The sequence below is a fragment of the Myodes glareolus genome, chromosome 25 (assembly GCF_982192425.1).
Source record: "Myodes glareolus chromosome 25, mMyoGla1.1, whole genome shotgun sequence".
In the NCBI taxonomy this organism is placed as follows: domain Eukaryota; kingdom Metazoa; phylum Chordata; class Mammalia; order Rodentia; family Cricetidae; genus Myodes; species Myodes glareolus.
Genome location: NC_142050.1, coordinates 40,942,451 through 41,003,398, shown reverse-complemented (window position 1 = coordinate 41,003,398; position 60,948 = coordinate 40,942,451). Strand labels below are relative to the sequence as shown.

Here is a 60,948-nt window from a genome sequence, read left to right as displayed (position 1 = left end):
TGTGCAACTCTGGAGAGGGGTGTTATGTATCTTCTAAATTTCAGAGCCATCTTGAGACTTGTGAGTTGTTTTCTTCCTGAGTTTAGTCGATTTAATTTACATCTCAGGTCAAGAGGGCAGCCATTCCAGGAGGAAATAATTCAATTTCAATTTGAAGGAAGTAGCTTCGCAATTTCTGGATAAGTATTTACTATTTTAAAGAATAAGAATGCTGCATAAGTTTAGAAATGGAGAAAGCTAACAGCGCTGTCAGTATTAATTGAAATAGAAATATTGATGTCCTAACACTATTTGGTTTTAATGGACATTCAAAACGCTTATGCTTAAAGGCCTTCTAGAACTAGCTGAAAGTAATACATACAGAGGCTAACTAAATCAGGAGGGTGTGATCAGTACTCGAGGAAAATCATCATCAGAGAAATTTGCAAAGGAGCCTTTCCCTAGAGTGAGAGGAACAACTAAGATGTGGGAGGGTGAATCTTCAGGGCAGCGTGACAGAAGCGTCCTGGGTGGGGAGTGTTGGTGCAGTCTGAACCGCGTGTCCTGACCAATTTCACTTTCAAATGTCACGCGTTTATTTGGAATGCATAGCTCCTGGGAATAAAAGTAACAACACTTATGATAGGGTTTATTTTTCTCAGTTGCTGATGTTAAAGCGCTCCTCCTACAATGTGCAGCTATGCCTGGCAATAACTATCAACACAAGGCTCCATCACCCAGCCCTTTTACATTTAATGTGGGTCATGTTTTCCCAAAGGAGATATAATCCAAATAACTTTAAGCAACTCCTGAGGCTGTAGTGGATATGTAATTGGATTCCTGAATTATGCCCAATCAATCAGAAACAGAGGTCATAACTGGAACTTTTCATTGCCAGCTGAAGTGGTGGAGTCTTGTGAGAAAGAGACATTAACTCATGAGATCTGACACCATCTAATATGAGATCCTTGGAGTTCAGTTGGAGGACATGCACTTGAGTGTCACCAGAAAAGGGATTGCTTGGCTTGTTGGGAAAGTCCTCATATATCCAGTATCAATGGTGGCATGTTGGGTGTGTAAGCACAAGAAAGGGAGAATAACCATGCTTTTTTCTATTCTTTGGTACAGCCTAAACATCCAAATGAAAATCAAATACATTAAAAATAACTTGTAATATTTTACCCTCATGGTGCCATTGAGAAATACTAGAGACAAGAGTATGATATGGCAAAGTAAAACAATGATTTCAAGGACTAGAGATATGATTCTGTGTGTTAACTCCTTGCTACATAAGTATGAACACTTGAGTTCACATCCTCAGTTCCTCTCTCCCCAAAATCCGACATGGAAGCACAGACCTGTAATACCAGTGCTGCAGAGGTATAGACAAGTGGATCCTTGGGGCTGGCTGGCTAGCCAGTCAGATATCAAGCATCATATTCAGTAAAAGGATCCTTTATCAAAAACTGAGGGGGATATCAGTAGAAGATACCTATAGTCTATCTCTGCCCCCCACATGAATGCACACACACAAACATGTACACATGTGTATACATGACTCATGCATATATAGGTGTATTCAAGAGTATTCACAAGCAGACATGAGACTACAGGTGCATATATACATTAAATGACTTCATAGATTACTCATTGAGAACCCATCTAAAACATTTGGGGACTAAATACTGGTCTCTAGTTTTTAAACAAGTTGCAGAGCCAGATAGGTACCAAATACGTCCTACAAAGCTTCTCACAGAGGATGAGATGATCTTGGAGGGCAGTGACTGGAATCTGGACTAATAGAAATTAAAGAACAGATGGACAGATGCAGGGAAACCATTAATAGAAAAGTCTGCAACAGATATAGATCACATTCATCATTGGACAGTTATAGAGAATATTGTACTACGCAGTTTAAGGTAATTTTCGCTTTACAGTTTTTTTTTCAAACAGATAATACTCACGTTTACCCTTTTGCTAGCTACCATTGATCCAGTTGATTCATCAATCTATAAAGGAAGCTTCATTGACTTCAGTGTCTATGGTCTTTAAAAATATATTCTCCTCTTTTTCCTCTTGTAGTTCTTTTTTTTTAATAAATCTTGCTCTTTCACTCAACAAACAAGTTAAGACCTTAATATGAGTCAATAGTTTTAATATATAAGTTCGAGGTCTCACAAAGCACAGTAATTACATATCTTAGAGTGTTTCTTGAACTAGGCATGTGCAGTTGCAGAATGGGCCAGTGTGTGAGCGGTTTTCTTTGGGTGTAGCTTGTTTTGTTTCTAGATCTTGTGCACTTTGTGAAGATAGCTAATTATCTTCAAGGTTTGATGGCATGTAATCTTTTGGGCCTAGAAAATGAATTAAAATATGATAACATAATAATACCACAATCATAATTATTATGCAATAACATTATATAATTCCACATCAATTCAATTGGAAATTAGTCATGTTTGATAAAACTTTGTGTCAATAAGACATCTCATTTATATATTTTTTTGAACCTGTAGAAGGAGGATGTGTTCTTTTCATCAGGTACAGAAAAAAGACAATGTGGATGTTTCTGTATTTAGGTTAACAACTGGAGGTTAATATTGCAGCGAACTACTGAAGCTTGTGGTTCAAACATCACACTAACTGGGAATGAGTTTCTTTGCCCAGTGTCCTCCTGATAGCTCCCTTGACCTCAGCATTCCTCAGACTGTAGATCAGGGGGTTCAGCATGGGGTTGAAAAAACTGTAAAACAGAAAAAGGATCTTCTGCTGCTCTTCGGGGTGTTGGGACTTGGGGGCCATGTACATGACAATGGCGCTGCCAAAGAAGAGCCCGACCACACAGAGGTGTGAGGAGCAGGTGGAGAAGGCCTTTCTGCGGCTCTCCCCTGACTGCATCTTTAGAACAGACACCAGGATGCATGTGTAGGAGATCAGCACCAAGCACAAGGGTCCCACTAAGATGAACACAGAAGCTGCAAAGATGACGACTTTGTTGAGTGTTGTATCAGCGCAGGCCAGTTTGAGGACAGACAGGATTTCACAGAAGAAGTGATTGATCTCATGAGGTCCACAGAAGGGCAGTCTCAGGATGAGGCCCATATGAACCATCCCAAGGAGGGAGCCGCATGCCCAGGATGTGACAACCAGAGCAGCACAGTCCCTCCAGCCCATGATGGAAGAATATCGGAGTGGGTGACAGATGGCAACATATCGATCATAGGACATCACCACAAGGAGGAGACATTCTGTGTGTGCAAAGGCCAAAAAGAGAAAGGTCTGTGTCATGCATCCAGCAAAGGAAATAGGTTTGAGTGGGTCTAGGAGGTTTACTAGCATCTGGGGCACGGTGTTGCAGGCATAGGCAATGTCAACGATGGCCAGATGGGAGAGGAAGAAGTACATGGGGCTGTGGAGTCTGGAGTCTCGACAGATTATTCCAAGGACGACCCCATTCCCCACCAGGGTAAAAGCATAGAATAGGGAGAAAGATGCAAAAAGAATTCGGTGAATCTGTGGGCCAAGGCAGAATCCAAGCAGGACAAACTCTGTGACCATTGTCTGATTTTCCTCCATTTCACTATGACAGAGAGATGCAGAGAACTGAGACACAACTGATTCAAATAGAGGTGTCAAACTTTTGTCATCTAACACGACTCTGTCATTCGCAGATATTTTGGACACAACTATTGTTTATTTGTCTTAGACATGGAATACTATTAAGGACCTCCACTAGGAACTTAATTAATTAAAATTAATAAGTAAATGCTTACAAAAACTAAATTATCTTTAAGCAAAATAACTAGTCTGACATTCATTTTTTAGAAGAAAAATGTGTCACCAATGATTATTTATTTAGAACCCCTGACCCTGAGGCAGTCAAGAACTCGAAAATCCACACATATAAAATAAGTATGAAACACTGATCATTTCTGGCTTTATATTAACAAATCTGTAGGGGAATTGCTGAATCTCAAAAAGAGCTCTCAGAATGAGAACAGCCTTAGAAAGGAATTCTAATTGCTTTGGCAGAAGTTATGATTGCTACTATAAATATTTATATACTAACTAACTAGAGACTGCTTTTATAGCTCTACCCAAAGGAAATTATGAAACAGCAACTTTTTATTAGTAGTATTGTTTTTGATCTACAAGAGTAATTCTGGAATTATTGAGTTCAATTTAAAGTTTAGATACTTGAATACAATCTGGAGTGTTGTGAGCAAGTGAGAAGGAAAGTGTTTGTAGAAACAATATCTAATAATTATTTATGGTACCATATATTGAACTAGATATATAAATAAAATGTATGCAACTATATCTGTACAAAATGTGTATTATTGTCTTGAAAAATTGAAACAAACTAACATTTGCTAATTTGACAACTGGTTCACCAAGCCTTTGTCAGAATCATTAATTTGCCACAGAAATATTTCTATTGGAGCCCATAGACAATAGGGAATTTTGTGTTTTATTAGCTGTGTTTATAAGCCCAACAATACATAAGCTCTCCAGGATTTGAAAGCTGGGCATGGTAGGCATCTACATGCAAACACTCACAGAAAACATTTCCTATGCACTATCTGATCAGATCGTTCCTTCTGTTTCTTTTTCATAAAAGAGCATAAAATGAAAATTGGATAGGACTCTCATTTCATTATTAATTAAATCATTTATATTCACAATATATACCATAGTTGAAATTCATAATAATAATTTTCTATTCAAACTTAAAAACAGTAGCTGACTTCTTCATCAAGAACACTCATATTCTTTAGCTGGCATGGTGGCACGTACTTTTAATTCCAGCACTCGGGAGGCATAGGCAGACAATCTCGAGTTCAAGGTCAGCCTGGTCTACAGAGTTCTAAAAATAAAAGGATGCACATATTCTTTACAAGTAGGCAGTGAAAAATGCTTTATAAGTCTCTTTATCTGACATTTGACAATAAACTCCATTGTCAAATTAGTGATAAAATATTCTATACATTATTTGCATGCTAAATTGAAGAACTTGTTTTTTTTTTAAATCATAATTTCCCCAGTAAGTCTTGTTGACATTCAATATAGTTTGGCGTGCTAACATTTATCAGAGCTGTTATGAGCTCAAAATAACTTAAGGTTTAGTTACCTTTCCATAACCAGCGTGAGGAATAATAACACCAAGTTTGTTTCATCTCCTTGTTTAACTGTCGTCATTACACAGGGTGACATCAGGAATGCTCCCTGAAGAAGTTAGCATGAGAGAAGGATTGCATTCTGAGAGAGAGAGAGAGAGAGAGAGAGAGAGAGAGAGAGAGAGAGAGAGAGATTGCAAAATATACTCACAACTGATGAGAATAACAACCCACCCAGAGGTGGAAACAAGACAGCTTAAGGAAAGGTGAGACTGGAGGACTGGAGTTTAGGGACTTCTCAAAAGCCACTGTTGCTGGATGCAGTCTCCCAGAAGCAGGGCAAAAGGAGTTGGCCAAATCAGTGAGCCGAAATGTGGTCAGTTTCATGACATATGCATTTGGAGAAAGATTTAAAAAATGATGGAGGAGATGGATATGGAGAATAAACATCAGGCCTGAAGGCAGCATTCAGCAGCATGTGTAAAATGACTTCCGGAAGGGGAACTGAGCGACCAGGTAACACAAGGATGCTAGCTACTTGGTGGATGGGTGTCTACAGGATGCAGAGATGGGTTTGGTGATCAATAGCCTTACCCATAACGACCTCTGATTAGGTCTTCTTGCTGTAATTTCATGTTCTTCAACCATCAGGTAATAACTCCTTTTCGTGAATAGATGTCTCTATAGGAAACCAAAATATTATTAGAAAAATTTTGTGCTTTGAATTTTAAATGAGCTGTCTTTAAATACTATAGCATGTTCCTTGACTTTGCACTTTGGCATATCAAGATGTTGGCCCCAAAGGACTCTTCTAAAGCTGGATCTAAAGTGTATTGATCAGATTCTGACCAATAAAATCCCCTTTAAGCACGTTTTGAAATAAAATATGCTTTCCTTTCAAACAACAGAAAATATCTCTGATTTATTTGAAGAAAGAAATGGCCATATTTCACCAATATGACAATAATCTAAATAATATTTTTATTTCTATTAAATGCATGATAGAATGATTTCAAGAGAGGATAGAAAGAATTTTTTGTGGTTGCCTAAGTATCTAATTTTTTAATTTAATAAAGTCTGTTACATTTTATGTATTTATATAGTGTTCATAGGGGTCATGTGTGTGTCACTGCTTGCGTGTGGCTGTCAAAGAACAACCGCAGGTTGTTCTCTTTCTCCATCCTGTGGGTCTCGGGGATGAAACTCAGATGGCCAGGCTGGTGGTGGACTCCTTTGCCAGCTGAGCTATCTCGCTGATCCCTGTTTTTTTTAAACACACAAAATTCTGAACTGCAACTTTGGAAGCTAAAGTAAAAGATGAATTAGAAAGGTCAGCCCAGTAGCTCCTCTGCACCCAATTTGAGAAAGCAGTTGAGTGGCGAACTCTGACATTCCATACACATTTGTTAGATGTGAAGTTAATGAAGAACAGACACGACTGTGTGATGGGATTGGTCCACTGAAAGTGATGCCTACTAGACTTGAGCTCAGCTCAGACCCATCTTCTAGCAGGAAGTGAGTCCTGGAATTTTCTAACTCTTCATTCCTGTGATTCTGTATTAAAGGAAGACCTTTAAAATTAGATAAGGGCAGTAGAAGGATTCACAGAGTGTTCGGCACTTGAATCGGGAACACACTTCTATCTTTTTCTCTTGATAGCTGTGTAAAAATGGATGGAAGCCAAACAGATTCATTTTCTTGCAGTTTGCAGGGATTTGACACTGTGGAACTGTTAGCAGTCAGCATGGGTTGAGGAGCTCAGGGGTCCCTGCTCCTCTCTGCTGGGTTATTTGCTAATGGTAGATTTAGGGAGAGGGGAAGTCATTGCCTTCAGCTGTGCATCCGCTGGTGAGCTCACCAGGTTCCCATGGTCAGTTACAATCCAGTGCTCACAGCGTGATGCTGGATGAGCTGAAATGGCCACAAAACAAACTCAGAGTCGGGAATCTGGGATAAGGACTGATAGAGAGGAGGAAGAACCTCAACAGAGGTGAGCGGGGGATGGCAGAGGGAGGGAGGAGAGAGCAATCAGAATGCATTAGAGATAGTTCTAATTTTGTCAAAAACAAGTTTACTTAATAAAACAATTAAATCTCTAAGTTTGAATAAATAGTCTCTTTCCTACAGTGTTAGCATTGGGTAAAGCAGAATTCATAAATCAGTCCCACATTGTTAGTCAATTGTTCAGCTCAAATGTTGACTTCTTATTTGTAAATAATAAGGAAGAACTGGAAAATATTACATTTCTTGCTTTCATAATTATAAACATAGACTTTGACAAATTATCTTAAGGAGTGAGAATTGATGCAACAAATGCTTTCTCTGGAAGTAGAGACTATCCTGGATGAGCAAGAACTAGAAAGTCACTCTCGTGTGATTATGATCCATTCCATAATTTGTTGAAGGCTGGTAATAACTGATCATCTGTGGAGTACTTCCATGAACCACGTCCTATGGTAGTACAATGTGCAGCTGACTGATAGGTCTGAGACAGGGAAGATTGCATTGTGAAAGTGTGCTTTAGGAGGAAGAGGAGAGGGAGAGAAAAAAAGAATACTTTAGATATTATTATTGGATATAAAATTGTTCTGAAAAGAAGACTTTGGTGTAGTTGGCCAGCTCATCCTTCCCTCCCTGGCTGTGTTACCTCAGACACACAGTATCTTTCATCCTTTTTAAAATATCTATCCCAAAGATTCTTCCTAATTGCTACAGAAAATCTACTTATTTGCAGAGTATGTTCTAAGTGTCTGAGTATCTATAGAGTTGAATATGGAAGGTCAGTATAAAACATAAAACACTTAGCAATCATTTAGCTTTCTATTTCATTGCAATAAATATATCATCATAAACACAGCATGTGTTTTGACAGTGCTGACAAGAATTAGATGCAACATTTAAAAACAACCAAAAATATTAACTTCACTGGAGCAGAGCATCTTTCAATAAACTATTCTACTATAATTTCTATTAAGTAGGAAAATTATTCCATGTATTTCACTTAAACCCATAAAGTAGAAATTCCTAACCGTTCATGCAGAATGTGAACGATGAGTTTGTATGCACACATTGTACACACACACACACACACACACACACACATCATACAATGACTTTGCTTCTCTGCTGGACACAGAAGGAATGACAATGAGTGTGATAGCTGAATAAAATCTAGATACTACAACTTGTCTTGTAGGAATTAAAGACAGAGTAAATCCAGGTAACCTTGACAGCTTCCACATAAGGACCCAAGAGTCTCAGAAGCAAAAGGAGTGGTAGGCTGGCATAGGTCCTGTCTCCTTAGAGCTTATGTGTATGTGCCGAGTCCTCACTGTTGCTCCTTTCTGTAATATGACAGAATCCTCAGGGAAGTTGGCTTTATTCTCTGAGGGCTCAGCCTAGTTGACAGCTCTTGAGGGCTCAGAGGAGGCACAGGATCATGCTCAACCATCTTTGCTGGGAAGCAGATATGAACAATTGTGTTTTGATCACTCTTCTCATTCCTAACAGAACTCACAATTAGAAAATATCCAGCACACCCATGAGGTTCCAACTGTCATTACAGTTCTCAGACACTTGACATTTTCAGTCCTCAAGGATCGCAGAATTGCACTGTCCCCAATCTCTGAATGTTTCTGGTGAACCAGTCGCTGAGTTACCAGAATGCACTGTGACTCTTAGCTTCTCCTCGGTGGAGCCTGGGTCCCCTGGGGTGTAGTAGAAGTTGAGAGACAAGAGCCAAGTTACATTTCAAGGTGAGAAGGTGCTGTGGGAGCTGGTAAGGAAGGCATGAGTAGTCCAAGAAGGAGCCAAGGTATCCCAGTGGGGCCTTTGGGGATTTTGCTAGGGCACAAACCTCCCATAGAGATATCAGTCTGTGAAATGTAAAGAATCTGGGTTCAGGCTCTCAAAGGAGAGAGGAACAGACCCCCTCCATGACACCTTCCCTGGAAAATTAGCTTTTATCTATGGAAAGTTCTTTAAATACTGTCTAAGACACTGTCATAGCCTTCATAATATATTTCATTATTTTTTTTTTACTGAATATAGAGCTGTCAGAGCGTCATTTTAAAAGATTTCATGTCAATCAATCACAGAATTTACAAACTGGCTCCACATAGCGTGTTCTTGCAGGGCGATTTGTCCTAACTGTCTGCCTTTGAGTGCATGTCAGTCCGTGGTCCAGTTCTGCTCCTCCTGCGATGGCAAACACGGGGTGATACATTAGATACATTTGAGCCTCTGGTTACAGGAAACCTTGGTGCTTTCCTGGCTATTCATAAATAATACAACCTCTTTCTGTCATGTTTCAGGGCATCTGCAAACTGTGGCCATCAAGCAATTAACACTGAAAAGAAAAGAGGCATTAACAAAATGATTCATTTGGGGAAACAGTTATTTGACGATGTGGTCCAACGTCCAACGATGTTTGGTCACTGCAAAGTAATGCTGAGGTACAAAAGTAAAACATTTCAAGAGGATAAGAAACTAAATGTACATGTATATTTCAAGAAATTTAAGCTAGGAAAGGGAATCACTTGAAAAGTATGTTTTTTATGTCATAGCAGGTGGACACAGCTTTTAACTGTGGGTTTTGACATTTTTCAGATTTCTGTAAGAAAATCAGTTGTATTTTAAAACTCTGAAGCCAAACTATATTTTTATTTCATTCCAAATATAACTTTTTATGCAAAATATTCATCAGTATGGTTATGGGCCAAGGCCAGTTCAGCTTCATCTGGCGATGGATGGAGATAGAGACAGAGACCCACATTGGAGCACTGGACTGAGCCCCCAAGGTCCAAATGAGGAGCAGAAGGAACATGAAAAAGGAAGTCAGGACCGCGAGGTGTGCGTTCACCCACTGATACAAGGGGACTAATCTAATGAGAGCTCACCAAGGCCAGCTGGTCTGGGACTGAACAAGCATGTGATCAAACCGGACTCTTAGAATGTGGCTGACATGGGGGCTGACTGAGAAGCCATTGATAATGGCACTGGGACTTGTTTCCTCTGCATATACTGGATTTTGGGGATCCAGTCTGTTTGGATGCTCACCTTCTTAGACCTGGAGGGAGGGGGGAGGAACTTGAACTTTCCACAGGGCAGGAAACCCTGACTGCTCTTAGGACTGGACAGGGAGGAGGAGAGGGAGTGGGGGGAGTGGGAGGGTATTGGGAGGAGGGGAGGAAGTGGAAATTTTTATAAATTAATAATAAAAAGACAAAAAAAGAAAAACAAAAAACAAAAACAAACAAATATAACTTTTTGTCTCTTTCTGTCTCTGCTCTTTCTTCTTATCTTATACATTATTTCTCTCTTCTCTCTCTCTCTCTCTCTCTCTCTCTCTCTCTCTCTCTCTCTCTCTCTCTCAGAAGCTAGAGATTGAACCTAGGATTTCAACCATGGTAAGTAAGCACCACTTCACTCCATCACATCTCCAGCCCCTCTCCACACAGTTAGATTCATTATACACACTCACACATGATTTCATGCCAGGTTTGGAAGATCGTGAGATTAAATAAGCTCAATGCCCGTGGTTTATAATGGTGTGCTGGACCAAGAAGCAAGGGATGCTTGGAGTCATTGTCTCCAAGTCATTGTCTCCTTGTCTCCAAAGGATCATTTTGAACAATAGAAGTCAGAGACCCCCCACTTTCCATAACCAAACAGATTCTGATATTCATTGATGTGGGTTACTGTCCTCAAACCGACATACTCGGTAGAGACTTCCTTGCAGGATAAATAAAAAAAAAATGTATTTGTCCTAGAAGAGATTTTCAGAAATGGTCCTCAAGTAGTCAGTCAAGCTCCCCTGTTCCAGGTGACTTAAGTGTCTGAAAATATGGCACAACAATTAACTTTGGTGAAAGCCAAAAAGTGCAATAGAATTCATTTTTCAAACAAAAAAAATTTATAGCTTTCCCTATACTAATAAAGATGTGAACTTTACAGAGAAATATACCATGGAGTCAAGCACAATCTTCTTCCATCACAGAACGCATTGTTAAAGTCCACTGGAAGGCTTATGGTTTGACCAGAGAGTATTTTGGGGAGATAGAACGCTGCATCACGACTAGCTGGCTCTCTGAGAAGTGCTCATTTGGAACCGTGACTTTGAAATCTTGGCTCTGGTGGGGACTAACTCCACTATACAATCTGTTAATGTCAGCATTTGAAATTGCAGATTTCTAGAATTCCTCCCATAGCTAATGAGTCAGTCATCCAACGGAGGGCGCGAGACAGCAAAGATCAATAAAGGGAATGCGTATGTCCTGGATGGCTAGGACCGTCTTGAGAGGGTGATTTCTCCTGTCAACTGTTAAACATGATGCTGCAAACTTGTCACAAAACTCTCTGCATCCTCAGAACTCTCTTCAAAGTATTCTTCACATCAGAGTTCCTGAGACTGTAGATCAGGGGGTTGAGCATGGGGTTAAAAAGGCTGTGAAACAGTAGGAGGTATTTCTTCTGTTCCATTGGGTTTCCCTGTCTGGGTCCAACGTACATGACAATGGCTGTGCCATAAAATAATCCAACCACACAGAGGTGGGAGGAACAAGTGGAAAAGGCTTTTCGTTGACCCTCACCTGACTGGATTTTCAGGATGGCACTAACAATACAGGCATAAGAGACCACAATTGAGGAGAATGGTCCCACAAGCACAGACACTGCCCCAGCCAGGACCATGGTCTCATTGAGGTATGTGTCTGCACAGGCAAGTTTGAGAATAGCTGTGATTTCACAGAAAAAGTGATTCACTTTCTGAGACACACAGAAGGGTAAAGGCAGAAGTAACACCAGATGAACCAAGGACAGAAGAATCCCAACGATCCAAGAAGTCAGAGCCATAGTGCTACAGACCTTCCAACTCATGATGGCAGTGTATCTGAGGGGATGGCAGATGGCCACATACCGATCATAGGACATCACCACTAGGAGGAGGCATTCTGTGATAGCAAACGTCAGAAAGAGAAATGTCTGTGTCATGCAGCCAGCGAAGGAGATGGGCTTGGCTGGATCTAGAAGATTCACCAGCATCTGGGGCACTGTGGTGCAGGCATAGGCAATGTCAACGACGGCCAGGTGGGACAGGAAGAAGTACATGGGAGTACGGAGTCTGGAGTCCAGATAGATAAGCCCCACGATGGTCCCGTTCCCCAGCAGGGTGAAGGTATAGAATAGGGAAAAGAGAGTAAAGAGGAACATCTGCAACCTTGGGTTGGGTGGAAATCCCAGGAGAATGAACTCCGTGATCAAGGTCATGTTGTTTCCCATATCCCTGTGACAGAGGAACCTGAGTTAATGATAGGTTCAAGAGTAGACTTTACTTTAGAACAGCTTTGTACAAGCTTCATGTACACCCTTTGCAAGTTAGCAAAGTAAGGATAGCTGAAATTCATTTTTCTTTTAAGTGGATTTTTAAGATTTCTTATGTTACACGCACAAATCCATTTCTCTTAACATTTAAGGTATCCTTAGCTATTATTATTGTGGATGTGTACACAGTGTGTTTGTGTGACTTTGTAGAGTTGTGTCTCTCCTCATACCCTGCTGTGACTTTAAGAGCACTGAGACATCTTGTTGGCTTGATGATTGCAACATGTTTTGATGGATCTAAAATTTGATAATAAATACACCCATTAAATACAAGTCAAAATTGGATTCTACAGGTTACATTGAAGTTTTCAAATAAACTCTACTTGTCTTGGCTTCCATTAGAGTTATCCCATAATTATTTTTAATTATAAACAATGAACCGTAAATGATGGACCAGCATTTCAAAACTGTATTGCATTCAATATTGAAAGGGCTCAGTAGGGTGTAACAAGGCTAAATATATAAAAAAAAATCCTTACTCATCCTCCCTTCCACAGACATTTTCCACTCTATAGTAAATGCCCCACAATTTTTTTTTCTAAGCGTAAAGACTTAGATTCAGTCAAGAATCTTCTTGCCGTTTAATTCTTAACACTAACATTAGATGACTGGCCAGATTTGAATTGTGCTGTTGGTCAGGCATGACAGCAGGATTAGTAGCTTTGTCTTTGGGCTCAATGTTGACAGATGCTCTAAACACAGTTTTAGGTACCATCTCTGCAGGCAGCTTACGGTGGCTCACTTCCTGCGGGAAATGTTGCAGAGAAGGTTGCTGTTACTATTGCCTGACTGACTCACATCACCTTCCTAAGTCTATAATTCTGTAGCGAAAATGTAAATACAAACATAATTCCCCCTGTTGTATAATTTTATCCTCTTGATTTTATGTGAATTCCACTTATGTGGCTGAACAGAAGTGAGGAATAATCTTTTATTTAAATATCCATGAAATTCTACATCTAAGATTGAATGATCTCATTGTCAAAATATTAAATTTATGTTGGACCTCATTATACTATCAGAGAAATAAGTTTCGTGCTGAGGCAGGTGAAAATAAGCCATATGCAGGTGTTTATTCATTTCCCATAATTTGTACAACTCTATTCTTAGTGTAGCGGTATTTGTAATTAAACTATTACCTCCTCACTGCTCTGACTTTGTATGACATCCAAATAAGGCTGTGCACAATAAATATATATTTGTGTACTTATTTGACAGGTTTCTATAGATGATAATGTAAGCCCATTTTTAAAAAGTATAAATTTAATTTGTTCATAATATTTTTTCAGGAATTTAGTTGCACAAACATGCCTCTATTTCATAAATGACAAGCTACTTTCCAAATTAACCATTAGTACGTTGATTAAAGTTATGCAACGACATATTAATGTATAATAAACCAATAAACATTTGTACATCTTACAAATTGTTGCAACTGTTGATGGGTAGAATTTGAACATTAAGAAAGTATAACTGTAATTTCGTGACAGTAAAAGCAAACAGACAATGGAAAGAGCATTATGTTTCATCAGAACTTACCAAAAAAAAATTAGGAAGACTGGGTGTCTAGAGAAGACTGTTGTACATGGACTCTGGTAAACCTTCATTCAGAAAATGTAAACATTTCTGCAATTATGTGATGATGGTGGAAGCCTTGGGGACTGTCTCAGAACTGACAGGGAAAAACTATGGCTTTTCAAGTTGCCTTTTCAATGAGAAGGCTTTATGGGTTTGTCACATCCATGGGTCATCCTTTCAATTGTCATGAGAGCCTTGTGTAGTACGTGGAAAATAGGTCTCTTTGCACCACCATGGTTCCTACAGGGACAGGAAGAATCCACCCACTGTGATTCTATCCCACAGAGGGTTGAGTCTCTCTCTATTTCTGTGCCTGAGGAAGCCATATATATAATGAGATCTTCAGATGTTAAGGAAGAAGAGTTAGTACTTTCAGTAGTAGTAGTACGTGCTTACACAAAGTCATACATGGAATCAATATACAGATAGTTGTAGCTTTCTGAATTTTCATTTTGTTTCAGTCTTCAAACAATCAAGAGATATAGTGGCAGATGAATATATTGTTCCTGGTTATTAACTGAGAATAAAATCTTGAAATTAATTCCTTTAGCCATACATTCTTTAGTCTGATTCTCCAGCTACTCAAAAGACAGCAGGAAAAGGAACTTGAATGACAGAATCTAAATTATCTGACATTTTCTAGAAATTCAGACCTTTCAACCCTAAGCATGGGTCTGGAGATGGGAGTCATCTTAGGGATGTAGAAGCCCTGGGACCTGTTGATTCATCTGTTATCAGACACCAGGTTCATCTCCTAACTTAGCTAGTACTGGGAACAGTACTGCAATAAACATTGATTATCTGTGATATGTTGACTTTGAGTCTTTGGGTAAATACGTAGGAGGAGTATAGCTGGATCATACTGTAGATGTACTGATTGATTAACAAATTAAAAACATGATTTATTAGTGCATGTGCCTCTCCCCACTTATTTGGAAAACAATGAAATATAATCAGAAAGTCTTTAGGTCAATATTCTATTCCTTCTACCTATTTCTTAAATACTCCTCTTAAAACTAATATTTCCTATTTAATGTTTTACAACTTCAGACATGTATACAATATATCTTGATGATATCCACCCTCTGTTCTCGTCTCTAGGTCCCTTCTGGACCCTTCATCACATCTCCCTCCCACCTTTATGGCTTTATTTATTTATTTTTACCCTCTTAGTGCAGTGTTGTCCTTGTGTGCATGGGCCAGTGACCATTAGGGAGCATGAACAAAAAATGACTCATATCCTCAGCAGTTGTCAAGTGTCAAAATCTTCTCAGGCAAAGATGGCACCTTGGTATCTCCTTACCTCTTCATGCTGAATTTTTAAAATTTATTTATTCATTTAATATATTTTATGGGTATACTTTGTATGGTAAGCATATCCTCCACTGCCCTGTTCCTTCTTCCTCTCTCCCCCATTTTTACTCCTCTTCCTGTTTTCCATTTGTCTTCTTTTTCCCTTCATTTATTTTCCCTTTACTCACTTCTAATATCATTTTATAGACACATTCATGATTCTATACGACTAAAGAAAACCTAAGGATCACAAAGAAGAGAAAACACATGATGCTTGTCTTTCTGTGACTGGCCAAGCTCACTTAATATGATTATCTCCAGTTGCATCTATTTTCTTACCAATGGCACTAACTTGATTCTTCTTTATGTTTGAAAAATATCCCCTGTTTATATATACACTCTTTTCTTATTCGTCTTTCTATTATTCAGGACTTAGGTTAGTTCTATCACTTAGCTACCAGGAACAGGGATACAATAAATATCGATGTGATACTGTCTCTGATATGTTGGCGTCTTCCACACGAACACACTTATGGTAGACCTTTGGAAAAATTCTATCTTAGCTAGGCTAATTTACATCTCCCTAACTCATCAGCAGATTGTGCTGGGTTTTCTTTTCAGACGACCCAGAATCTAACTACTTCTACCAGTCCCCATTATTCCTTCTCTTGTCTCTGCTCTCTTCTTCCACCTCCTGTGTTTTTGCAAGAGCCTCTTCGGTTTCACTCAGTGAGGGATCTGGAGGGATCCTCTTAAATTATAGGAGCTATTGTTACTCCTCTGCTCACATCCCTTTCAAGATTTTCTGACTCTGTCATAGGCTTATAAAATCATGCTGGGGTTTCTAAGTGACTTGATCCTGTAAAAGGCAACAAAGCTTTTGTGTGTTCAGGTATGTGACAACCATGTTGTGTCTGGTGGACAGTGTTTTACAGTATCCACTTCATTCTTCAGCTCTTAAATTCCTTCTGCCTCTCTTCTGAGATATTCCCTGAGCCTTGTGTCTAAGAATGGTTTGGTACAAATGAGTGCTGAGCAATAGATGGGGCATTTATATTGTTAGATTCTGAGAAACTTCCCCACTGACTGCTTGATTTGAGAAACTTTCACAGTACCCAGACTGGTTTATGTTTCTATCAGCGGAGTTCACGGATTCCCTGTGTCTATTTCTTTGCCAGCATTTATCGCCAGTGATATTTTCAATGAATGAGATTCTAAGTGTAGTGGGATGGCATCTTAATATCGTTTGGTTTTCATGTTATAACTTAATTGTCTTTTTTCCATGTGATTAATAAAATAAATAAAAAATGATACTCTTGAATTGTTTTCCTTTTAAGTTGAGGGGAAGCATCTGGTCATTAACAGTTCATTATTATTGTAGCTATGGTGTTGCCATGCATCCCTTTCTGATTAGAAGGGTTATCTTGTGTTTCTAGATTGTTGAATGTGTTTTTCTCATGAAAAAGTGTTGGACTTGTCTGTAAATTGATTTAAATAAATGTAAGGAGAGATTATATTTTTCTCTAGTTAACATGATATAATACCTTGATTAAGTTTTGTATGTTCCTGCTACTATACTGCTGAAATAAATCTCCCTTGGTCATAGTATTTGTGCTGCCTGTTTACAAGTTCTTGTTGTGGTATTGATTGAGACTATGCACTTATATACAGAAGGAGAATGGTCTGTAGTTTGTATTTCCTGTGGACTCATAGAAGGACTAAGGGAAAGTTCTCTTTGTTACTATTTTTAAAATTTTTTATGAAGAAATAATGTTAATTCTTCCTTTTAAACTCTGATGCAGTTTACTAAGATAGCAATGTGGTCCATAACGATCTTTGGTAAGTTTTAAATTTACTAATTTTTTATATACTATGAATTTGCTTAGATCATTTTAGTGAGATGGTAGATTCGGTATTTATAGAAACAAATCCTAATTATAATATAGTTGCTCACAGAATTCTCCCACAGTTCTTTAAATATCTGCTAAATTGGTGATGATGTTCCTTTACCGTGCTAATTTTCATTATTTGAGTATTTTCCCCTTGTGTATGTGTGTGTGTAAGCTTGTATGTGAGTGTGTGTAGTGACTGTAGAGGTGGACATCGGGTGTCCTGCTTTATCATTCTCTGATTAATTCTCTTGATGGGGTCCCTTATTGAAACAAGAGCTTCACTGTCAGCCATCAGACTTTGGAAAACTCCCTGTTGCTGGCCCCTACAGCTCTGGGGTACAAGAGTGTGTGCAACCACACCCAGTTTCTTACATCTGAGGTGAGAGTTTAAACCCTGGTTCTCAGGATTGTGCGGCAAATGCTCTTAGAGGCAGGTCCATCTCCCTAGCTCTCCACCACTCTCCTCTGCTGACCTGCTAGTCAACTGAGCTTAAGTTTGGTAATTTTTCAAAATTTTTAATAGAAAAAATATATTAACAATCATTAATTTTATTTATTGTTCTCTGTTTTTGATATTATACACACACACATATATATCTTTTAATCTATAATTTCTTCTGCTTGCTCTGGTATTGAATTAGCGTTCCTTTAAAATACATGATTGGTGATAAAATTTAAATAATTGATGCAAACGTGAGTGAGAAATAGTGTTCCACTTGGGAAAGGTGCTCAAAATTGGAATTTAATCCAGAACTTAGGTTCGTTGGAATTCAATCCAGAAATTGAGTCCATAGAGTTAAATAATGAATGTATAATTTTCTCTATTATTTTGTCCCAGAGCTGGAATTTGATCAGTTATAGTTTTTTTTTTAAATCAAACTTTTAGCCATGTGTGGTAGCACATACCTTTAATCCTAGCATTTGGGAGGCAAAGGCAGGTGAACCTTTGTAAGTTGGAGTCCAGCTTGGGTAACATAGTGAGTTCCAGGACAGCCAGAGCCACAAGATAATATTCTATCTCACAAATAAATAAATACATAAACAAATAAGCAAATAAATAAATAGAATCAGAGTTCTAGCTGAGAATATTCCCTGAATTTTGCTGCAGCTACCTGCATGTTTAGGAGCACAGCCTTACTCAACTCACATTCTATGTGCATCTCACACAAATCTCTTCTGCAGGGCTCTGTGGAAGGCTTCTTTCACCTGGGCATTCCTCAGGCTGTAGATGAGGGGATTCAGCATTGGGTTAAAGAGACTGTGGAACAGAGACAAAATTTTCTCCTGCTCCTCTCGTTGCTCAGAGTCAGGGACCATATACACCAACATGGCTATCCCAAAGAAGAGCCCTACCACACAAAGGTGGGAGGAACAGGTGGAGAAGGCTTTCCTGCGGCCCTCCCTCGACTGCATCTTTAGGATTGTCCTGAGGATGTGCGTGTAAGAGACAAGCATTGAGCAAAGAGGCCCAACTAAGACAAAAACACACGCAGCAAGGATGACAACTTGGTTGATGGAGGTGTCAGCACAGGCCAGCTTGAGAACAGCCAGGATTTCACAGAAGAGGTGGTTCACCTCCCGGGGCCCACAGAAGGGCAGCCTTAGTAGGAGAATTGTATGAGCCACAGATAGGATAAATCCACATGACCAGGAAGTGGCAGCCAGGGCTACACAGACTTTCCAACTCATGATGATAGTGTAGTGTAGTGGGTGGCAGATGGCTACAAACCGATCATAGGACATTGCTGCCAATATCAAGCACTCCGAGGCCGCAAAGGCCAAATACAAGAACGTCTGTGTGATGCATGGAACAAAGGAGATGTTTTTATTTTGGGTTATGAGGTTGACTAACATCTTGGGGACGTTGTTGGAAGCATAGGAGATGTCAAGGATGGCCAGATGTGTAAGGAAAAAGTACATTGGGGTATGCAGGCTGGGATTCAGGTAGATGAGCGCCAAGATTATGCCATTTGCTAGTAGGCTGAACATGTAGAGCAGGGAGAAGATCCAGAAGAAGAATGTCTCCATCTCTGTGCTGAGCTGGAGTCCCACTAGGATGAAGTCGTTGACCCAGGTCTGGTTGCCTCCCATTCCTTTATGACAGCCAGGGTTGCAGTGACATGCGGTTGTAAGGCCAGAGCTGAATAATCAATGAAAACTGGATTTATTTATCTCAGAAAACATGCAGGACACAGTTCAGTGTTTCCTCTTATTTCACTTCCTGACAGCCATCTGTGTCTCTGAACCTTTAATATGAAGTAAAACTCAAACAGTAAGTATATATCCAGGATTATGCAAAGAGCCCTTTTGTTCCTTCACTCAGACTCTGTATACATCGATGTCTTTCTTATCTTATACTCTTTGTCTCTGTACACTTAATGTTTTGAACCATTTGAAGTTACCGCCCCACTATAATTATAAAAATCAAGATGCTTACATGTTTGTGTCCCCTAATATCTCTACTCACACAGGACCTAATCTCAGCTTTCACATTATATTTAATATAGCCTCTTCATAGAATCTTTGGTCTCTATGTGTTTTTCCAAATACTGACATTCTGAAGAATAAAATCTAAATAGTAGGATGTCCTTCAAGTTGAAAATATACTATGTAGGTTTCCAATGTTTTGATTCAGATTATTTTCTGCAAAAAGTATCCTCACTGCACTATATGTTGATGGAGGGTAGCTTTTTTAAATTGTCCTTTATAGCAAAGTTTGAGGCTCAGTGATCCATATTCCTAGCCATGTAGACCCATGAAATACCTAAGTAGGTAGGCATGGTGATACACATCTACAATCTTAGTGCTTGAGAGGTAGAAGTATGGTGTTGAGTTTGAGTCTAGCCTTGACTACGTGGCAAAACTTGTCTCTCAACAAAAAACTAAAGTGACTAATACTGATATCTCTGCCCAAATTCTACTGGGAATTTGAATATTTATGGAGCAATTTTGGTCTGAGAGACCATGCTCTCCTTTTTCCTCGGATTTGCAACAAAATCTGTTTCCTATCTGCTTTTGTCCTCTAACCTTTACATGCTGCCGGAATAAAGCCACAACAAAAGACTATTGTGGGTTCTTTTTTTGTTTTTGTTTTTGTTTGTTTGGTTTTCTTTATTTTTGAGACAGGCCAGGCTAGCCTTGAACTCACAGTGGAAATTCCAACCCCACGCTGCAATGCCATGCTCTGGTGGTTTCCAAGGACTAAAGGGTACTTCTATTGTGGTATCAGGTGTGCTAAGGTCTGAGGGCATGTTACAGTAGCAACAACAACAATAAAAGACTAGCTATGCAGTTAGTCTATCACCAGTTGACAGACGATTTTACCACCCTTCATTTGCAGTGCCTCATTACATACGATATTGTTAGTACTTGTATTTATTTCAATTTGTGGGAATCTGAACAACGAACCCTCAAAGTCATCCTACGTTGTAATTCCTAAAATTGAAGAATGTTACTCTATTTGGCCATAGAGATTTGCAGATGTATTAGCTGGGCAGCCATGGAGTTATGTTACATACCTGTTAATTTCAGCACTCAAGGGGCTGAGCAGAGAGGATTGTTTCTTAGTCTACATACTGACACTACTTTTAAAAAAACAAAGCCAAAAATTCAACTTTTTCTTCAGAGAGCAGGTTACTCTTCTGCTGATTCAATTCTGGTTTTATTAGAGTTTGCTTCCCTGAAAATTCAGGTCATTATTAGGCTGGAGATGTAGGTCACTTGGTTAAGTGCTTGCCTTGCTTCGTGAAACCAAGAGTTTGAACCTCAACATCACATAAACTATTTAGATCTACAGAGTAATTTCACAAACAAAAGGGATCACTGTTGATGATTCTTACTTCCTACTGTCTATTTATATTTAAATCATGACACATCTTTGCTCAATTATTTCTACCATTTGTAAATATATAGTGAACCATTTCCCATGCTAAAATATATGTCTGTAACACACATAGACCAGAAGCTGCTATTCTTTAAAGATTATTACTGATTTCATATATCATCTCTCCACCAGATTGTGTGCAATTTAGTGCTTCAGTAATTAACAGTTCACACACACACACACACACACACACACACACACACAATAATGGGGCTGTCTCCTTTCACAAAATTCTATTGCATATTCAGAGGATTTTAAGTGCTCAATCAGTTATTGAGTCTTTATCTACACATGAAAGCATCTATTTCAAATCATGATAAGTCAGGACAGCAAAATATCTAGGCACATTAAGATTATCACAATAAGAAGCCAGCCTGGAGGGCGTTTAATCTAGCAGTCATTGTCCTGTAATGATAGATTATTGTCTCATTTTTATAGTGAATCCCAGAGACAGTAGTTCTTTATACTTCAATAAAATCTGCCTAAGATCAACCTCCTTAGGGTCATTCTTACTTGGCCTGATAGAGATGCTAAGATAAAGATTTGAACTCACCGAGATTTGCCTGTCTCTGCCCCCCCAGTGTTGGGATTGAAGGCTGTGCACCACCATTGTTTACAAAGCTTAACTGCAACTTGGTTTGTGATGGGTAGCCATTGATTACCAGAATAAATATTCACTTGTTCTACCTGCAACTCACCTGCTAAGTCAAGGAAAGCGACATGCTGATGTGACTTTTGTGCTTCTTCCTCTCCAGGTTCCATGTGATTACACGTGAAAGAACCATCTCAATATCACTTTTTACATTTCCTTCCTTCTACCTTTATTAGTAAAAACAACACACACACACACACACACACACACACACACACACACACACACACATATATATATATATATATATATATATATGCCATATCTAATCTAGTTCCTAGTTCTTTTCCATTCCAGTTTCTGACTTTAGAAAAAGTCTACTTCAAGGAACAATGATATTTGTTACAATGTGATTCCTCACTCACATTAAATGGAAAAGAGAGTCTGGACCAATATGGGAACAATGAATTAATAATATTTTGAGATAATCATTTCTAAAATAACTTTTAACATTTAAAACTCTGGAATGGATATAATTGCATCTTTATCATACATGGCTTTCGGCAAGGTTATTGTAAAGCGGACAATGCATTTCCTGTTATGAATTAAATCTCTTATACAATGTATTACATATGTCAGTGAAGTGTATTATATTGCGTGTGTCAATTAAGAATCATATTTAAATATACTGATATCTGCCCTGGATAGAATGATGAATTCCAAAGGCTATATTCATGTCTTATTTTAGTAGAGCATCTTTGCACATGTGATTTCTGGTACTTTAAAATATATGAACTTTTTAGAGGTTAAGTAATGTCTTTTATCTGCTTTGAACTGGTGTTGAGAAGATGATTTTACAGGAAGAGTTTTGGAGGAAGGGCTTCACAGTTATGTGATAGGGAGACTTGGATGCACATATGTATTATAGACTTGCAAACTTTTCCAATCTCTGAGCCCAGGAAAGGGATCAGTCACATGAATTACTTTGAGAAACACAACATTAATGAGGTAGAGAGATGAAATAATGGATTCTTTAATTTCTACAACTATATCGAATTTATTGAGGAAGGCTATAGAGAAGTGTGTGAAACTATTTTTGGTACAATCAATTAATATCCCTGTATTATGCTAAGCAGTGAATAGTGACATCTGCATTGAATTTGCTTTTAATTAAAGACTTACTTTTAACTTCTTCGCATAAAGAAAAACAATACTGTTGAAAGTAATTCAACCTATTGCTATCCATAGGAACCTTGGTGTTTTGGTTTTTCAGTTCTTTGATTCTTCAGTCTTTATAGTTTTATGCCTGGATTAATAAGTCTTCATATATTGGTTATCGTTTTCAGCTTGCTATTAAGCAATAAAAAAGAAGATGGTATAAAAATTAAGTTAAATTAAAATATTGAAAGAAAATTCCATGATGGGTATAGAGAAGAAAATACAACAGAATTGGTGCCTAAATTTTTATATTTGCAATAGATTCAATAAAACCACAGCAGTTATCAGAACAAAAGGTTTTCATGGTTGGTTTGAGTTGTTTTCCTCCCAAAACAATGGTTTTTAACCTGCAGTTCTCAACCGCTGAACGACCATTGGAAAACAAAGATATTTACATTAAGATTCATAACAGTAGCAAAGTGATAGTTATGAAGTAGCAATAAAAATAATCTTTTCTTGGGGCTCACCACAACATGAGGAACTGTATTAAACAGTCACAGCATTAAGAAGTTTAAGAAACGCTGCACTAGACAGTTCTGACACCAAGAGCGTTTACCTAGCTTGGAGTTTGATTTCTTTTTCTGTAGAGTTGGCTGATGGTTCATTTTCTCTCTGCGTGGCTCTGTCTTCATCTTCTCTGGCTCTGTCTCTCTTGCACTTTCCTTATCAACCAGAGAACGCTTTTAAAAAGTACTTTATGTCTAATACTTATACCTTAGTGTGACAAAATTAAATATTTAAACATTAAATAATTATCTGACACTTTCACTTATCAAACTGCTTCCGAAAGCAAATCACTCAAACAGGTATTCAATTTCTTTTGAAATAGATATCCTGGATATTAGTATCTTTATTTAAGCAGTTAAAATAAAATTCTCCTTAGTTTGGCCGTTTCAGTGCCTGGGGTCTCAAGCCTCCTTGCTTTTAATTCAGTGACATTTTGGCTGCCACTGTCACAGCACCGTGGATGAAGATGGCAGAGGGATATCGGAGAGTTTTGGGAGTTATGTGTCTACTGCACAGCGTGAAGAGGAGCCATGACAGGAAGACGGCACTGCTGTCTTTTCTAACTGCTTGCCGTGTGTTCTGAGCCTGGGTGGAAGATCACCGAGGATTGACATCCTTTTGACACTGCTATGGTGATTTCTACTGTCGCACTGTTCTGTTTCGACTACCCATACCCAAAGCCACCTTCAGGTTCAAATGAATCTTTAGTATGAAGAGATATTAATTAGTCTTGGATTTTCTCTGAGGAAGATACTTTGAGTTAGAGTAAACCCCACAGAGAAGAAAGTCATACCTCTAAAACATTTGCAGACTCCTACTCCTCCTGACAGCCTTCGTGAGAGGAAATCAGTAATGGGAGGATTAAAGGACTTGCTGAAATGTCTCCAAAGAACCCCAGGAGCGTAGTTCTTATTTTAGAACCAGAGGACAAAACACTCCGGAGTCTCTAGTGAGAGTTCAAATTCCCGAAGGTACCATACAACATCACAACAATGTACCTTCTCCCTGAGAAGTGGATAGGCCAGCATTTTCTGATTAGAAGACAAAAAATACTGTACATGCCAATCTTAAAGGCGAACTTTTAGGCAATGGGCAGGTCAGTTACATTTGCACAGGCTTCACATCTCTAGAGAGTAATGAAACTGAGGCAAAACAAAACACAGTATCCAATCTTTTGCAGTTATGGCTTTATGGCTCCAAGCATCACTACAATCTGTTCTTCCCCAGATAATAGAACTCTCCCAATGCCAAGTGTTTCTCCATTTACTGTGGATGTGAAAGATTAATGCCTGCAGCCATAAGCAGCAGCATTGAATTCCCATTGTACTTCAGACAATGTACCAGGCTCTTTATGAGGTCTCAGTACCTTAGTCTCATTCTTCTCAGTTCATAGTATGAACATGACATTGAGAGCTGTTTTCTCAGTGTGGTTCAAAGATTCTGAGAATGACTGAGATGCTTTCAAAAGAATATCACAATCAGAACCATTTCCACAATGATATTTGGACAAATTTGGTGTTTTCCTTTTTCATTCTCTTATGCATACCCACTGAATTTCTCTGCATGTTATCTATATGTGGCTGTTACAACACACAGGAGGCAAAAGATATGAAGTGAAGCTTTCAACTATTAAGCCAAGTACTAAAATTTACAAAATTGTGAAGTATTGCAATTTTCAGCTTGCAATAAAACACAATTTTTATAAATGACAGTATTCATACTAACTTATTAGGGGAGTCTTTCAAAATCAAAGACCCTTTCTGTGTTCTGTATTCAGCCTGCAACACTTCTCACAGCTTATGGGGTCCAAAACAGATACTCAATAAGTGCTTATGGCATGAGTTAATAAAGATTAATTAAAAGCAATTTTCAATATATTCTGTTTTAATTTCTATTATACCTATACCTACCTAAAAATACCATTAGGTCTTCAGTAGCTTTAAAGAGTATAAAGATTTTCTGAGACCAAAGCATTGCAAAATAATTTCAGTCAATGATAAATCACCATTTTAGTAAAGATTAGAGTTAGAAACATTTGATCTTCGATTATTTTCAGAAACAAGGTTAGGGGGATTTCCCAGTTGGCAGAATGCTTGCCTATCATGCATAGAGCTCTGAGTTGAATTCCTGCACCAAATACAATCTACAGTGGTGGCACAAGCCTGTAATCACAGCACTCAGTAGGTAGAGGCAGGAGAATCAGAGGTTCAAAGTTATCTTCAGCTACTACAGAGACCTTGAGGCCATACAGGAGCGCATGAAATCCCATCTCAAAAACAAAACAAAACAATAACGTGTATTCATGTTTGTTGTTGTTTTAAGAAACTGACAGCATAAAACCTCTGTTTATTTCACAGTTTCATTGGTCACACGCTTTTGTATCAGCCAGATGGATACTATGCTCAGGCCTTCAAGATTAACTCAGGATTTCATTAGGTCTATGTAGTCACTGGAGAGTAGCGGTCCTCCAGTCTCAATGATTGCCGGGGAAACTGTAAGCCTTGTGATTATAGGGTCGATGTCTGTCTGAGACGGATCTGAGCAACTTGGATCCACCCTCTCCATCCATATTACTCCACTTAGGTTAGTTACTTTTGCATTGCTATGACCACATGCCTGACAAGAGCAACTTAAGAGGCAAAAGGTTCATTTTGACCCATGATTTGAGAGAACACAGTCTATTATGACAGGGAAGGCATGACTGAGTTTGTGAGTGTGTGGCAGAGGAAGCAGAAAGAACTAGGCTAGAACCAATAGTGGTGGTCACTTCCACAACCTCCCCCACCCAGAGCTAACTCTGCCAGACAGGCCCACCTCCTGCAGGTTCCACAGCAGTCATAAAAGCACTCTAAGCTGAGGACTGACTGTTCAAAATATGAGCGTGCAGGGTACCTTCAAGGTTCAAGTGTTATGCCTCTCCATGTGCAAAGCAAGCAATGGTTTACTGAGGTTGCCACATACGTCAGGTCTCTCTGACTTCTTCCTCTTCCACCTGATAATGAAAGCATCCAGCAGTTACAAGGCTCAGTTGCTTATTACAGGAGAATCTCTGCTCAGTAAGAGCCACTGATTTGCCAAGCTCCTTACCCCGGTATCCCCTTAGTGCGACTATTGATGTGTTGATGTTATGAAAGCAGTAATAATATTATAATAATGACTTAAAACTTAAACTAGGAAGATAACTATTTAAATTTCTATGTTTTTGTTCGTGTACAAATTAGACATTTCTTGTTGTTGTTGTTGTTGTTATGTTCTCCAAAAATTCCACTAAAATTCACAGTAAATTTAATTCTAACTTTTAATATTCTTACATATCTTATAGACACAGTGTGGCTAAACATTGCGAATAATACCAAGATCACACCATATTATAGTATGGCCAGCACACAATCCTTTCTTATTATTAGTTAGTGTAATTAAAGAAATAGCAGCTTTGGTTTTCCAGTAAATATGACTGGGCTTAAGTAGGTTGCTATTAAGTACAGAAATCATTATGTTTTGGAATAGCATGTTTTTATCTGCATTCTACATAGGTTGGGACTAAAGTTGGTCACTCTGTCTCCATTTAGAGAATGGTAACTGGCTTCCATTGTTTTCAGGGACCACATTTGTCCTGTGGTGGGGGTGTGGTATAATTCAGAATGGGTTCCTAGCTTCATTGTAAGTTATGTCTTATTCTAACACATTCTTAGGATATAGGCATCACAGTTCCTCAATGAAAATAAGCAGGGCCTAGAAAACTTCAATCAACTGCAAAGTCTCCCAAGTGTTTCCATTTTGCTTATGTGAACAGGATTAACAAATTTCCTGCGGTAATGTTGGCTTCTATGTGTATCAAGGTAGCCAAGAAACTGTTGGATCAGAATACAAGACCCTCCTCCTCAAGCCTCATCAATGAATAAATCTATTTCTTGAGTTGCATGGCATATTTCACTAAAGGGTCCTCATATTTTTGGGCTAAGTCCCATTCTCTCCATCCAGGAGACAATTATTATAATTTGCTAATTTTAATTGACAATTTTTCCCTTTGAGTCTCTCTCTTCATTAAAAGTAAATTCAGCTTGTCTCATGATGCCTCAGTAGGTACCTGTTTCCCCAGCATCCTTGTATTTCTCTAGAGGGACAATCAGTTTCTTACTGTCATTACAAACTAATGGCTCAAGTACAGTTGGGATGTAGATAAGTTTCCAGCAAATATTGGGTTCCTTTGTATTAGAGTTTAATAAGTGGCATCCTGCCAAGACACAGTTGAGTCTGAGTGTGCATTGGGATCCCCTGTAACTTGGTCTTAAGGTAAAGCTTTTCCTGGGGAATTCATGGCCACCAGATGATACCTTCTCTTTATCATATTGTTCAACTCAACAAGGACAATATGTATATACAGTACAGCATTTGATGGTGTTCTATAACAGGGATGAAATATTTTTGTCTATTTATAAACAAGGACCTTTCTGAGCATTGATCATCTCATCATCAAGGTGAGACATAGCTGAATTCAGCTGAGAATGGTATGTCAGTTAGTATGGCCCAAATTCCATGGAATTTCTCCCTAAATGACTGTATTTGTAATGCGTGTACTCTGCAAAATAAGAATCCCAGTTAGAGGTTCATTAGTATGCTCCTATTCAATGAGCAATGTCTCATGTGTTTTATTATCATACCACATGATTAAAGTATTTCAGTAAGCAGCAATGTATTGTTTATTAATTTGTTTTATTTACCATATTATTTTACCAATTTAAACTCAGATTCCCACATTTGGGAGGCATGCTAGGTTCAGCCACCATGCTGTCCAAATCCTGGAAGCATTTGGACAACAAGTACTCCAAGGCATTCTCTCCTAAAGAGCTTAACTCAGGTGTGTCTGCGATCTTGGTTGACATCACAGAAAAGAACGTCAATCTGTGCTAGCCTGAAGTGAAGTTGGTAAAGGACAATAGTCAATTTCATATGGAGAAACAAAAATCCAGAAGAGCTAAAACAATTCTGTATAATAAAAGAACTTCTGGAGGTATCGCCAAGTCTGATTACAAGGTCTACTGCAGAGCTAGAGTAATTTTAAAAACACATATTATAACATAAAAATAGACAGGTTGATCAATAGAATCAAACTGAAGACCCAGAGCAAATTCACACACCTATGGGCTCCTGATTTTTGGTAAAGAGGCCAGAAATGCAAAATGGAGAAACAAAAATTTCTTTAACAAGTGGTGCTGGTATAATGGAATGCTAGAATACAGAAGAATGCAAATATATTAATATCTGTCACCCTGCATAAAACTCAAGTCCAGGTGGATCAAAGACATTGACATTAAATCAGATACACTGGAACTAATAGAAAGAAAGTAGGGAATAACCTTGAACTCATTGGCACAGGAGACAACTTCCCAAACAGAACACAGATAGCACAGGCACTAAAAACAACAATTAGTAAATAGGACCCCATGAAGTTGAAAAGCTTCTGTGAGTCAAGGGACACCATCAATCAGAGAATTTGACAGATAATTGGGGGAAGAACACACAATAGGTAATGATCTCCCTGCCACTAATCTAAGACTTTGTGTTATTGATCTTTATTTGGGGACTTTTACATTTGCTTAGTCACAGGATCGTTTCTGTGAACTATAGTCCCCTCTCCTCCTAATTCAGTCATTGCCTCAAAGGACATTGTTCTTCAAAGCACACAGCCTTGACTGCACCTGGTGTCATTCTGGATAAAACGCTGGGACAGGGATCCCTGTAAGCTTACTCTCTTGACCACATCTAATCAGTCAACTCCATTAGCTATGTGCTGATTGGCATTTGGCTTCAAGCAGTGTTCTATGTCATGAACCAGTCAAACTGGGCTCCTTTGAAAAAACAATCCTAAAGTCAGTTAGGGATTCTTTCATCTGAGGGCTTCACATCCAGGCTGTTTATCTCTAGTTTGTTCTTCCAAACTAGGCAACCTAAAGCTCCACCTGCATTCCCAATTAATGTGCCAATCTCTTCTTAACTTTCTTCTTATAATCACCTCTACGATTTTTTTTTGTCACCACTTTACTTGAAGTTCTTCATGATATACAGCAAATGAAGTCAGTCCTTTAGAAAAGGGGTTGATCGACATATGGTCTGCTTCCATCATGAAGCATTTCAGAGTCAGGCTCAGTATGCAGGGCTGTTGAAGAGCTAAACATATACATGAAGACCAATGTGATTAGAATGAGGAATCCATATGAGGCACATTTTTAACTGAGATGTACTTGCAGTCCTTATATTTCTTTTTAAATGCATTTTTGAACAAGACAGATGTAGCTAGAAACATCCTGCTTTTTAAGGAGATAACATAAAGATATTTAAAATTAAATGATATAGTACTATTAATGATGGAAGTCTTTGCTTCACAAAATAGTAAATACTGAGAGGAAATCTGTGTGCTGTTGTACAAAGTCTAGAAATTGGCACATTGATTTGAACATTGGCAGAGGAACCCTAAGAAGGAAAATACCATTTGCATACTATTGTGATATAAATATGAATGTCCTCCACAGGTTTACATGCTTGAATGCTTGATGCCCTCTTGATGGCACTGTTTGAGTAGGTTGAGGAACATCTGTGAGGTGGAGGCTGACTGGAGAAAATTGGTCATGGAGGTGGATCTTGAGGCATTATAGCCTGTCACACTTCCTATTTCAAGTGAGGATGCAACGTAACCAGACTCTTGTCTCTGCCAAAGTCCTTCCTTGCAGACCTTCTCTGCCATAATGAATATATCTACCTAGTGTAGGTCAAAATACTCCCTTAATTGCTTACATTGTTTTCCCTCTGGGCATTAATCATATAAAAAAAAGTAACTCTCTCCTTCCATCCGTCGCCCCATCTGATCGTCTGTCTTTGTCTCTGTAGCTACTCCCCCCTCCTCACGTACACACATGAACCCACAAACACGCATGAATAAAAAAAACAGATAGATTTAAAACATTGAAAGGAAGATAATTGAAGATCTGAGTGTCATAATAACCCTTACATTTAGAACCCCCAGTCTAAACAGTTTCCACAATTTCCTTACCATAAGAATCCACTTTATTCTGGGTGTTCCTCCTACCTATTTTCCCTCATTGTTTTTCTTCATGAAAAATTATTATGACTTACAAAACTGATGAAAGCCAAGAATTATATAGCTTGTAATCAAGGTTAGCATGAGAGCAACTTTCAGAATATGGATTTATTAAGACTATCTTAACCTAAATATAAGAAGTGCAGTTGGGCAGCAGTGATGGTCAGTTTGCCATGAAATAACTGGTATGACTTTGAAGCTTTTATGCCTTTGCTTTCAGGTTAAATTTTATAACTGAGAACATGAAGATCTGCTTGAGTTTCAGAATATATCAGTGAAATCACAGGCATTTATGGTCAAGTGGCTACTCGCTGATAGAAAAGCTGCCCCTTCAGGTTGTAAGTTCTTATTTCCTTCTTTTCAAAGAAAAAGTGACTAGCAATTAGTCTAAGGAACATGTGCCATGTGTTTATTAGCTCAATCTGACGACTATGCTGTATTAAAACTGCAAATTTTGACTATTCACCAATGATTGATATTGTATGTACCCAAATTCCAGTGATTACTTGTAATTTTACTCATTTCAGTAATATCTTATCTTTATCTTTAACGTCTACCTTCTTATTGGCTAATGGTAAGAATTAGAACTTTACATGTTTGTCAAGTACATGTAGTCTTTATTTTACAACTGACTGTTATCGGCTTTGTTAATTTTACACAGACGTGTGATTTTTAACTTTGCTGTTATTTTAAGGAGTTCACTTTAAGTGGCATTCGCTCTTCCATCTGGACTGATAGGTACTTTTGTTATTAATCAACGGGATCTATTCTGATAAGCATTGTGCATAGGGATGGGGAGACTCTTCCAATGTCACATTCTTAACCTCTGAGTGCTTAAGACCTGTAGTATGCATCCAGTGACCTCTGTCTCCTCAGTCTAAGAGGTATAGGCCTATTATCCCAAACTACAGAAGCCAGGGACTTAAGACTATAGGTAGACGTATGGTTTTTTCTCAAAGTATTGTATCTTTGATCTATGTCTGTGAGTCTATAATGTTCTGTTTTAAGGGAGTGTTTATAACCGAAAAGGCAAAGGGATGCCAACTACTGTGTCTGACAGAAAGCAAAATCATCTCTCTAGGTTGTTCTCTATGTCTCTCATGCTGGTCTCTCCTTCCACAGTGCCCGTCTCAGGGCACCCTTGACCTCAGCGTTCCTCAGGCTGTAGATCAGGGGGTTCAGCATGGGGTTGAAGAGGCTGTAAAACAGGGAAAGGATCTTCTGCTGTGTCTCCGGGTTCTGAGACTTGGGGGCCATGTACATGATGATGGCGCTGCCAAAGAAGAGCCCGACCACACAGAGGTGGGAGGAGCAGGTGGAGAAGGCCTTTCTGCGACCCTCCCCTGACTGAATCCTCAGGATGGCCATCAGGATGCGTGCGTAGGAGACCAGCACCAAGCATAAGGGTCCCACTAAGATGAATACACAGGCTGCAAAGATGACAATTTGATTGAGCGTTGTGTCAGCACAGGCCAGCTTGAGGACAGACAGGATTTCACAGAAGAAGTGATTGATTTCATGGGGTCCACAGAAGGGCAGTCTCAGAATGAGGACTAAATGGACCAGAGCCAGGAGGAAGCTTAATATCCAGGAAGCAGCAGCCAGGATGGTACACACTCTCCAGTTCATGATGACAGTGTAGTGTAAGGGGTGGCAGATGGCCACAAACCTGTCATAGGACATCACCACCAAAATCAGACACTCTATGTGAGCGAAAGCCAAATACAAGAATGTCTGCATTATGCACAGAATGAAGGAGATGGTTCTTTTTTTAGACACAAGGTTTGCCAGCATCTTGGGGACATTGTTGGAAGCATAAGACATGTCTACAATGGCCAGATGTGAGAGGAAGAAGTACATAGGTGTGTGCAGTCTGTGGTCCAGGCATATTATTCCAAGGATGACCCCATTCCCAAGAAGAGTAAAGAAATAAAAGAGAAAGAAAAGCCCAAAAAGAAAACACTCTACAGCAAGATCAGCTTGGAATCCAAGGAGAGTAACCTCTGTGATCCATGTCTGGTTGCCTCTCATTCTCCTGTGGCAAAGATCTTGTTCAGACCCAAAGCATCAGAACTGTGGAACAATCAGTGATACAAAATACTTAATGAATATGATAGAGAAAACATTTTGAAATATCATCTAGGATCGAGTATTGAGTTTTATTTTCAGATGCATTACAGAATAAACTTCACTGTAGTTATAAAAATGAGGGAAATGTGCAGCTATCTGCTTAGGATATCAAGAGAAAAGAGCAGTGAGTGACAAGGCTCAGTGGGTAAATCTAAGTTCAGTCTCCTGGACCCACATGGTAGAAAGAAAGAGCCAACTGTACAAGTTGTCCTTTGACTTCCACATACTCTCTGAGGTAACATCCACGTGTATGTAAACACATGTGCACCACAATCAGTCAATCAATGTGTTTAAAGATAAGTGTGTACATGTCCATATCAGTATATAAAATAAAATGTGATACCACAGCACAATGTGTTTTAGTGTGCCCTATGTAAGAGGATTCACATTAAAATATACACACATATATTGTGTTGGGGAATTCACATTTTCTGGTTGCATTTTAGTTACAAGAGTCTTGACCACTCACGTGTTTTGAAGACAGATAGTCTCAACACAATGGTCTAGGTATTTTCCCTTCATTTTCCAGGCTTTCCTTTCTTCCTTGTACAGTTCTGGCATGATTATCCTCCTTCTTTGTTCTTCGTGTCCCTTCCCCATAGATTGCACAGCTGCTCACATGCTTCATACACATGTCTGAATAACCTCAATGCTGTACTTTCTTTAAAACTTAAAACTTTCCTCTTCAGCAGTATTCTGGGCTTTTTTGTACCCTTCTTTAGTGTTTGTTACTTTATTTTGAGGTTTGTGTATTTTTTTTTTTTTTTTTTTTTAGTAAATTTTTATTAGATTATAAAAGTTTCCATTTCCGCCCCCCCTCCCAACACCCTCCCACTCCCCCCACTCCCCCCCTCCTTCCCCTCCGTCCCCCAGGGCAGTCAGGGTTTCCTGCCCTGTGGGAAGCTCCAGCTCCCTCCCCCTCCCTCCAGGTCCAGGAAGGCGAGCGTCCAAACAGACTGGATCCCCAAAATCCAGCATATGCAGAGGAAACAGGTCCCAGTGTCATAGTCAATGGCTTTTCAGAAAGACCCCGGGCCAGCCACAGTCAGAGAATCCGGCCAAATTCCGAGGATCTGGCTAGATCACGTCCTCGTTCAGTCCCAGTCCGGCTGGCCCTGGTAAACTCTCATCAGATCCGTTCCCTTGTATCAGTGGGTGATAGCATCCCTCGCAGTATTGATTTCGTTTTTCATGTTCCTCCTCCTTCCGCTCCCCATCCGGACCTCGGGGGGCTCAATCCGGTGCTCCAATGTGGGCCTTCGACTGCATAGCCGTCCTTCGCCAGAGGAAGGATCTATGGTGATAAGCAAAATATACATCAGTATGGTCATGGGCCACGGCCGATTCAGGCACCCTCTCCTCTGTCCAGAGAGCAATCTGGGGGATTTCTCCTTGGACCTGGGATCCCATATATAATCAAGTCTCCTGTAAACCCTAAAATGGCTCCCTTAGTTGAAATATATTGTTCCCTGATCCCATATTCATCCTACCTCCCTCCTCCCCCCCCTCCCCGGCCACCAAGCTTTCCCCTTTCCTCCCCTACTCCCTTCTCTCTAGTCCTCTCCCCCTCCATCGACCCTCCCACCCCCCCCATGCACCCGAGGTTACCTGGGACTCATGTATATTTCCTACCTCCTGGTGGATAGCTAAATAATCTTCATCAGGTTCATCTTCTTATTTAGCTTCTCTAGGATCACGAATAATAGGCTCAAAGACCTTTAATTATGGTTAGAATCCACTTATGAGTGAATACATACCGTGTTCCTCTTTTTGGGTCTGGCTTACCTCACTCAGTAAAGCGTTTTCTATTTCCATCCATTTGCATGCAAAATTCAAGATGTCATTGTTTTTTACCGCCGAGTAAAACTCTAATGTATATATGTTCCACACCTTTTTTAACCATTCTTCTATTGAGGGGCACCTAGGTCGAATGGCCAGAAGACACTTAAGGTCATGCTCAACCTCCCTAGCGATCAGGGAAATGCAAATCAAAACCACTTTGAGATACCATCTTACACCTGTCAGAATAGCTAAAGTCAAAAACACCAACGATAGCCTATGCTGGAGAGGATGTGGGGTGAGGGGAACACTCATCCATTGTTGGTGGGAATGCAAACTCGTGCAGCCACTGTGGAAATCAGTGTGGCGGTTTCTCAGGAAACTGGGAGTCAACCTCCCTCAGGACCCAGCAATACCACTCTTGGGAATATACCCTAAAGATTCCCTAACATACTACAAAAGCATTTGTTCAACTATGTTCATAGCTGCACTATTTGTAATAGCCAGAGGTTTGTGTATTTTTTCACCAATATCCAATACACATTTTAGTCATGATTTAAAGAATACTTTAGGCATGTACAATGGGCACAAACATATGCCTTAAGTATGTATGGTCATGCACCATACACTGATGTATATATATGTGGTGGTCCCATAAAGTTATCACACCTATGCATTTTAATCTGTCATGTGCACTTAGTGGTGCTCACACAATAACAGAATCATTCAAAGCAGATTTCTTAGGCAGTCCCTCTCATTAAGTAACATATGACTGCACAAGTCAACATTTGCCCTTCTCATTCTCTTTAGACCAAACACTCAAAAAGGGAAAGCAGCTTACATTAACAGTAAAATGATAGTTTCATTTTAATTATATTTTGTTTGGTTCTTTTTCTTAATATAACAAAATGCCTAGCTTATGTTCTGGCCATCACCTTTTGTCCCCAGTGTCTTTGCAGTTTGGTAAGCCAGACGACCGACAAAGCCAAGTTCTTCCTTACCACCCATTAGCTTGCCAGTACCTGATGCGGATCAGATTCATCCTGGGACACTTACAAGGATGCTGAGTTGGAATTAGCGGTTAGTTCACTTAGAAACTTTTTAGAAAGCTTTTTCGTAGAGGGCTTTGGGTCTGTCCAGCCAGAATAAGGAGGCAGGTGATGAAAGGGATGGGAGAAAATACCTTTTACGAAGTCTACTGGGTATGTGCTGTCACATGGCATTTTACCCACATCACTACCCCAGAGAAATAACCTGAGTTTTATTAAATCATGTCAATATTTTAAACTCAAATGGTGTTTTTTAACAATTTAAACTATTTAGAGCCTCAAGCTGCTTATTACAAGTTGGATTATAATAATAGAGTAATTTTTCACTTAATAAAAGAAACAATTTCATTATATAAAATTATATTGCATACTTGTTATTTAAACAAGAATAATTTATTTTCTTACAATTTGGCATTTTTGTTTCCATTTTTCTTCTTTCTACTATTCTTGAGGTGAATATTCTTACATTTTCAAGTTTTGCCTATACTCACGAGTCCTTCCTTAGGATATGTTGAAAAGAAATTCTGTATTATGGAAATGTTAGCACTTATCAAGAAAAATGGACAGGAAATTTTAATTGTATTTATTTTTATAAAAGTTAAGAAAGTTGCTTCTGAGTTATGCTGGTAGATACAATGGTCAAGATTTTCTATCGACTGACAGTAGAAATGGATCTCAAATTGGGTTAGACATGATTTTTTATCTTTTTATTTTTGGTTTTTTTGAGACAGGGTTTCCTTATGTAGCTTTGGTGCCTGTCCTGGAACTAGCTCTGGTAGACCAGGCTGACCTCAAACTCACAGTGATCCACCTGCCTCTGACTCCCGAGCACTGGGATTGAAGATGTGTGCCACCGCCTGCAGAGTTGGACATGATTGCCATACCCAGTGATGATTGATGAAGGCACCAGTGTAAAACAGACCTGAATTGGCATAGGTCAAAAAGCCTGATCTTTGTCAATCGAAGAGGTACAATCCAGTGCATTTTAAGTTGCCTGTCTGGTATGTAGCTTCCAAGAATTTCCAGTTAGAAAACAAAAGATCAGAAACAGGAGCAAAAAGAGTGGATGAAATGCAAAATCTGGAGCAACAGAGATTGTCACTTTCATCACTTTTGGAATCTATGTTCTTTGGAAAAGTCTAGAATCCTGAACTCCAGGTCTTTTTGTGAAGTCCTCTTCTTTGTCTAGACACTGCTGTAGACCTTGGGCAGACGTTGCCTCTGTGATTTCCCCCTGCCTTTGTTTCCGAAGTTGACCAATGTGCCTGATAATGGTCGCATTTGATCTCACTACAGTGGCATTGCTTGTGAAAGGGACTTTAGTTCTGTTTGTGAACTTGAGTGTTTCTGTGCTGATACAACTTTGATCACCTTTTAAAAAGGTGATAGTCATCTTGAGTTCACTCCCAAAGTCTTGTGTAGGTGTTTCACTAGAACTCCAATAAACAGAAGAAGAATTTGTTCAATAAAGCCTGCAGTTGGTCACATATAGTGGGGTTGATTTTATTTCAACAGATTGATGCTCATTTGGCTTCATACAGGTTTATTTGTGGTTGGACTTGTATGAGCAGAATACAGAGAGCACATATTGATATTTAGCTTCTACTTGGCAGATCCATAAGCTGTAAATCTGTCTAACCTGACAGAATGGAGGATGGAAATGTTTTAGACACACAGCAGCAATATTGTGGCACTGTCTTGCTGTGTCCAACTGAAAGAGCCAAATAAGGCCTTCCTGAGCCTCCCAGAGGCACAGCCATTTGATGTCTTCAAAGGTTCATTATCTGGGATGTAACTGAGTCCCTGCTACATCAAGCACAGCCACTTAGCTCATAAGTCAAATGCAAGCTTTCATTCTAATAACATTGCTTGACTCATCAAGTTCACTATTAGATTAACCTGCTTTAGAGTTTTCCATGTATCTTTTTATTGACATATATTCATTGTAGAGAGTCCTAAGCTTCCAAAGAACATTTTAATGCAAGTGTATTATGTAGTTTGAGCAAATTGTCCATCCAAATTCTCTTTTTATCTCCTCTATTTCCTTTCCGATTAGGCTCCTTTTGTCTGGGTGTATATCTGGACACAGTGACACATGACTTTAATCCTGGCTCTTGGGAGACAGATCACTGTGAGTTAAAGGTTATTTTCATCTATGTAGTGAGCGCCAGGGCAGCCAGAGCTACATAGTGAGACCCTGTCTTGGGGGAGAGCTATCTCATTTAGGCCTGTTTATTTTCCCAAACAGTTTAATTCAGCTTTCATGGCTTATGTACACGAATGATTTTGTATACCTACATAAAGGCTAGGATCTTATATGTTGTATTTTTGATAAACAATTTCTGAAAGTCAGACATAAATAAGGGCACAAAAAAATTCATAGTGAAATAATTCTATCAGATCTGAACCAATCTAAACGATATGTAAGGCCTGCATCAATTCTGCTTTTAAGATTTTGTAGCAAAGACAATGAAAAGACAAGTCCACAGTGCTGACCATACCTCCTGAATGCACACAAATGCATGCACGCACACACACATGCACACACTCAATAGCTCAACTGTAAAGCCAACAAAAGTGGAGCAACACTTCGAAAAGTGGAAATATCTTACCTATTCTGTGCTGGTATGAACTTGCATCTTAGGTTTAGAATATCAGGAAGACAAATAATTTTCCTCCAAGAAAGATGTGATTAATAACTGGATCTCTGAAATGATAGATAGTTACTAAATAACATCTTCAGCAACACAGGGAGAAAAAGGCTTCATGCATTCATTTCTGTGATCTTCTCTGATAGAACAACTTTAGTAATGATAGAAAACCTGATCCTGAGTGTGACTGAAGAAGAAGAAATGCAATTACACAGGTGCTCATTGTGAGGTTAATAAAAATTAGTTTTCAGTAATAGGATTAATGAGATCACAAATTTGAAGGAAGAATCAAGATGATTGGAAGTGGAAGTTCGATGCCATTGCCTTGTTTTTTCAAAGGCTTCCACAAGTTGTCTTCAACTTATCTTAAATTTTGATTAAATCACTAACTTTTATTTTTATCTCTATATTTATATTTCAAAATTATAATTACAAAGATCTTTGAAGGATAAACTGAGTGACCAAAACCCAATATTTAAAAAAATATAGTTTTAAAACTACAAGGACAATTCTGGCAGGAAAGTAAACAGTTTGGGGAAATGGGGTGGGAAATATTTAAGATTACTAATATTGGCTTAAATGATGTATTTCTACAGTCAGTGTCTCAGAACATGAGTCCTGGATCCATTAAAGCTAGAGTCTTGGCAGCAGACATTTGTCAAACCTTTACATGCACTGAGAAATTTTAACATTCGCTTAGTACTAATTATGAACAGGGAGCACTTACAGACTCTAGATCTCACCTCCCTGAGTTCAAGTCCTGTCTTTATGAATACTACTTTGTGATTTCTCTGTGCACTTCCTGCCTCAGTTCGCCCATCTAGAAGATGAGATATACAATAAAAATGACTGATCAAATGAGTCTCTTTGGTGAAAGCAAGGAAAGAGATGTTTTGATTGTGGAAGCCATTATGGAACTAGCAAGAAACCTGACACTAGAGAAATTCCCAAGAATAAACAAGGATGACACCAGATAAGCCCCTAAACAATAGAGGGGAGGATGCCTGAACTGGCCTTGTCCTGTAGTCAGACTGATGAATATCTTAAATATCACCATAGAACCTTCATCCAGTAACTGATGGAAACAGAGGCAAAGAACCACAGCAGAGCACTGGGCTGAGCTCCCAAAGTCCAGCTGAAGAGTGGGAGGAGTGAGAATATGAGCAGAGAGATCAAGATCATGATGGGGACATTCACTAAAACAGTTTATCTGAGCTAATGGGAGCTCACCAACTCCAGCCAGAGAGAGAAGGAACCAGCAGAGGGCCAAACTAGACCCTCTGAATGTGGGTGACAGTTGTATGGCAGTGGCACCAGGATTTATCTCTACTGCTTATACTGGCTTTTGGGGGACTCATTCTATTAGGATGGATACCTTGCTCAGCCTATATATAGTAGGGCCTTAGACTTTCCCCCAAAAGCAATGTGACTTACTCTCTCTGAGGAGTGGATGGGGGGGCAGTGAGAGGGAGTGAAGGTGGAGGGGATGGGAAGATAGGAGGGAGTGGGAACTTGGATTGGTTTGTAAAATGAAAAAATATAGTTTGTTTTCTTTTTTTAAAAAAAAGGAAAATTATAACATGAAAATATGAATTTCTCTCTCTCTCAGTTCAAATGAGTTAAATTACCGCAATATTATTTAACTAAATGCTTAAATGTGTTGACTATTATTAGAGATTTGATATTGATTGTTAAACTGTAGTTCTAGAGTCAAAACTCACAAGGAATATATTATGCATGTAATCATTTCTTTGATAAAATGAGGAACATAAGAAAATGGAGCTCCCAACAGGTACTGGGTTCTCTGAGGAAGAAGCCACCTATCTCTCTCATACAGTGGTGTGTGTCTTTTGGAGGAGATAATGCTCCCACAGATAACACAGGGGAAGCAGGGAGCAGATGTAGGAAAATGAGGTTCAGGACCCATAAAACCCCAAACTCCTAGGCTTCTAGTACATCATCTGGCGGGGGAGGATCCTGTGCTACACAATCACTGAGGCTCACCAATCAAATCAAAGCCTTGTTTAATGTCTTTCCTATACATTTTCCTGGCAAGAGCAGTCATGGGGTATAGGTTAAGGAGCTGAGGAGGATAGAGGGACCCTGGACACAAAGGAGCAGTCAGTGAATCCTACAGAACTACTTGAGACCCTGGTCATAGCCCGGCTAGGACTAGATACCTCACTATAACCTCAAGTCAAGTATTTTGCTGACCTCTACCCTACTTCTCTTCTCTCACTCATTCTCAGGCAACAAAACCCCAACAAATGAACAAATAAACAAACAAAGAAAAAAATCCAAAAACCAAAAACTCCAAAACCCAAACAATGAACAACAACAAAAACAAACAAAATACCAAAAATAAAGACACAAAAAAAACAAACAAAACAATAAAAAAATCTGAAACACATTTACTTACAGTGGCATAAGAAGCAGTCTTTTCCTCAATTGTAGTCATGAGCTCAGAAGAAATCCCAAATAGAAAAGCTGGAAAGTGAGATCGGACTTGGGTGAGCTTTTTCCTTTTAAAGGGGCCTTAGCAGGAGAAGCCAAGGCTCAGAGCTCCGACTATTGTGATGAACTTGCTTCTGCAAGTGAAGATTTTGCTTATCACCCTTTGAATCCAAATGCTTCAACAGACAAAAATTAATGATCCTGGGAATGGAGCCTTGTGATGTTGATGCAGCCACAACACTCTAGAGAGAAGTGAAGAATATGCCGACTGGGGACCAATGCCATCATTTCCCATGCCTTTTTGCTTTTTATTCCCACAGGGCAGGTTTATATGCGGTTGCCTGAGATCAGATGGCAATGGGGATTAGTCAGAATCTAGATTCTGGTTCAGTAGAAAAAAGCAAATCTTGCCATGAGTTAATATCTGTTAGTACAAATTTTATCAGTCTTTACATGGCTCCCCCTCTGGTGCCACCTGGGGTGGTGAATGTCTTATTATGGAGCCTGGTAAGATGCCAGTAGAGAAATAGATTTCTCACAGTGGAAGAGATATTACAAAATATCTATCCCACACTTCTCAAATCTCAAGCCCACTTTAACTTGATACTCACAGTACCTCACCTGCTTCTTTTTTATTTTATTATCTGGATGTGTCTGCCATTCAGAACAGCTCTGAATTCATTCCAATCTTGAGATAGAATCTGTGGATTAAAATGAGTCTTGCCCACTATCTTAGTCACTGTTGTATTGCTGTGAAGATACACCATAACCAAGTCATCTCTTAGAGAATAGAGCTTTTAAATGATACTTGCTTACAGTTTCTGAGGTTTAGTTCATTACCAGAATGCCTGGAAGCATGGTGGTCTGCAGTCAGGTGTTGGAGAAGTAGCTGAGAATTTTACATCCTCATCTATAGGCAGATAACAATACCCTGGGCTTGGCAAGGGCTTTTGAATCTCAAAACCCAACCGCAATGACATATTTCCTTTAACAAAGCCATGCCTCTCAAGCTTTCTAATCCTTTCAAATAGTACAACTCTCTGACGATGAAGCATTCAGACATATGAGCCTATGGGATAATTTTTAATCTAACCACCTCATCTACCCATTAAGAAGTAAAGTCAAAAGATTATAAAAAATTTCTAGTTCTTACTCCTGACACATATACCCATAATTTAGATCTTAAACCGTGAATGAGGAGCAACTTGAAATAAACATTGCATCTATCATCTTTTGCAGTGCATGGATAAAGTATTCCATGGGAAGACAATAGGTTATTTCTGACTATGATCAATCAGTGTAACTAATAGTGTGTCTGGTCACTGATCTTGTTGAAATCACTCTCAGCTTCTTCCAGGTTTCTTTCATTAAACTCCCACTCTTGAGAACAGGCCATCTCCTACCCTTACAGGCATTTGGGACTACTCCTCTTACTGGGTCACCTTGACCAGCCTTAATACTTGAGGGAGGTGCTTAGTCTTTTTGCAACTTGGTACACCATGTTTTGTTGATGCTCATGGGAGACCTGTCCTTTCCTAAACAGAAAGAGTGTAGGAGTGGATTGGGTGGAGGGAACAAAAGGGGAATGGGATAAGGGACTGGGAGGAAAGGAGGGTGGGGAAACTGCAGCCAGGATATAAAATAAATAAATAAATAAATAAATAAATAAATAACAAATGTATTTAAACAAAGAATACGTGAGACTCAACTTTACAGTTTTCAATAAAGAAAATATGTCTCCAGTCTTCAAATAAAACAAAACAACAGCAATTAAAAAACTCCCACTCTTAACCTTGATAGTGCCCTGACTTCAAAATTGCAATCCATGGGCTATAGTGATGTCTCCACAGTTAAGAATACTCGTTGCTCTTCCAAAAGACCTAGGTTCAGTTCCAAGGACCTACATGCTGATATACAACTTCCTGTAACTCCAGTTCCAGAGAATCTGAGATCTTCTTCTGCCCTCTGTGGGCACCAGGCATATACAATAGGCACAGACATACATTCAAGCAAAACACAATCATGTACAAAATTAAAGCCTTAATTGTTCATCACATTTATGAAGCCATTTGCAATGGCCTCTGCTCTCACTGGACTCTAACTTGCTAGAATTAAGTTAGTAAGATTCAAGACTGTGCTTAGTGATTTTCAGTAGTGTTTCACTGTGCAGCCCTAGCAAGACTGGCACATTTTTGTTTTTTCATTTTCATATTTTTTCTTGTTACTCTTTCTGCGGTGGTTTGAAAGAAAATGTGCCCTATAGGCTCATGGCGAGTAGTACTCTTAGAAAATGGGGCTTTGTTGAAGTAGGTATGGTTTTGTTGGAGGAAGTACATTGGTGTAGGAGGTCCTTCTGTCTATGTGTTGCTTGTATTGGTTAAAGAATCAAGAAACTGCCTTGGCCTGATAGTGCAGAACTTAGGTAGGTGAACTATTGGCTACTGAGGTTATAGAGGAAGAGTATTCAGTATTGTCATGTGTATCTCCATTGGTATAGATACCTGCTCATGGTCATAGAGATGGCCCTGGTTAAATTTAATGGGTCTCAAAAAGATTAGTAAGAAAAAAATTGCAAAGCTTGAACATTACAAAATAGATAAAGTATAAAATTCTGTCAAATTTATTATTTAAAATTTAATTTGTATTAGCTGTTCCTTTATTTGGTTGGATAATTAATAGCTGAATTCAATGGATCAACAACGGACATTTATAGCCCATAACCCACTGAATCCTTGTCAGTTTTAGAGATTGTCTAGAGGAAAGAATTATGAGTTCAGAGTGACTTCCAAGTGATAGTTGAGCCTTTGTCCACTCTTAATGACCATGATTTCCTTTTGTCCTCCCAAGTGATGGACTAAGAGGGACTAGACTGGATTCTAAAACCAGGGGTTCACCGAAGTTCATCCCCATGACCCACTTGATCAGCTATTTGTTTTGTAAACAAGGTTTTATTAGAATATATGCTTGCCCATTCACACACATACTATCTATGGATGCCTCTGCCAGAGATGGATGATGACAGGTAAAATCATCCTCAAATTCAAGTGTTTTCCTTGTTTATTTATAGAGAACTTAAATTGGTCTAGAGCTGGGCTCCTTAAACTTTTCCCACTTGACCCCAGGTGACTAGGTCTATAAAACAACTTCAGAAATCAAACATGCACTTAGAAGCAACCATAAAGAAATTTATTTGAAAACAATTTTAGGGGAGACCCAAGGGTTTCTCTGTGTAACAAGCTGTCCTGGCATTAGTTTTGTAGACCCGACTAACCTCAAACACACAGAGATCCACCTGCCTTTGCCTCCCGAGTGCTGGGATTAAAGGCATGCACCACCACTGCCTGACATTTTATTAAAGTCAGAACTAAAATTGCCAACTAATAATATAAATTCTTTTTTTACGTAAATAATTGAATCTTGGGGTATTTGATTTCATGGGACACAGAACTCTTCAGCATTTTCAAGAGTTGAACAGTATTTTGATTTTACAGTTGGCATTAGTGGGAATGTAACTTTGCATTAATATGAAGAATACTGGCAGAAATATGTTTAGAGCCATCCCGTTAATTGTTAGAGGTTATTTTCTAATTTCAAGCCAAAATTTATGTAACTGTTTTTTATAAATCACAAGCCAGCAACTCAAATAGCAACTTTTAAGCTCCATTAATCTAACATAATAAAATTAAAAGTTATACTAATTTGATAGTGACGAGAGTAGAAAAGTATTAGAAACCTTTGTTTTCTCTATTTAGACAATGATTTCTGTAAGAACGGAAACCATTGTAAGGTGAAAACGCTGTAGCTCACGATGTACTGTAGTCTTGGATCTGAGAATTCAGGGAGCCTTGACTGGCGCTGTTTGCTGTGATGGCATACACATACGCTGTGTGTTCAGAACCACGGCTTCCATGATGCAAAAACCTCCTATTGCTGCCAATTTCTTTTCAGCCACACATTCAGCTGAATGGAGTTGTGACCCACAGTCTAAGGTAAAAATGTGCTTTTGTGTAGTTAATAGGTTAACTCATTTTCAGTATTTATTATCTAGTAGTAGGGATCGCTTTCTGAAGTTATGTTTCTGATAGTTCTCATGACAAATAAACCATTAACATGTGTAAACACTTTGCTGGGTATGAAATAGTTTATCATGGTGATATAATTCATACTTTTCTTGTTGACTAATTGTGATGAACACCAATCCTTCTGTTATCAATGACCGTGTTTATATTGAGAATTCAATTCAACTTTATTGCTCTGCTTTTGTTAAGTTAATTTTTTATTATTATTCATCTGAAAGCTTTTTATATACTTGGTAGTATGAGATGGGCAGGGTGTTGAAATCTTAGCTCCTCGCTGTAGAGGCAGAGGCAGGATGATGACTGGAAGTGTGAGGTCAGCTTGCTCTACATAGCTCCATTCTGTTTCAAAACCAGACAAAAATTGGCGGAAGTCTAATATTAGAAGAGTAGGCATTATTTGATACTATTGTGTTCTGTGCCTTTCCTGTGGCTGGATTTGTAGTAAGGAATGAAGGCATGCATCTACTTTTCCACTACCTTTAGTTTTACATGTTTTTCAGATTTTAAATGAAAGCACACAATATTCCATTGTAAAGTAGCATGTATTCTAGCAAGGGCAAAGAAAATGACAGGCACCAAACTTGACATCCCCAGGATGCTTCTCACACATGCCTCCCCTTCCACAGAATCCTTTGCAGAGCACCTTTGACCTCAGCGTTCCTCAGGCTGTAGATCAGGGGGTTCAGCATTGGATTGAAAAGGCTATAAAACAGGGAAAGGATCTTCTGCTGTGCCTCTGGGTTCTGAGACTTGGGAGCCATGTACATGACGATGGCGCTGCCAAAGAACAGCCCAACCACACAGAGGTGCGAAGAGCAGGTAGAGAAGGCCTTTCTGCGACCCTCCCCTGACTGGATTTTTAGAATGGCCATCAGGATGCGTGTGTAGGAGACCAGCACCAAGCATAAGGGTCCCACTAAGATGAACACACAAGTTGCAAAGATGACGACTTGATTGAGCATTGTGTCAGCACAGGCCAGCTTGAGGACAGACAGGATTTCACAGAAGAAGTGATTGACTTCATGGGGTCCACAGAAGGGAAGCCTCAGGAGGAGGACTAAGTGAACCATATCCAACAGTAAACTAAAGCCCCAGGAAGCAGCAGCCAGGGCCGTGCACACTCTCCAGCTCATGATGACAGTGTAGTGTAAGGGGTGGCAGATGGCTACATACCGGTCATAAGACATTGCCACCAAAATCAAGCACTCTGTTGCTGCAAAGGCCAAATACAAGAATGTCTGCATGATACATGGAACAAAGGAGATGGTTTTTTTCTGGGTCACAAGGTTAGATAGCATCTTGGGGACATTGTTAGAAGCATAGGACATGTCAAGGATGGCAAGGTGTGAGAGGAAGAAATACATGGGGGTGTGCAGCCTTGGGACTACAGATATTATTACAAGAATGATCCCATTCCCCAACAGGGTGAAAGTGTAAAAGACCGAAAAAATCCCAAAGAGGAAGTAATCCAAAGTAGGATCAAGTTGGAATCCCAGTAGGGTAACCTCTGTGATCCATGTCTCATTGCTTCCCATCCTCTTGTGGAAAAGAAAAGACTTGTTCAAGATAAAAAGGTAAGAACTGTGGAGAAAAGTTACAACATAGTTAATGACTATTACAGGGAGCGAATTAAAAAATGTACCACAGAAGAGGGATTTCCTAAGATTTGTCTTTGGATACTTGGCAAGATGTAATGTAGCTTGAGTACAAATATTGATGTGCTGATGGAATAATAGGAAAACACGCACATATATCTTTTGTGTAACAAAGTGTTAACTCAATAGGTTCTATTTTAATGAATCTTGTATTAGAAGATATATATATGTACACAAGTGCTACTTTGGAGGATTCCTGTGTTCTCACTTCCCTTTCCTGAGTGTCCTGGTCATTTATATAACTTGAAGACTAAGGTGATTTGGGTTCCATTGTTAGGTTGCATTTTTAGGCAGTGTTCCAAGTGATTCATATTCTTGGTTCTTCATGGGCATGCTCACAAAAACAATCCCCCTCTCTCATGTTTTCTACTCATGCAATTCAGATATGAAATTTTTAAGCAAATTATCATTTTTCTAGTTTAATCAAAATCAGGTATGACCTGCCTTTGCAGTAGTTTGGTAGTGCTCCCAGGGAGGACCCTTTGACAACTGTGGATAGTCTACTGGCTCTAGACTTAATGACTTCCTTTACTTCTTCTCTACTTGATGCTGAGCTTTGTGTATAATTCAAAGAATTTTTTGATTATATGTGTGGACCCAGGCTGTAGGGCCCGGTCTACCCTTGCTCCCTGGGGTGAAAATTGAGGATGGTTTCTGGCCAGCTAAGCATTCCAGTTTGTTTCTGTGCCCCCTCTGCCCTGGCCTGGTGATTAGCTGTAGGGCATTGTTTCATCTTTGGTATGGTAATATCCCACCTGTCTGGGAGGAATTCCTATGCAGCAGCCAGATTTCCCCCCCCTCCCCCCCCCCCCCCCGTGCCTGGGAGGTAATCCTTTTGTAGCAGCCAAAGTATATGAGTTTTGCAAAAAGCTGAATAAAGTGACATTTGACTGATCTCCTTTCGAATGACCATGGTCTCTTGTCTGTTTCTTTCAATCTCCAGGCCTTTGCCCAGATTCGTGTAAGGTATAGTTGCATGCGAACTATACCAAGAGGGTAACACAGAATCGGGTGTTACAGCAGGCAACTATCTCAAACGTCATTTAACATGAGATTTTGACTATGTTTACAAATAAGAAACTTAAAAAGGAAATGCATTTCCAGGGCTTGCAATCAATATTATTGATCTTTTATGACCGCATTCTGATTGACCCATTTTATTGTGCTATGTAGTGGTTAAGTCTCAGAGCTGATCTTAATTTCCAATACAACAGAACTGTTTCTTCATAAGATATTGCTGGAGTCAGTGAGATGGCCCAGTGGGTAAATGCACTTGCCACCAAGCCTGAGGTCCTACTTCTATGCCCAGGGTTCACATGGTGGAAATGGAGAATCCAACTCATGTTTTCATTCTGATCCACACTTGCACCATTGCACATTCATACATGCATGTATATACACACTGATACATATGCATAGTAAATATATAACTTTAGAGGAAAATGACATTGTAACAGCTTTGACAGCATAAGAGTATCATGAAATTCCCTGATCATTTTCTTCCTCTTCAGCTGTTGCCATGTCAACAGTTGTTCAGGTTCAAAGCATCTCAAAGCATCCTGAGAAGATCAGAGGGGGATAAAACGGAACTGGTGGTTGATCTTTCTTGAGAGCTCTCATGGAAGTTCTGAGGCTCGTTTAACCATCAGTGTGAAACAAGGGACATGAAAGGGATAGATAGCAAAGATACTTAACAAAATCAGGGACTTCTCTTCTCCTTTATTGGCTATTTTCATTAATATACTAATTTTAATTTTAAAATTAATTTAAAAATCTAATGATTATACTCAAATCATCTAAATGTTTATAGAAAAATATAGATATACACTCTCAGATATGTATAAACCATAGAGTGGAACTATAACAGAAATATATAAACATTTTAGCTATCACTTTCACTTAGCAGAGTAAAAATTTCATTTGTTAAGTATATATATATATATATAATATACACAGAAAGGAATATTAAATTATATCTAACTGTACAAGTGCATGAAAGTGGTACAGCATTTTATTTCACAACTTCCTTGACATTTTCAGAAATTCTTGGTTTATTTTCCTCTCGTGTTTAGTGCACACATAGCTGTTTCTCCAGGTGAGGATTTCCTGAGGGTGTACTCTAACAGGAAATCGCAGATGCGAAAATATAAGCTTCTCAAAATTTGCGATTATCTGTAGCCTGTTGCTCTCCAGAAAACACAAATTTCATAATGTTTTAGAAATATAAATTTTATAGGTTTACTGATTGTGTGAATACCATGGCTCCTTGTTACGGGACTGTCAGTGGGAAGTATTCTTAGTTATGATCTTTGTTATTTGAACTGTAAACAAAGTCATGCCTTTTCTATTTCATCAGAACATTAACTCACACCCTTGAGTGCAGGACCTTCTCCCACTCTGTTCTGGGCTTTGGAGGAAAAACTGTGGCTAACGAAGTGATTATCCCAGTGACAGTGACATTTCACACCTTACATTGCATTCAGGAATAATGCCTCTGTAGCCCAGGAATGTGCCTATCCCAAATTTATATAGTTTGTGAAACAGGCAAAGAAATCAAGACTGGCTGTGGCTGTTACCGTTCTGTTCAGGAATAAACAAGTAAGAACTGAGTGTCAGAGTAACTATTAATCTAAAAAAAAGGGGGGGAAATGGCAGGAAGTTACCTTTGCTGTTCACAAAGCAAGATGAACAGGTAGCATCTCTCAAGAGGAGACACATGTGTCTTTGAAGTGATGAAAATGTTTCAGCCCTAACCAGAGCTTCCAAAGACTGGTTCACAGAACTGGGGTGGTAGAGGATGAAGAAAAATAAAGTCTTTGGGCAGGAATGTGGTAGAGGCACATTTGGGTTATGGAAAGGTCATAATAAATTCAGTATGCCTCCACCATAGTGTACAAGGCATTGTGTATGTTCATTATAACATGCACATATATATGTTATATTGCATATATATTATCACTCTATAAGCCATGAATACAAATTTAAATGATGAGCTAACAATACAGTTATATTATCACTTAGCAAGATCATGTAACTTGTACTGACTCTTGTATTCTAATCTCATTTTTTACTAATACACTGGTATTTATTCTTGTTTCTTGTTGAGTATTTATTCTAGACAACTTCCACATTTTCAAAAATTTCTTCTTAAAAATTGTATGAAAACCTACATGAGACCCAAGTTCACTTATTATGACCTTCTGTTAGTCAAATAGTTCTAGTCATTTGGCTAAGGGAATGTATTCACATCCCTTTGACATATGCTTCACATTAGTTGTTGATGGATTTAATATACTAATATCTTTTGAAATTACAAAAATACATCATGCAGCTATTCATAGGGATCAGTTCAATCTTTATTATACTACATGGATGATTTGTGTATAACACATTGTAACTTATATTTTAAAATATGAACATTTATATGCATGACATTTTTTGTCTGACTATATATATATATATTTTGGAAAGTCTATAAAACTGAATACAGGACTATTTCCACTGCTAATCTTTACAAAAGGGACAGGCTTGTATCCTGAATAAAGTTTCCCATGAACTGCTGTTTATTTTGCTGTTGTAATAAACAGTTTTTAATAAATTTTAGAAGAGATAAAACTATTTCCATCTGGGAGACAGACACATTGTAAGACATAATTAAGTTGGACTTTTTTGCTCATTTACTCAGCAAGTTTTAGTAGAACTACTTGATCTGGGTAGATGTCTTCGGATCTTCCAAAGGAATGATGTCAGTCTCATGAAATAGTAAACGAAACCAGCCACTAAGATTTGAGCAAAATTAAAAAATCAATACCATTTCTCTATATAAAAATATACCTTTTTCCCTCAGATACTTCAATTTAAAAATGACCTAGATTATTCATTGGACAAAAGTAACGTATCTCTTAAGTCAAGGTTTAAACTTAGGGTGACGTCCACCAAACTGTGGACACACACCTGAGCAGTGTTGCTGCTGTGCAGGTCAAAGTAATGAAACATTGCCAAACTGGATGTGTGCTAATGCTTTGAAACTTTCTCATCTTTACAACACCTTCAGTTTATCTCCTTAGGAGACAAAGACACGAGGAGCTATGTAGACAACTTTTGGGATAGAGATAGTAATTTTGATGATGCAAAGGACACATGCAAGAGGGGAGCTGAGCTTTGAGCTTAAAGACTAAGGGCAGAGAGCTGGAGACTAATCAGTGAACCCAACTTGAGTCCTAGCTGCCAGATGTACAAACCCATGTGGCTCTTACCTGTGGGATATTCTCTAAGTGTCTACACTGTACAGTGTGGGAACCCAGGATAGTACCACCTCAGAGTCCTCAGCATCTCAATGGAATGTGAACATATTCCTTTAGCCGAATGGCATGAATTGTTTGACTAATCAAGTTAATAACAAACACATCTGGCATCATGTAATTTTGCATGTGATTTTGAAGTATAAACTTCCAAAAGAAAGAAGTAGACCAGAATAAACAGCATAAATGTCAGGAAATAAGGGAATGAATAGAATTCTTAACATTTCCATCAGATAGGTGTGAACTATATACAACCCACATGTAATTTTGAGAGTCACTTGTACTGTTCCTTCTTTCCTCCCTCCCTCCCTCCCTCCTTCCCTTTCTTCCTTTCATTCCTCCTTTCTTTCCTCTCTTCCTTCCAGCCTTCCTTCACTTCCTTCCTTCCTTCTTTCTTTTCCTTTTTTAAAATTTGTTCTTTTTTTTTTTGAGACAGGGTTTCTCTATGTAGACCAAGTTGGCCTTAAACTCACAGAGATCCACCTGTCTCTGTCTCCTCAGTGCAGGGATTAAAGAGAAACAAACCACATGAACCCTGTTTACAGAGAAATAGGATCATCTAAGTGGAGACAATAATATTAGAGAGCAATCATTTCATACTGCACATTTTAAATATATATAATTATATATATACATACATACATACATACATACAATGCTTTCTTCTTTCCTTTCAGATCTCTTAGCTTTCTTCATTTCTATTTCCACAATCCAAGCAAGGTCCTACCATTAATAATGAGTCTCTGTCTCTCTCTGCATGTGTTACTTATTTAATGATTTTGATAATTTTAAATACTTCTAACTCCTTTCTAAATTCCTGCTCTTAATTTGCATTCTTACTTCTTGAGCTACAGAAGGAACATCAAGAGGAGACTAGTAGGATTTATTTCTCTCTCCAAGTCCTCTGTGAGACTGGCAGCCTCTCTTTCCACTTATCTTGTTTTGTTCCCAGATAGAACTCTGTTTTCCTTCGTGTACCATTTCAGATAGCTCCTAAACTTAAATTCTTGTACATGGTTTCAGATAAGTTTTACTTTGCCTTTACTATTTGACTTCAACATGGTACCAATTTTTCAAAGCACCCATACAGCTTTCCTCAATAATTCCAACTCAAAGAGCTCTACCCTTAGAACAAAGCCTATGCAGTAGTTATGTTTTAGAGTTTTGCTTAGAGATGGGGTTTCTCTGTAGCTTTGGAGCCTGTCCTGGAACTAGCTCTTGTAGGCCAAGCTGGCCTCGAACTCACAGAGATTCGCCTGCCTCTGCCTTTGGAGTGCTGGGAATAAAGGCGTGTGCCACCACCACCTGGCTTGCTTAAGTTATTCTTTATTTTCAGTATTTTTATTGTTTCTTTAACCTACAACTAAAACCACTTGAGAAGAGTACACATACTCACTAACACAAGGACAAAGCCAAGGTTATTTTATTTTTATTATTGCAGATAGTAATGACTAGCGCAGTTGCATTTCTCTTGTTGAGGGCAATATAATTAAGTGACCCTTAGCACAGCCTCCTCTGAATATTAAATCTAATTTTATTTTCAATCTTTGAAACAATTAGAGTTACTGGGAGAAGTTTTAGACTTTTTGGTTCTGAAGGTTTTTTTATTAATATTTCATATTTAATGAGAATAAATATTCCAAAATACAAATAATTCTATTAATTGTGACAAAGTTTTTAAGTGAAGGTCAGTTTTGAAATCAAAATGTTTACTGATTATCATTGGTTACTATACTTATAGCTACATCTACACTTGCTTTTTAGTTCTGGTTGTCTCTGACTCAAAAGTACTTTCGTTGTAGGCCTTGAGTCATTCCCCGTTTCCATTTTGTTTTTGTATGTGCTTATCACAGGTAATTTCAGTGGGGTATTTAAAGACAGTAAAGCAATATAAGCATAGGGACACTGAAATGTGGAGGGCTTTCTTACTTACACTTCTGTTTTGATGTATCTTTTTAACTTGATGAGGTTTTTGTAAGATGTCCTCAATTACAATGTGGCAGTAAGTAAAACATGATGACAGGAGACAGATTAAGTTGGCAGTCCAATGAAGAGTACAGGCTCTCAGCAATAGCTGCCCATGTTATGGTGAACCATGAAACAAAGTATGCTTTGACCAGGGACTTTCAAATACCTGTCCTCCATGATCTACTTCCATCACATGGTCCCAATTCCTAAAATTTCTACAGTCTACCCAAGTAATGTGGCCAGTTTGGGAACAAGTATTCAAAATACAAGCATAGAAACTTTCAGATTGAGACTGGTTGTAGCTAGAGCATTCTTTGAATGTGATTCCAGGGCTTATCTGCTGTATGCTGAGAGATGTCAAGGGCATGTGATTTCCTACATCACCAGCCTTCTCCAGAGTGTACCTATCTGGGATTTGTAATGAGGTCACAATGTAGCCTTGCATCGTTGCTGTGTTGGGTTGTTGCCCTGGTTCTGTATAATCTCTGTCAGGCTTATCACAGACCAGGAAAGTTCAGGCATAGTTTACATTAAGGATGATCCAGTGAGAAATGGACAGAGGAAGATTGTATCCCTTTGTTCATAGACTACGCTGACCAGAAGATCTATACTTCTTGTTATTTCTTTCTTAAGTCTCAGCTCTCCTTTATTACAGTCTTTCCACTTACCCACATTTAGGAAAAAGAGCCTAATTTTAACAGCCCCTTAACATGTGCACATTAGAGAACTCTGGATGGTATTGCAGCAGCTACTTTTGTATTGCTGTGACCAAATATCCTACAGAATGATATGCAAAGGTGGGAGGATTTACTTAAAGCCCATGTGTCAAAAAGGGGTGGTGAAGGGGGGCTTTATATGGACCTAGGAATCAGAAATGGATAGGAACCAACAACAGATACAATCTTCAAAATGCATCTCAAAAGTGACCTACATCCTCTAGCTATGCCCTACCTCCTTACCTTTACCACTCCAAGTCGTGTCATGAGGCTATTTCAAGGGATCAAACCATTGTAAGGGTTAGACCCTTATAATCTAATTGTCACTAGAAATGTCACCCCAAGCACCTCGAGAGGTGTGTTTCATCAGTGTTCTAGACATCTTTCTATCCAGTCAAGTTGATAGTCAAAATTGATCATCATGAGTATAGCAAAATACCTAAATTTTTTCTAGATCCCAGTACTTAGAAATGAACATCATGATGGATATCCCTGATAGCTCCAAATACAAACCTAATAGTACAAATGCCATCCTCTAATATTCTAAGAAAACATTTTCACTTTGTGGTACATAAGACATTTTCCACATTTAGAAATAAATTAGGCAATTCAGCAAAATATAACTGGATCACACTTGTATTTAGCTAATTGAATTTCAAATATTTCTATGAAATTCCATAAATATCAAACTAGCAGCCTTAAATGATAGTTTATGTTTTATTTAAAAAGAATAATTTGACAATCACACTCTTTTGAAAACATGTATGCATATAAATAAAACAAAAAAATATTTACTATAACTGAAAATTTCTAATCCATAATATATTTTAAACTCTGGGTAAAGTTTTAAAGAAGCACTGTCAATTTAAGATTTCTTTCATTAAATTAAAAACATGGCCATTACAGCTCTAAACATTGTGTGTCTCTTTTTGCTGTCATTATTTTTTTCAACAGGGTTCCTTTTGCAGCCCAGGCTGGTCTCAAATTTGTGATAATATTTCTTTGCTCAACCTCCCAATCACAAGGGTGAGCACCCATGCTCATCTGTCTCTGTGTCTTAGCTATTTTTAAAGATTTCAAAACACACATTTGTCTGTGTTTGTGCCTCTGAATTCAGGTACCTGTGAAGGCCAAAGAAGTACCCAATGGCGCTTGAGCTAGAGTTATAGGCAACGGTGAGTTACCTGACTTGGGTGCCAGATCTGAACTCTGGTCTTCTGCAAAAGCAGTGTGAGTTTTGAAGCCCCAAGCAGTTTTAAGAGTAGAATCATTTCTCTAGCTCCATTGTGTTTTGTCTTGAAACTGTTGATTCAGTCTCTACCATTGAAGAGTGAGAAAGCTTGTTCATTAAATGGCCTGTTTCCTTTCAAGATTTAACAAAACTTATTTGAACCAATAGGCAGATGAACAAATTGTCTGCCCTCTGATCATCTACTTTCTTACTATTCTTCTACTGATTTTCTGAAGGGTGAGGCAGTAGTCTGAGAAATGCCTCTCTCTGAGCCACAAGAATGGGTTGTCAGCTATGATGGAGCCATTCCAAGCATTTAATTTCATTTTCTTTGATGGTAAGTGATTTAGGGTGAGGGATTGTCATTTCATTCACTCAGGCAAAAGAATAAAATGAAACCTATGCCGAGAGGGAGTTTTTCTGGGAAATAGCTTCTTTTCTGAAAGAAGATGAAGTCAAGGAGTGAGAAAGGATGTGTGTTCTTTGTCATTTTACTATATCATATATATGAAATTATTTTACTGCAAATGTCTCATTTTATTAGTCTTTTGAGAATTTCTTATGATTCATTTTTATCATATTTTCCCACACTCTCTACTTCTCCCAGATTCATTTCCCTTTCCTATCCACCCAAGTTTGTTTTTTTTTCTTTTTTAACCCACTAAATACAGTTTGTACGGCTCATATATGCTTATATGTGTGGTCTTAACTGTTGATAAACCTACTTTGGGCTGTATTCTTAAAGTAAACCGACTCTCCCTCTTTCAGCAGCTAGACCCAGACACGTAAGATGAAGATATTCTTGGTATTTTCTACACATTGGTCTTGAACATCAGAAAACTCACAGAGACAGGAACTTGGAGCAAAATTACCCATTCTGACACAGGATGGAGGAAAAGGAGCCCTACGTGTTCTCCCAGTCCCCAGACTGTAGTAAGATGCAGGTACACCGGCAATTTCTCCACCCCAGGCCTTTACACTGAACTATCAAGACATGCCCTTTCCCCAGAGACATACCCGTGGGTTCAGGCAGCAAAGCACAAAGCATTTTCCTGCCATTCTGTGCCTTTCTTAACCGTGGTATAACATTGTCCCCTTTCTTGCTGGTGCAGCATCTTCACTTTGTCTCTGGAAAGACTGAGCTTTCATGGGTGGTAAATGTAACCCCCGTGGAGCTTGTTAAGACAACAATCACAGGGCTGTGTTCTCCCCTTGGAGACTGCAGACTTGGCTTGAAGAAAAGTCTAAATGAGGCATCAATTATCAAAAGTCTCCATTTCACATATATTTATTTCTATTTAATGATAAAAGATTGGATCTTGTTTTTTTCCTTGTTGTCTTCCTCTTTTCCTTTGCTTTGAGACTACTCCCAGTTTCTTCCTTTTTTAATGTGTGTGTGTGTGTGTGTGTATGTATGTATTTGTGATTAGAATAAATGGTTTAATTTGTCTATTCTAAGTATTTCAATATTAGATCACAATTACAAGACAAAGGACATGTTACAACACAGCACAACATCTGAGACAATTTTAATTCATGATTGTACACATCAGTTGAGCCTTTATTAACAGAAGATTGGAGCCAATGCCATGGCTCAAAGATAAAAGCACTTTGCGCCAAGCCTGATAACTGAAGGTCAGTGCTAGACCCATATGGCAGAGAAGAGAACTGACTGCTAAAAGTTGTCTTTAACTTCATGTGTATGCTATGGCATGCGCACCTGTACACACACACACACACACACACACACACACACACACACAAAACAAAACACACACACAGAGGAGTAACAAAGTTTAGAGAGAAAATAAAACTAGGACAAATTCTCAAAAGGTATATTTGAAGTTCATTATCTGTCTATCATCTACCTGTTTATCTATCCATCTATCTAGCATCTGTCTATATCTATAATCTATATATCATCTGTCTTTATCCATCTATCTGTTGATCTATCCATCTAGCTTGGGAGAAAAGGAGAGGTTATGACAAATGGATATGATTTTCAAGACTGAGATGCTGAAGATATGGAGAACTAATTCTGTGGTTCTTGTCCTCAGAGTCAGTCCAAAAGCTGGAGAAGACCCACGTCTTAGCTCCAAGAGCATCAGGCAGAAAAACTTCAAATGCTTCTGCCATAGTCTTGCCATAGAAGGACTGGAAGAAGCTCACTCATATTGTGGGGGGACTATCTGGCTTATTCAGTCTAGTAGTCAGATTATTAATTTCACAGGGACACACCTTCACAAGTACTCTCTGAACAACTAGTTCTCTAGTGCCATTCAGCATAGTGACATTGATATGTAAATTACTCTTTTTTATTTGATTTTTTTATTTTTATTTTTTCCGATTTGTTTATTCAAATATGCGAAAACACTCTATCCACTTCCTCCCCTCCTCCCAATACCCTCCTGCTCCCCCCACTCCCTCTCCTCCTCCCCCACCATTCCCAATAGCAATCAGGGGTTCCCGCCCCGCGGGAAATCCAAGATCCTCCTCCCTCCCTCCAGGTCCAGGAAGGTGAGCATCCAAACAGGCCAGGATCCCAAAAAGCCAGTCCATGCAGACAAAACAAGACCCAGTGCCATTGTCAATGGCCTCACAGTCTTCATTTGGACCTTGGGGGCTCAGTCAGCCCCCATGTCAGCCACACTCAGAGAATCCGGCTCGATCACACGCTCGTTCAGTCCCAGTCCAGCCGGCCCTGGTGAGCTCCCATCCAACCAGTCCCCTTGTATGAGTGGGTGAACACACCCCTCGCGGTCCCGACCTCCAGTGCTTCAATGTGGGTCTCCGTCTCTATCTCCATCCATCGTCGGATGAAGGCCCCCTCTTATTTTGCTTTCCTTGTTCACAATCTCCCTCCCTCTGTTTCTCACTTGGACCTAGGGAGCCAAGTCCAGTGTTCCAATATGTGTCTCTGTCTCTATCTCCATCCATCGCCATATGAAGGTTCTGTGGTGACATGCAAAATATTCATCAGTATGGTTATGGGCCAAGACCAGTTCAGGCGCCCTCTCCTCTGCTGCCCAGAGTACCATCTGGGGATCTCTCCTTGGACCTGGGAACCCCTCCAGAATCAAGTCTCTTGCAAACCCCAAAATGACTCCCCTAGTTGAGATATAAACTTCCCTGCTCCCATAACCATCCTTTTTCCCTTCCCCTCCCATTCCCCCAAGCCATCCGCAATCCTCCCCCTCTCCCCTCTCCCTAACCAACTCCCTTTACTTCCACCCCCCAACCCCCCGTGCACCCAAGTTTGCCTGGCAATCTTGCCTACTTCTAATATCCAGGAGGATAACTACATGATTTTCTTCAGGTTCACCTTCTTATCTAGTTTCTCGAGGATCACAAATTATAGACTCAAAGACCCTTAACTATGGCTAGAATCCACTTATGAGTGAGTACATACCATATTCCTCTTTTTGGGTCTGGGTTACCTCACTCAGTAAAGCGTTTTCTATTTCCATCCATTTGCATGCAAAATTCAAGATGTCATTGTTTTTTACCGCTGAGTAATACTCAAATGTGTCTATGTTCCACACCTTTTTTAAACATTCTTCTATTGAGGGGCACCTAGGTTGCTTCCATATTCTGGCTATTACAAATAGTGCTGCTATGAACATAGCTGAACAAATGCTTTTTCAGTATGATAGGGTATCTCTTGGGTATATTCCCAAGAGTGGAATTGCTGGGTCCTGAGGGAGGTTGACTCCCAGTTTTCTGAGAAACCGCCACACTGATTTCCACAGTGGCTGCACAAGTTTGCATTCCCACCAACAATGGATGAGTGTTCCCCTCACTCCACATCCTCTCCAGCATAGGCTATCATTGGTGTTTTTGAGTTTAGCTATTCTGACAGGTGTAAGATGGCATCTCAAAGTGGTTTTGATTTGCATTTCCCTGATCACTAAGGAGGTTGAGCATGTCCTTAAGTGTCTTCTGGCCATTCAAAGTTCATCTGTTGTGAATTCTCTCTTCAGTTCAGTACCCCATTTTTTAATTGGGTTAATTAGAGTTTTAGTGTCTAGTTTCTTGAGTTCTTTGTATATTTTGGAGATCAGGCCATTGTCTGATGAGGGGTTGGTGAAGATCTTCTCCCAGTCAGAAGGTAGTCTTTTTGTCTTACTGACAGTGTCCTTTGCTTTACAGAAGATTTTCAGTTTCAGGAGGTCCCATTTATTCATTTTTTCTCTTATTGTCTGTGCTACTGGGGTTCTGCTTAGGAAGTGGCCTCCTGTGCCTATATCTTGTAGACTACTTCCCACTTTCTCTTCTATCAGGTTCAAAGTGGATAGATTAATGTTGATGTCTTTAATCCATTTGGGCTTGAGTTTTGTGCATGGTGATAGATATGGATCTACTTTCATTCTTCTACAGGTGGACATCCAGTTATGCCAGCACCATTTGTTAAAGATGCTTTCCTTCTTCCATTGCACACCTTTAGCTCCCTTGTAGAAAATTAGGTGTTCATAGGTTTGTGGGTTAATATCCGGGTCTTCTATTTGATTCCATAGGTCTACTTCTCTGTTCTTATGCCAATACCAAGCTGTTTTCAAAACTGTAGCTCTGTAATAGAGTTTGAATTCAGGGATGGTAATGCCTCCAGAAGTTCCTTTATTGTATAAGATTGTTTTGGCTATCCTGGGTTTTTTGTTTTTCCATATAAACTTGATTATTGTTCTCTCAAGGTCTGTGAAGAAGTTTGATGGGATTTTGATGGGGATTGCATTGAATCTATAGATTGCTTTTGGTAGAATTGCCATTTTTACTATGTTGATTCTCCCAATCCAAGAGCAGGGGAGGTCTTTCCATTTTCTGGTATCCTCCTCAATTTCTTTCTTCAAAGACTGAAAGTTCTTGTCAAATAGGTCTTTCACTTCCTTGGTAAGAGTAACCCCAAGGTATTTTATGCTATTTGTGGCTATCGTGAAAGGTGATGTTTCTCTGATTTCTCTCTCTGCTTCTTTATCCTTTGTCTATAGGAGGGCAACCGATTTTTTGGAGTTGATCTTGTATCCTGCCACATTACGAAAGGTGTTTATCAACTGTAGGAGTTCTTTGGTAGAGTTTTTGGGGTCGCTTATGTACACTATCATATCGTCAGCAAATAACGAAAGTTTAACTTCATCTTTTCCAATTCGAATCCCCTTGATCTCCTTATGTTGTCTTACTGCTATTGCTAGAACTTCAAGCACTATATTGAAGAGGTATGGAGAGAGTGGACAGCCTTGTCATGTTCCTGATTTTAGTGGAAAGGCTTTGAGTTTCTCTCCATTCAATTTGATGTTAGCTGTCGGCTTGCTGTATATTGCTTTTATTATATTTATGTATGAACCTTGTATCCCCAGTCTCTCCAACACCTTTATCATAAATGGGTGTTGAATTTTGTCAAATGCTTTTTCAGCATCCAATGAAATGATCATATGGTTTTTTTTCTTTCAGTTTATTTATATGATGGATGACATTGATAGATTTGCATATGTTGAACCAGCCCTGCATCTCTGGGATGAAGCCTACTTGATCATAATGGATAATTTTTCTAATGTGTTCTTGGATTCAGTTTGCCAGTATTTTATTGAGAATTTTCGCGTCGATGTTCATGAGTGAGATTGGCCTGTAATTCTCTTTCTTGGTTGTGTCTTTGTGTGCTTTTGGTATCAGGGTAACTGTAGCTTCATAAAAGGAGTTTGGCAATGACTCTTCTGTTTCTATATTGTGGAATACATTAAGGAGTATAGGTATTAGCTCTTCCTGGAAGTTCTGGTCGAATTCTGCATTGAAACCATCTGGTCCTGGGCTTTTTTTTGGTAGGGAGATTTTTGATAACAGCTTCTAATTCTTCATGGCTGACAGGTCTATTTAGATTGTTCACCTGGTCTTGGTTCAACTCTGGTATATGGTACTTATCTAAAAAAATGTCCATTTCTTTTACATTTTTCAACTTTGTGGCATATAAACTTTCGTAGTAAGATCTAATGATTCTCTGAATTTCCTCTGTGTCTGTGGTTATGTCCCCCTTTTCATTTCTGATCTTATTAATTTGCATGTTCTCTCTCTGCCGTTTGATTAGTTTGGATAGGGGTTTGTCAATCTTGTTGATTTTCTCCAAGAACCAGCTTTTTGTTTCATTGATTCTTTGGATTGTTTTCTGTGTTTCTATTTTGTTGATTTCAGCCCTCAGTTTGATTATTTCCAGTCTTCTACTCCTCCTGGGTGAATCAGCTTCTTTTTTTTCTAGAGCTTTCAAGTGTGCTGTTAAGTCTCCAATGTGTGCTTTCTCTGTTTTCTTTAATTGGGCACTTAGTGCTATGAACTTTCCTCTTAGCACTGCTTTCATAGTGTCCCATAGGTTTGAGTATGTTGTGTCTTTATTTTCATTAAATTCAAGGAAGACTTTAAT

General features: G+C 38.9%; 5 protein-coding genes across 5 annotated transcripts; all 5 read right to left on the bottom strand.

The window, feature by feature from the left end:
• Positions 1–2,613: 2,613 nt before the first annotated feature.
• Positions 2,614–3,555, bottom strand: LOC146889670 (olfactory receptor 2A1/2A42-like). Its single transcript, XM_085683576.2, has one exon. The coding sequence runs from the start codon at positions 3,553–3,555 to the stop codon at positions 2,614–2,616; it is 942 nt and encodes a 313-aa protein (XP_085539702.2).
• A 7,886-nt stretch (positions 3,556–11,441) lies between these two features.
• LOC146889669 (olfactory receptor 2A7) lies at positions 11,442–12,374 on the bottom strand. The gene has a single exon (XM_085683562.2). It carries the CDS (start codon positions 12,372–12,374, stop codon positions 11,442–11,444), a length of 933 nt encoding a protein of 310 aa, XP_085539688.2.
• A 6,026-nt stretch (positions 12,375–18,400) lies between these two features.
• Positions 18,401–19,330, bottom strand: LOC146889668 (olfactory receptor 2A2-like). The gene has a single exon (XM_085683577.2). The coding sequence runs from the start codon at positions 19,328–19,330 to the stop codon at positions 18,401–18,403; it is 930 nt and encodes a 309-aa protein (XP_085539703.2).
• Positions 19,331–31,633: 12,303 nt separating this feature from the next.
• On the bottom strand, positions 31,634–32,566 carry LOC148117903 (olfactory receptor 2A14-like). The gene has a single exon (XM_087901645.1). The coding sequence runs from the start codon at positions 32,564–32,566 to the stop codon at positions 31,634–31,636; it is 933 nt and encodes a 310-aa protein (XP_087757771.1).
• A 12,713-nt stretch (positions 32,567–45,279) lies between these two features.
• Positions 45,280–46,212, bottom strand: LOC146889667 (olfactory receptor 2A12-like). Its single transcript, XM_085683561.1, has one exon. It carries the CDS (start codon positions 46,210–46,212, stop codon positions 45,280–45,282), a length of 933 nt encoding a protein of 310 aa, XP_085539687.1.
• Between the last annotated feature and the right edge of the window lie 14,736 nt (positions 46,213–60,948).

Coding starts and splice junctions, on each gene's coding strand:
- LOC146889669 (XM_085683562.2), bottom strand. CDS start 12,374: ATGGGAAACAACATGACCTTGATCACGGAGTTCATTCTCCTGGGATTT.
- LOC148117903 (XM_087901645.1), bottom strand. CDS start 32,566: ATGAGAGGCAACCAGACATGGATCACAGAGGTTACTCTCCTTGGATTC.
- LOC146889670 (XM_085683576.2), bottom strand. CDS start 3,555: ATGGAGGAAAATCAGACAATGGTCACAGAGTTTGTCCTGCTTGGATTC.
- LOC146889668 (XM_085683577.2), bottom strand. CDS start 19,330: ATGGGAGGCAACCAGACCTGGGTCAACGACTTCATCCTAGTGGGACTC.
- LOC146889667 (XM_085683561.1), bottom strand. CDS start 46,212: ATGGGAAGCAATGAGACATGGATCACAGAGGTTACCCTACTGGGATTC.